General features: G+C 39.6%; 6 protein-coding genes and 1 long non-coding RNA gene across 15 annotated transcripts in view; 2 read left to right on the plus strand and 5 right to left on the minus strand.

The window, feature by feature from the left end:
* Nucleotides 1–3,076: 3,076 nt before the first annotated feature.
* Nucleotides 3,077–14,050, minus strand: LOC103706153 (kinesin-like protein). 6 transcript variants are annotated; one of them, XM_088719060.2, is made up of 7 exons: nt 13,657–14,047; nt 13,506–13,554; nt 13,331–13,382; nt 10,064–10,218; nt 9,821–9,934; nt 3,775–3,925; nt 3,077–3,568 (listed from the first exon to the last, which is right to left on the minus strand). In XM_088719060.2, the coding sequence occupies exons 1-7, from the start codon at nt 13,965–13,967 to the stop codon at nt 3,441–3,443; spliced, it is 960 nt and encodes a 319-aa protein (XP_088575186.2). In that variant the 5' UTR covers nt 13,968–14,047; the 3' UTR covers nt 3,077–3,440. The 6 variants fall into 6 exon arrangements, with proteins under 6 accessions (XP_088575186.2, XP_088575188.2, XP_008788389.4 ...); XM_088719062.2 differs by having other exon boundaries at nt 3,077–3,572; XM_008790167.6 differs by having other exon boundaries at nt 3,077–3,534; nt 13,657–14,044.
* A 9,317-nt stretch (nt 14,051–23,367) lies between these two features.
* Nucleotides 23,368–27,532, plus strand: LOC103706152 (auxin transporter-like protein 2). Its single transcript, XM_008790165.6, has 7 exons — nt 23,368–23,846; nt 23,946–24,131; nt 24,247–24,359; nt 24,491–24,674; nt 24,788–24,885; nt 25,672–26,137; nt 26,755–27,532. The coding sequence occupies exons 1-7, from the start codon at nt 23,673–23,675 to the stop codon at nt 27,127–27,129; spliced, it is 1,596 nt and encodes a 531-aa protein (XP_008788387.4). The 5' UTR covers nt 23,368–23,672; the 3' UTR covers nt 27,130–27,532.
* A 9,192-nt stretch (nt 27,533–36,724) lies between these two features.
* On the minus strand, nt 36,725–37,591 carry LOC103706151 (uncharacterized). The gene has a single exon (XM_089929805.1). The coding sequence runs from the start codon at nt 37,537–37,539 to the stop codon at nt 37,003–37,005; it is 537 nt and encodes a 178-aa protein (XP_089785931.1). The 5' UTR covers nt 37,540–37,591; the 3' UTR covers nt 36,725–37,002.
* A 5,231-nt stretch (nt 37,592–42,822) lies between these two features.
* On the minus strand, nt 42,823–45,846 carry LOC103706150 (ferredoxin--NADP reductase, leaf isozyme, chloroplastic). Its single transcript, XM_008790163.6, has 9 exons — nt 45,503–45,846; nt 45,183–45,417; nt 44,920–45,053; nt 44,389–44,467; nt 44,177–44,268; nt 43,966–44,043; nt 43,589–43,651; nt 43,212–43,446; nt 42,823–43,121 (listed from the first exon to the last, which is right to left on the minus strand). The coding sequence occupies exons 1-9, from the start codon at nt 45,617–45,619 to the stop codon at nt 43,054–43,056; spliced, it is 1,101 nt and encodes a 366-aa protein (XP_008788385.4). The 5' UTR covers nt 45,620–45,846; the 3' UTR covers nt 42,823–43,053.
* A 724-nt stretch (nt 45,847–46,570) lies between these two features.
* On the plus strand, nt 46,571–52,434 carry LOC103706149 (uncharacterized). Of its 4 annotated transcripts, XR_016400000.1 has the most exons (5): nt 46,571–46,886; nt 48,107–48,146; nt 51,152–51,228; nt 51,311–51,503; nt 51,850–52,434. It is a non-coding gene; the product is annotated as an uncharacterized LOC103706149 (long non-coding RNA). The 4 variants fall into 4 exon arrangements; XR_016399998.1 differs by lacking the exon at nt 48,107–48,146 and having other exon boundaries at nt 46,574–46,886; nt 51,661–52,434; XR_015976687.2 differs by lacking the exon at nt 48,107–48,146 and having other exon boundaries at nt 46,575–46,886.
* Nucleotides 52,435–58,771: 6,337 nt separating this feature from the next.
* Nucleotides 58,772–61,508, minus strand: LOC103706148 (uncharacterized). The gene is made up of 2 exons (XM_008790161.6): nt 61,411–61,508; nt 58,772–61,245 (listed from the first exon to the last, which is right to left on the minus strand). Exon 2 carries the CDS (start codon nt 61,029–61,031, stop codon nt 59,127–59,129), a length of 1,905 nt encoding a protein of 634 aa, XP_008788383.4. The 5' UTR covers nt 61,032–61,245; nt 61,411–61,508; the 3' UTR covers nt 58,772–59,126.
* A 9,237-nt stretch (nt 61,509–70,745) lies between these two features.
* LOC103706147 (chaperone protein dnaJ 11, chloroplastic) overlaps nt 70,746–70,973 on the minus strand; it is a 736-nt gene continuing 508 nt past the window's right edge. The window contains exon 1 of the mRNA XM_008790160.6: nt 70,746–70,973. This exon is cut by the window's right edge and continues 508 nt beyond it. Within this exon, the coding sequence (XP_008788382.3) occupies nt 70,893–70,973 (81 nt within the window). The 3' untranslated portion in view covers nt 70,746–70,892.

Here is a 70,973-nt window from a genome sequence, read left to right on the forward strand (position 1 = left end):
GCACTACACGAAGATGCATTTCACGGAAACTATGCTTATGTACCTTGTCGGGCTGGTTTGGTTCGTGAGAAGCTTTTTTTTTTTTTTTTTTTTTTTTTTTTTTTTTTTTTTTTTTTTTTTTTTTCAATCAAAAAATATGATTTCTGAGAAGGAGATTTCTAAAAAAAAATGTCTAGAAAAGTACTTTTGGCATGTTTGGTTGACCATAAGAAAGTGACAGATTTGCAGAGTACTTATGTTTGGTTGACCATAAGAAAGTGACAGATTTGCAGAGTACTTATGTTTGGTTGACCATCTATTTTTCAAAAAAAGTTAAGTGTAATTCTTATTATACCCTTAATAAAAATTAGGTCTTTAATGCTTCTTTAATGCTGAAGGCTATTTTTGGAAAAAATAAAAATGGAGTGATTTCCGGCTCATGGAAAAGTAACTTTTCCATATTTTTCATAGAAAAGACTTTTTCATGAAATGTGAAAATCATATTTTTATAGAAATATAATTTTTTTATTTTTTTTTTGAAAACTCCAATCAAAAGGCATCTCATTACTTTTTCGTTGACCATATTTTTTCTTCTTATTTTTCTACGAACCAAACGAGCCCGATCAAGTTTGGTGTATCTGGGATTTCTTTACGGTCCACTACGAGAGGGAAAGAAGTCTGACGCAGCAACATTAAATTCCATCAAGCTTTGAATGAAGAATTATGTGATCTTTTGCCCGCAGAAAAATCTTTGTAAAGTCACAGCTGCAATTCCACGTCATCGATTTAGAAGTCAAACATAATTTGGAATTCGCAACATCATTTCTTATGTCTGGTATAAAATGGTAACCAAGAGGTTCCTTTTGTCTTGCGTCATTGAGCCAATAAAAAGAGAGGGAGAGAGAGAGACGCACATCATGCATCAAATCATAACAGCTAGGCCTAAGTCCGCAGGTGTCCCTTGAACCTAGAACCACTTTTACCTTCTTTCGTGAGGACAAGGTAGGAAAAGCCAGAACATGCCCGAGTTTGGTACTTAATTTGTATATTTGGTTAAAGAAACTTGAACTATAAAGTGACAATGAAAATGAGTGATTTCTATTTTAGCTCTTTAGTTAGAAAAGAGTTTCAGATTCTGCAGAAGAATAGAAATACCTCTATCTTCCAAAATTCAATCTCTACTTCAAATCCTATTCTAGCTTCAATTCCAGTTCTGATTATAAATCAAATGCATCGGAGGATATAGTTATTCTAATTTCAATTTCGATTTCGATTGCAAACCAAGTACACCCTAGGTTCATAGGATCTCCAAACATCAACTAATTGGCCCATCCACACAATCTAGGATAAAGGCAGGGTAGTCCTTTTCCTCAGCTGGGAATTCAGCAACCAAGTTAGGCTTAAAGGCCGCTGTAACGTCTGTTAACAGCTTGCGGATAAACAGACATTTAGCCAACTAATTAGAGCGTGACTTCATCTCAGTTGCTATTTTGCTATTTTGGAAGCGCAATGCACATCAAATTAATATAATTATAACTAAATATATACTAAATAATTATTTAAAATACATAATATATTGAAAATGAACAATCTTATTTCAATTACTCTTGACATGCATGGTAGCGTCGAACACGCACAAGCACGTATGCGCGCGCACGCACATATGTATGTATGTATGCAAGCATGCATATTGATTCATTATTAATTAATGTAGTTCGCTCAAGATGACTTAATTTAAGATGTAAGCTGCAAGTAGGGGTGCAAATGAGTCGAGTCGGATTATGAGTTACCCTGACCCAATTCGGTTCCTTGTTCGGGTCACTGCTACAATTTTTGACCTAACGGGTCATTCGGATCGAGTCGGATCCATGTATAACTCGAATCCGACCAAAAAAATTGGAACTGGTTCGAGCTAACTCATCTATGGATTTAGAACTTGTGTTTGCACCTCCTCGGACTGCAGCCCGCGGGCCCAAATAATTTTACAAATCTGGGTCGGATCGAGTCGTACAATTAAAAATCCAAAATTATCCAGATTTCAAATAGGTCGGATCGAAATTCAGTAAACCCAAACCCGACCCAGAAAATGGAACGGATTTATTTTTAGAACCCGACCCGGCCCAATAGATCCTCCAAAATGGATCGGGTCAGGTCACGGTTCAACCCGACCTATTTGCAGCCTTAACTACAAGGCTAACCACCTTTTACATCTCAAGGAGTCAAAGTATAATAGTATAACCTCCAGGTTTCCATCTCTTTAATTGATGGTAAGTTGGGCTAGGCACCCAATTTTTGCAGTCGCCTCATAAAGTTTCAGGTTCCGGACAAAGGGTGTCTAAATCATGGGTATCTAAAATTGTGTCTAAAATTTTCACACCGGAAAGAAAGCATCCCATCCACCTTGGGTATTTAAAATGTGAGAAATGGAGAAAAAGTCAATTATACTGTTTGGGAAATGGAAACGTTATCACCAATCTTGACAAACCAAATTCCAACGTTCTACATCCACATGGCAGGCTCTTATGGGCCAATATACATGCACTCCTTGATGGCCATGGTGATGTGTTGTTGAACGGGTCCTAAGGAGGACTGGTCCACGATGCTTAAAAATACTAGAAGATTTTCCCACACAAGACATTCACCGAATTGAGATGCCTTGTTTTTTCCATTCTTTTTCCTTCGTTCTATAAAGGGAAGATAAAGCTTCACGTAAAGGAGTACCGAACCGAAAGCTCCAAATATAGCTTGTAATTGAAGCCCACAATCAGGCATTTTGGATTCCTTTCGCATGATCACGAGCTGATCCAGACGACTTGAGGACTAGATTTTTAAGCTTTATACATTGTTCTGTTCTGACCAGCGAACAGCATTTTTATGCTTCTTTTCGGAAAATTGACACTCCAGTTGCGCATAGATTACAATTCGAGCTAGAAAGAAGGCATACAGCTACACAAGTTTTTTTATCAAAAAGAAAAATAAAGCATCATTCACAAAAGAAAATATATAGATTCGGAACTAACGCGGTCACAAAGCCATTGACTAGATTTAAGTGATAATGCACAATGTGAAGAATATAGTTAGGCCCAAAGCAAGAATCTTGAATTTGATCTCAGCTCCAACGACCGACCACCCATGATCGATCATTCGGCGAACCATGGATTTAAAAGCTTGCCAATGTGAATGGCAGGAAAGGCGGAGTTATTTTGCTTCACACGAAATCATGGAAATGAATGATTAATCATCGAAAAAAAGGTGTATCCAATCATTCTTCAAAGCAAGACATGAGTTGTCCCTAGAGCTAGCTTATCAGGAATCACATACTTTCGGTCAAGTGGGAATTGATTCCAAGCCAACCACAGGCATGGCCAAAGTGGTTATAATCAGCCACAGCTCCAGATCTCAACATTTCACAATGGAAACAAGATAAGGTCCGGCTCTGAGTGGTCGGGGGAAGTTCGCATCTATAATGCCAATGACAGGTTGCAGATGAAAGGAGCCACGGCTGTCTTGTCTTCATCAGAATCTGCTTTTGAAAATTTTAAGACAGATTTCCATCTGCATAGGGACATCATAGTGAGAGCTAGACAATCTGACTAAATAGTCACCCAATCAGAGTTCTCAAGGATACTTCAATAATTGATGTCGATAAGAAAATAAACAGGACGATGACATGGCTAACACAGCTTGAGCAAGTGCGCAATATTGTGATGGGTTCTAAGATGCTTTGCTTGTTCAATATGATAATCTTTTTGAATATAATATTTAATACTAGAAATAAATGTTAAAACTACTCACTTTGTTCAGCCAATGATTTCTTTGCTAAAGAACGTAAGAAGCGAATGAGAGGCTTCTTTGCTTCAGTCAGCATAGCATCATATTCTGCCCCATTTTCGTCAACCTGGGGGCCTTCGATTGAGTGTACTCTACGAACAAGCTTCCGCAGTTCCTGGCAATAGCATTGTCAAGTCAATAAGTCCATGCCCACCATCACATTTCACATTGATGAACAAGTCTCCAAAAATTTGAAACGTGTTACATTGATTGTCAGACCAGCTATACATATATATCTCATGAAGAAGCAATGACGAAAGGAATTTCAGTCAAAGATTTGCAGCATGCTTTTCTAGCTATCAACATAGAAAGCTGGGGAAATGCGATGGTCCCTTCCTCAAAAACCAGCACATTCATGCAGCTTTCATTGCTTGAGTCCTAATGATGTTGTTGATGCTTCACTTAGAAGCCCCTTTATGAAAAAGCTCATGGAAACTCAATGACCGAATAATAACATGGTCGCATCTTGAGCATATCAAGGATCTAATCTGCAAACTCATACCAGAGGTCTCTCTGAGTTTAAAACTTGGTATTGGTTTTGGTTTTGACCCCTCCAATAGAGTTTTGGTTTCGGCACATTCAGCAATTTGATAGTTCGTTATGAATTTCAGTCAAAAAAGGTCAAGAAAAATCTAAAAATAGAAAATAAGAAAAAAAATAAAAACTCAAGACATGATATCTCATATCATTTGATTATGTTTTAGGTTATCTGAAATCATAAAATTCAGATCATTTTGGCCTGAGTTTAAAATAAATTGAAGATTGATAGCTTTGTCTGATCCTTTGAGTAATATACCAATACTAATATCACTCAATCAAGCCAAAACAAACCAAATAAGTACGTAATTGCATAAAATAGAATAAATTAGAATTACCGATTAAATACAACGTACCATTGCAAGGTGGGTCACATAAATAATGGTGGCCATCATCATCATGTAGGTGAGAAAATTGACAGGGATAGGGATAATAACAAGATAGCACACCACCAATCCATGTAGTTATGGAATGTTACATTTAATTATGTAAAAATTCTTTCTGAATTATTTATAATAATCTTTGTAAAGTACCATAATAAGGATTATTTTACCTGTCAAGGATTATATTTATTGTGAAAAACAAGGGATCAGGGTTTGAAGTGTCAAATGAAAGAAAGGGTTTTGGCTGCTTTTGGTCAGTTTAAGCTGAAAACCAGCAAATATAGTAGATCGAGTCCTAATGATGTTGTTGATGCTTCACTTAGAAGCCCCTTTATGAAAAAGCTCATGGAAACTCAATTATCGAATAATAACATGGTCGCATCTTGAGCATATCAAGGATCTAATCTGCAAACTCATACCAGAGGTCTCTATGAGTTTAAAACTTGGTATTGGTTTTGGTTTTGACCCCTCCGATAGAGTTTTGGTTTCGGCACATTCGGCAATTTGATAGTTCATTATGAATTTCAGTCAAAAAAGTTAAGAGAAATCCAAAAATAAAAAATAAGAAAAAAAATAAAAATTCAAGACATGATATCTCATATCATTTGATTATGTTTTAGGTTATCTGAAATCATAAAATTCAGATCATTTTGGCCTGAGTTTAAAATAAATTGAAGATTGATAGCTTTGTCTGATCCTTTGAGTAATATACCAATACTAATAAGTAATATCACTCAATCAAGCAAAAACAAACCAAATAAGTACGTAATTGTATAAAACAGAATAAATTAGAATTACCGATTAAATACAACGTACCATTGCAAGGTGGGTCACATAAATAATGGTGGCCATTATCATCATGTAGGTGAGAAAATTGACAGGGATAGGGATTATAACAAGATAGCACACCACCAATCCATGTAGTTATGGAATGTTACATTTAATTATGTAAAATTTCTTTCTGAATTATTTATAATAATCTTTGTAAAGTACCATAATAAGGACTATTTTACCTGTCAAGGATTATATTTATTGTGAAAAACAAGGGATCAGGGTTTGAAGTGTCAAATGAAAGAAAGGGTTTCGGCTGCTTTTGGCCAGTTTAAGCTGAAAACCAGCAAATATAGTAGATCGAGTCCTAATGATGTTGTTGATGCTTCACTTAGAAGCCCCTTTATGAAAAAGCTCATGGAAACTCAATTATCGAATAATAACATGGTCGCATCTTGAGCATATCAAGGATCTAATCTGCAAACTCATACCAGAGGTCTCTATGAGTTTAAAACTTGGTATTGGTTTTGGTTTTGACCCCTCCGATAGAGTTTTGGTTTCGGCACATTCAGCAATTTGATAGTTCATTATGAATTTCAGTCAAAAAAAGTCAAGAAAAATCCAAAAATAGAAAATAAGAAAACAAATAAAAACTCAAGACATGATAACTCATATCATTTGATTATGTTTTAGGTTATCTGAAATCATAAAATTCAGATCATTTTGGCCTGAGTTTAAAATAAATTGAAGATTGATAGCTTTGTCCGATCCTTTGAGTAATATACCAATACTAATATCACTCAATCAAGCCAAAACAAACCAAATAAGTACGTAATTGTATAAAATAAAATAAATTAGAATTACCTATTAAATACAACGTACCATTGCAAGGTGGGTCACATAAATAATGGTGGCCATCATCATCATGTAGGTGAGAAAATTGACAGGGATAGGGATAATAACAAGATAGCACACCACCAATCCATGTAGTTATGGAATGTTACATTTAATTATGTAAAATTTCTTTCTTAATTATTTATAATAATCTTTGTAAAGTACCATAATAAGGACTATTTTACCTGTCAAGGATTATATTTATTGTGAAAAACAAGGGATCAGGGTTTGAAGTGTCAAATGAAAGAAAGGGTTTCGGCTGCTTTTGGTCAGTTTAAGCTGAAAACCAGCAAACAAGGAGAGATTTCATTTCGGTTTTAACCGAAATGTCAAACACTGCTCCAAGATGCAGATTTGGAACTTTACCGAAGTTCCACATTATTCAGCAATTACTGGTCCTGCTCAATAAATTGCTGATGCATAATCTACCTTAAACGAAGTTAATGTGCATATATTGTATCTTAGTCTATAACGTGCTTGTCTGTACATTCTCATATCATTAAGTGTCATTTTCCACCACCACAGTGAGCACAAACATGTGTATCTTATACATTTGTGTTGTCATCCATATTAATATAATATGATTTGCATCAAACTTTGTTGCTCCTTGTTTGTACCTGCTATCACTTCATCTTCTCCTTGCTTGAAGGAGGCTAAAGAAGCACAAATTTCTTTGATTCATAGAGATAAGAAATCATGAAATTTTAACAATCCATGCATTCAGGATCCATTTTTCAAAATTGTTGAGCCTAATTTATTTTATTAAAATACAATCATATTAGTTGTGAGGCTTTTGCGGGTAATTTGATTGATATTACCATAATGAAACTTACTCTAGGTACTGTTGGAGTCAATGATGATAACTTGCCCGCTATTTTACATAATTTTCTATCAAGAGTATGAAGATAAACTTATTGAGGGGTTCATGTCTAAGCCTTTATGTGCAAATGAAAGATAGTCTTTGGGGTTAGTGGCTCAACAGAATATAGTGGCATGATAATAATGAGTGATATGCAGGTGAACCACATCATCAATAAAGCGGATAACTTACTATTTGAAAGTGAGTGCTTGAACAAGCCATGATGACAAGCAAACATTCAAGAAAGCATATTTTGTAGGGGAAATAGGGCAAGATACAGGCCATATATATATATATATAGTTTCTCTTTCAATCTTTCCAATTAGCTTAAAGATTTTCAGAACATAACAATTTCAAAGTTATTTTGAAAACTAACTCATAACCAATCTGTTTAAAGAACAAAAGCTCACTTTTAACATTTTCTTAGCAGATCAAACTCCTTGTTGGAAATGTCCAACTCTCCACCAATATCTAAAAACTGCAACCAAAAAATTTATTAAGTTATGACTGTCTTATGCATGTGCAATTTAAATATGTATCGAACATGATCCTAAGATCTAGACGTGAGTGTCTAGGTAACGAAGATCATTAGTAGCAAGGGATCAATAAAACTAGAAAGAGGTTGTAGGAAGACATCAATGTTTTCCCTATAACACATGACTCTTGTATTATTATAGTGCATTCCAGGTACCGCTATTTAATTACAGCCATTTTAATCCTGTTTAATGGTTTTTGATTTGATAGTTTGGATTATTTAGAGCAATTAATATTCATATCATAAATAACACAAGTATGGAATTTGAATAATGATATAGTGAAACATTGAATTTGGTTTTTAATGAAAGTTTTCCTTTTAGCTACATGAGCCTAACTATCTAACCAGTAAAGCAACTTGCCCTAAATGTGAGCTTCCTACCCACATTTTCCTCCTCCATGCAGACACTATTCAAGTTCAATGAAACCATGGAGGGCAGACTGCTTTTCAGAAAGCATGATCTTAAATCACATGACCAGCAAAATATCCTTCCACCAGTTGGCTTTCTAATTATTACAGAGGGCCCCATTCTTGGCCAAAATCACCCAAGTCAGTAGCTAGACAGCAACAAAGAGAGAACTGATGTTAGATTTTGAGCCCATCATAAAATAGTCTACACTTTGATGGACAAACTTTGATCCAAAAAATCCATATAGATGGAATTAGGCATGTGAATTAAGGTCAAGGTATTGTCATGGAGAAGTTCTCCTGATTAGTATTAGTTCCAATCAACTCTAGAGGTGATTCTAGCCTTTTCTTGTACTTCTTAACTTCAGTTTTCAATTTTTCTTCCAACTCTATATTTTATCACGATTTAGATGATCTGTCACAGTTTTGAGAGAGAAGTTTTTTTGGACAATCTCAAATAAAAAACAGCAGGTTTTAGGTCAAAGTTCCATCGAAATCTCTCTCTCTCTCTCTCTCTCTCTCTCTATCTATCTATCTATCTATCTATCTATCTATCTATCTATCCATCTATCTCTCTCTGAGTGTGTGTGTGTGTTCTGTGTCTTTAAATTTTTATTAGAGGAGGATAAATTTAAATTATGAGCTAAATTGGCTAAAGGAATGGGGCATAATTATTATGGAGAACCCTGAGGACAGCTTAGTTTGCCCTTCAGCTGTTCAGTCTTTTTTTTTTTTTGCTGAAATCAGCTGTTCAGTCATTGGACCACCTTCCTTTCTTTTTTTTTCTCCAGGCATGGTAATGCTGACGATGCCTCCAATAGCAAGTAAAAAATTTGAAGTTATAACCTGATCCGAAAATGGGGTGCCAAATAATAGCCAAGAGCATAGGAAAACCAACAAATCATCACATCTAATAGGAAAATCTTTTGTGAATCCAAGTTTTCTCTTTGACAGCAAACAAAGAGCTGCCTTGAAAATTATTGCCACTATGACAAAGGCATGTAATGAGGCTAAAATTGCCATCTTCAAACTTCACAATCAATACATATAACCTTGATGAAATGAGTCTTGTTTTTTTCTCCTTATGTATAGATTCTTATGACTGCTCATGCTTATAGATGCAAGAAAGCTTGAGTAATCTTGTGCAAGTATTTGCTGAGGATGAATAAGTCAATTGTAGGAGCTCTTAGATTCTAATGAGATGTTAACGAGTAATTTTAAAAAATGAAACAATTTTTCCCAATTACAAACAAGTATACATTTGGGCACACAAACAAGTGATTTCACATGAAGTAACGAATATGCATCTAAAACTTAAAAAATCAAGCCTCAGCAAAAACTTTGGAATTACAAACAAGTGAAATCAGCTTAAAGACATATGAACAAGTACGCATATCACATGAAGTGGCAAAAATGCATCCCAATCTTACATAAATCATGCCTCAGCAAAAATGTTAAGCAAGAAATAATATGAAATATGCATTTCTGGTTCGAATAGCATGCTATTTTTTTTTCTTTTGAGGCATTGGTCATCATAGAAAAACTTCATGATGTCAGTGTTAGACTTTTCTGTCATGCTTAAGTCATATATTTTAAAGTCAAAATTTAGAAAAACAATAATACCTGACGATCAAATTCGACATTTTCAACTGAGTACACTTCATTCGTAATTGATGGATCTTTGTAAACAAGGCCATCAAACCATCTGGCTGCTATTTCTATATAGTTCTCACTCTCCTAGAAGAAATTCCCATAATGAGCGTGGCATCAGCAGCGAAATGATTGTGAATTAATAATATGTTACAAGATATCATGGCAACTGAAGAGGGCAAAATCTACACTCAGGGCAAATGTAGTATTGTTTACCTCCTCCTCATATGTGATTTCTTCTTCCTCTTCATCATCTTCAATAGACCATGTTTCCTGACCAGAGAAAGCAAGCAGCCTACTATTGTCACCATCTTTAGAAGCCTGAATTAGAGCATCCATCAAATCAGGTTGTGCTTTCCGCAACAGTCTTCCTAACATAAATTGTAAAAAATCCATCAAAACAAAGTAATTTATAAAACAGCAAAAAAAAAACAAAAACCTGTGTCAACACACAGACATGCACATATTGTATGATCTTTGAATTAGACTATCCAGTAAATGATCCACACAATCAAGCACTAAGAAAAGAAAAGTGAACGGTTGACAGGATCTGAAAGATTGGATTGAAAACCCCAGACACTAAATGGAAGAAAAGAAATTTGAATAAAGAATCAATTCTTGATATGGTGGAGTGACTTATGGCAGATGGAATCCAGTGGCTCACATTGGGTGACAGGAATTCAAATGTTTTCTACAAAACTATTCAGTCGAGAAGGTCCTCTGATAACATTTTACTTGTTACTGGAACTAGATCTGAGGCTATCAATGTTAAAAAAGATGCAATGCAATTCTATAGTAGTCCTTTTGGATCAAAAGGTGACGATTATTCATCTCAAAGTTTTTCTTTACAAGATTAATTTCTCGTAATATGGCAAGATAGATGAGTTGGCCTGTACCTTCCATGAACTAGAGCAAGCTGTTATGAAATCCAACCCTTATCGATCGCCAAGGCCTGATTGTTTCACTGACAGTTTCCTCCAAAAAAACTGGCATTTGATTAAAGATGATATCTGCACTGCTGTTTCTTGTTTCTTCACTTCTAAAAAATTGTTTAATGAGGTAATTCAGATTTTTGTCGCCTTCATTCTGATGATCGCTTGTTCTCTTGCAGATTTAAGACCTATTTCTTCCTACAATAATCTGTACAAGTTTATTACTAAGTTCTTGCAGACAGACTTCAAGTTATCATGCAAGATCTAATATCTTTGAATTGGCATGCTTTTATCAAGGAAAGGTTATTTGTCAAACATATCCTCCTTCCAACAGACGACTGATGGTTTTCTGAAAAATAAAGGGGCCAAAAATGTTGCATTAAAGTTGATTTTTTGGAAGGCATCTTCCAGCATAAATAGGAAGTTCTTCATTCAAGATTTTAAAAATCTGGGATTCAATGAGATTTGGATAAGTAGGATTAAGGAATATGCAGATGCTCCTTCATTCCCTATTCCTTTCAATAGCTCCCTATGGTCTCACTAAGTGTAAGGCAAGATGATCCTCTCACCTCATCTTTTCATTACTGTCACGGTGTATCTTTCTTGCCATCCTGCTCTGGTCATTTCCAAATGCCAAATTTAGCTTACAAGTTTGGTAATAATATCCTTGTAACTCACCTTATTTTTTGAGCATACTTTGGTAATTTTCTGCAAAGCTGACATCTCCTATCTTACTTAGACGATCTTGTCACTACATTATCTTTCTTTAATGGTCTCTTTATTGAGCAAAGAGAAAAGCAGGATATATTTCAGCAATGTTCCTCCAATAAATCTGGCATTTGTAGTTTATTTTGAATCTCTAAGGTTGATTTCCCTCAAGTATTGAGCCTCCCTCTTATGAAGAAGCTAAGTTATTCTTTTTGTGGCTCTCTCAGACAGGGTAAAAAGTAATAGGATTCATGGAAATTTAAATTACTCTCTTTGCTGGGAGATATAGCTTGCTCGAATCCATTAGCTCATTCTTCCAAGATTATATGTCTGTTGCCTGTACCATTCCTAGAAGAATTTTAAACCATTATGAGGAAGATGCAGAAATTTCTCTGAAGGGATAACTTCCATATTGTTAGCTGGAAATTTATTAATAGATCTTTGAAGGTGGTCTTGGACTGAGAAAGCTAGTGGATTGGAAGAATGCTGCATAAATGAAATTAATTTGAAATTTTCTTTCTAGAATAACCTCTCTTTGGTAGGCTAAGTGAAAGTAACATATACTCTAACTAGCAATTTGGGAATATTAAACCTAGGATTTCCATTATGTTACTTGCAGAAGCATACCAAAATTGAGATCCACTACCCTCTTGTCCCTTACCAAATTGGTGACAAGTCTTTTACTGAGTTTTGGTTGGATCAATTGCCAGCTCAGGGGAGCCTAGTTGATCAATTTAGTTGACAACAGATAGATGAATTTGCGAGAATTGATGGCAAAATATCCTATTATATTCATCAGGGCAAGTAGATTACTATGCATATACCCATTTGGATCTTTGGAATGTAGGGTTTTAGAATCTGTCATCTTGATATGGTCCCCACTTAGCAACTTCCATTGCTAAGTACACCCAGATTGGTTTACTTCTTGCTCCAAGGGAAAAAAATAAAAGAAGTGAAGCAGCTAAGAGTGAGAATGCATCTATTAAATGACGCAAGTTTTTTTTTTTTTTGGGGGGGGGGGTGAATTTTATTCAAATAATCAATAAAAGTCATCCATACTTCCAAAAAAGAACAAGGCAGGCTGCCAAGGATGTGCCTAGTCTATGATTTTCTTTAGGACCCAGCTGGAAAGAACTGGAAATAACATCAGTTCCACGAGGAAAAGGGGCCATAGGTTCCCATGGAGGCATGATCTCCACTAACCTTCAACATAACCAGACTCTCGCATAGGTATAGGGCACGCTAGTTTACTAAGGAGTGAAACTCTCAACATACTAGCATGGAAGTAAAATTAAATTCCAATAAAATGCAGATAGTGCATTTGTTGAGATGGAGCATTGGGACAGCAGGATGCATTGGTTATTTATTATCAGGGTGGGGATCCTTCTTTAAGTTGTAGGTATAGTTTCTTGAGTTATTTTATGTATCGGGGCATATCGGGTTTGGAAGTGTGAAAGCTTTTGCATGAAGGAAAATGTTAACACTCATATATAGCTGTGAAGATTATGTATTATTCATGCATCAACTTGGTTGAGTATTGTTGGCTGGAACACAATTTGCTTGGAACCATGCAATGTACATCCTAAACAATTCTTTCAAAAGAGCTTTGGTCCTTTATCAGGGGACTCCAAAATCAATCTCAAGCGTCAACATTTTGGCTGATGTACGTGGGAAGATATAATTTCCAGGTCCATTATTGACATTTACAAGAATACCAATAGCCCCTATATTATAAATTTGTCGTCAATTTGGCAAAATTATGACAGGGTAATTACTTCAAAGACACCATAACAGTCAAATGCCTTTCATCAAATACATGGATATTCAAGTGAACTAAGCATACCAATGTAGTTAAACTGTCTCCTTTTCCCTTCTCGGACGTCCGGGCCCAATCTCTGCCAACGAAAAATAAATTCATTCCCAGGTTAAGAAGCGATAAACACAGAAAACCAACCCTCGTCAATCCAACCCCAAAACAAATGGAAAAAGAAAAAGAAAACAATGCAATAAAGCAGTACCTTTACGAGCATGAGTGCGTCGAAGACCTCGCGGTCGAGGGAAGCAACCCTGCAATCCGAACAACAGCAACAGTCAGGAAATAAAACAATCTGCCAGAATACTATCACTGGTGATTAGCGTTCGGGAAACCAAGAAGTCCAGAGAAGATACCTGAGGACGCGTTTGATCTGAGGGGGGGAGAAGGTGGAGAGCTCCATCCCCCATTGGACGGCGCGGCGGGCCTCCCTCTTGAGCTCGTTCCGGCTCTTCTTGGCGGTCGGGGGGGCGTCGGAATCGGTGTCATCGTCCTCGGGCACAGGAGCGCCGAGGGGCCTCAGGCCGCGGGGGCCGCGGGAGCCGGAGGAGGTGGAGGAGGAGAAGGAGAGAGGGGAGGGTTTTCGGGTGAAGAAGAGGAGGGAAGAGAGCCAGGGGCGAGGGGAGTTCCTTAGAGGCGCGGCCGCCAATGCCGCCGCTTGGGCCATGGTTTTCCCTCTGGGGCAGGGCTGCGGCAAAGACGGGGGCGATCTTGGTGGATCACAGTATGTGGTCTAGAAACTGAAATTGACTAGCCCTAGCCATTTTGGGTTACATTAATGATTAATCTCCATCTTTTATCTTGGTAAACTAGAGCTTTCTTCTATTTTTCCTATAAATCGCAAAGAAGGGGGCGATCTTGCTGGATCACAGTATCTAGTCTAGAAAGTGAAATTGACCAGAGCCCTAGTCAATTTGGGCCAATTGAAATTTAAGTTAATCTCCATCTTGGACCTTGGTAAACAAGGGCTCCCGCTCTTTCTTATAAATCTAGTGTCTTACACAAACGCATGCTCGTATGCGCGCATGCGCATATATATATATATATATATATATATATATATATATATATATATATAGGGGGTTGATAACCTACTCTCTGTTATGGTAGGTTATCAATCTACCTATTTTTCATTAGACAAAAAGTACCCTTACTTTTTATAACTTTTAAGGATACTTTATGTCTTTTTACAATCTCACATTTACTCACCCTCTTAACCCCTCCAATTAATGCTCTCCCTCTCTCTCTCTCATACATATACATATAAATATACATACATATATACATACATACACATACATACATACACATACATACATACACATACATACACATACATACGTACATACATACACATACACACATACATACATACATACACACATATACATACATACATACATATATAGACATACATACATACATGCATACATATGTATGTACATACATAAATACACACACATTGGAGAGAGAGAGAGAGAGGGAGAGAGCATTAATTGGGGGTTGAGAGGGTGAGTTAAGGTGAGATTATAAAAAGACATAAAGCATCCTTAAGAGTTACAAAAAATAAGGGTATTTTTTGTCCAATAAAAAATGGATAGATTGATAACCTACCATAACAGAGAATAGGTTATCAATCCCCATATATATATATATATATATATATATATATATATATATATATATATAAAATTTTACATCGAGATTTAGGGAGAATCACATGAAGTATTTTTTGATGTATATAACATATTTTATTTATTGTTTGTTCAAAGCAATAATTATTTTATTACAATTAAAATATATATTTTTAGGAATTTATAATACTATCAGTGACTTACAACAAGAACTTGCTTATGTTTTTTGGGGGTATTGGTGGTGGTAAGGAGGAATTTTTTAGGACGTAGAAATGGTCTAATAACATCAGCACTCAGCAAATTTTCTACATCCATATGTCCTCTCCATCTTAAACCATCCTACACTTATATCTAAAATTGTCCATGCAATTTGTAGCCTAATTTTTTTCTCTATACAGACAAGCAATATAAAATTATTCGTAGATGCAGTTGTAGACTAGATATCAAATTGCACCAATCATCACTAACATCAAGTTGCTCAATGGCCCATATCGAACCTTTTCGATGTTGTCTATAACTTGGAAAGAGAAATGGAAGATGCTTCTATGCAAACAACATTGATTGCAAGTGGCCGGCATATACCCATTCCAAACAATGAATCTTATACTCACTTTTTTAAACTCCTTGATAGCAGATTAGCAGTACTCCTTTTGATCTTTAAGACTCTAGGTATTGGGTAACCCATTAGAAGATGGTACCAGCCACTAGGGTTGGTGATTTCAGTGAAGCCTAAATTTTGATTTAACAATTTTTTAAAATCTAAATAGTATTTACTATCAAGCACTTCCTCCGATGGTATCATCCCTTTTCCAAGTATTGCACAATGATAATGGATCTAAATCCTCGAACATTAACACCATTCAAATTTTAGGGCTACCCTACAAACCAAGACTACCAACATAGACGGTTCTAGTCCATTGCTTCCTCGAGCACAGCCAAAATTTTTGAGAGATACCACCACAAATTTTGAATGGTTAGCCTCTTACTTTAGGGATGAGAGAGTGTACCACTAGGCTATGCTCAAGGATCTAGCAGAAGTATTTCAAATAAACTAGCATCTATGTAAATTAAGCTAGAGAGAGAGTAGTTTTATGCACTCTCAGAATCCACCTAAAGTTCAAACATCACTTCTTCAATTTTCATTGTCTTGAGACAGATTGTTCAGCGTTAAATATTGGAAATGCTACACCGTCTTATTGTAACAATAATGTTTCTTAGACAGATCATTTCTCCTTCAGCCATGGAGTCATAGAAAGATGGTATACAAATATCTTGCACCTGATCATTGATTATCTTTTATCAGGCTTGTTAAAATGATAAAATGACAGATAGACTTGAGTAATTAGTTTCATGGAGAACTTAAGTGACCCAAATCGGTCCCCCAAGTCAAGCAAGGTTGAGCATAACCTTGACTTCGAACTCTTAGGGAAGTTTAGGAGTAATGTGCACCTGTACATGAAACCAATCACGCACACCGCCAATGGAGAAATTTTCCAATGTAACTTTGAGGAATAAAAGAGGAAATCTAAATCACTGCAGACTTGCCTAAGCCAATGTTAACCGGAACACAAGGCTCAGAAACCAATCAACAAAGTTGTAGCTGGCCCAGATTGGCCATAACAAATTGTATGGCGTCTAGCCTATAAATATCACGCCCGGCCACAACACAAAACCATCCCAGTTCACAGAACTAGGCCGCATGCATGGCTCGAAATCAGAGACTTGACTCTAATCTGGGCTGAGGATGAGTGAGGTTAGACTCAACCCAGCTCAAACCATTTGCTTCCTAACTTGAGTTAGGACCATCCTTTCAATTCCTTGTATTGGGAACGGTACTGCATTATGAGGTGCCGTGCTAGCAAAGATTTGGGTGCAAACAGCTCGGACTAGGGGCGGCAATCAGATCGGATTGGATCATATACGGATTAGATCCGATATGAGTCTTGGCAAAAATCCATCAATCGAAATCCGACCTATTTATTAAATAGATAACTCGATCCGACCCATATAACCCATTTATTAAACAGGTTAAGTTAGGTTTAACGAATTAAACAGATTTTTAATGGATTAAATGGATTTAAACAAATTGAACAAGTTAAGTGGAGCAAGGTAAACGGGTCAAAAACAGATGAAGTAGGTTTTAAATAGGTTAAACATGTTTTAAATAGGTTTAAATAGATCAAAGGTCAAGTCTGAATCTAATCCATTTAATAAACAAATCTAACTGGTTTTATTTGTTTATGACCCAAAATTATTTATGTCAAACCCCAGTCTGCTTAAAATAACTATGTCGTTTGGAGGTTGGATTAACACATCGGGTCATAAATTGCCAACCGAAGCTTCGACAAGAAACTCCTCTACAATTTAGTGCAGATTTTCTAGTGGATGTTGTCTGTTCTCTGCAACACTGATTTCCATATAGAGATGTGATGCAACAGTGATCTCCACAGCAGGTATTAAAGCGGTCCAACCCAAGTTGATTACGATATTAATCTATGTGCAAAGGTAAAAAAATAAAATCAATGTAATCGTGCTTTGTAACTTGAAGCACTTCGGGAATACATGTAGGAATTTAAATTTTGGTGCACATACACTTTCTCAGACACTATTTTTCTAAATCGAGATCGCCTTGGCCCAACCAAAACCTGCATTTATTATTATTTTTTTTTCAAAGCATTTGAAGTCTTGCTGAGTTTGGGTTGAGGGGGGTTAATTAGACTCGTTAGGTTTGGGTTAGGAGACTTGCAAGGCTGGGGTCTCAATTTTCAATTACTTTAATGCCATAAGATCTCGATTCTTGATGCTTCCTAGCAGCTAACGGCTCATGGATCAAGTTGGCTTACGGAAAATCTTGAACACAGCCTGTTCACACTGCGACAGGTCAGGTGCGTCTTTGACTTGATCCAATAGGTTTAACTTGAACCTCTGGCCTTTTTGGAAGAAAAAATTAAACACCAGAGATATACTTGAAAAAAGACTGATAGAAGTATAAGAGGTTGTGTTTTATGTCATCAAACACGGGAATCAATGGATCATTTGTTCTCTTTTTGCCCTTTTTTCTCTACCATTTGGAAAAGGATATGCTGCTCTCTCAAAATTCTTTACCCTCGAACCTCCTTTCAGTTTATCATTCTCATGTTATTTGTGGCGATGATCTGGACTGTTTGGAAAGAGAGAAATACTAGGATTTTTCTTAACAAGCACTCCTCCATCACTTCTATTGCTTATGCTGGTTTTCAAATTGCGGTATGTGGTCTATTCTATGCAATCACAAAAAGCTACCAGTTGACGGAAGATTGGAACAAAATCAAGAATTTTTCTTACTTTCTTCCTATTGTTTGATGAAAGGTTATTATTATCCATCCCTTTATCTCTCTAATTGATCTTGTTCTCTCTTCCAAGATGCAAATTCTTTTTTATCTCTAGTAATGAAAGCTGGGTGGCTCCTTTTGGCCTCTCTTTAATCATCAAAGAAAATTTGGCTCCAACATGGTTTGTAAGAAGGAGTGTTCTTGGCGCTTATAGCTTATATAAATGAATGAGCTTCTCTAATTTAGCAATCCCGGATTTATTTGCGTCCTTTCTTTATTGGCGTACATTATTACTCTGAACCATAACTGGTTCAAAGATAAATAATGCATCTAAAGATAACATCTATAAACCTAGAAAAAATCATTCGTCAGATGGTATCAACTAGTGAACCCCAGGCATCAGGCCCAACCGAAATAGCTCAAAGCTTTCACACCAAGCAAATTACATCACTAACAATGCCTGCAATTTCATTATCCCACACGCAAAGCCACCTTTAACCAATTGCCCAATACCAGCGACCAATTCGCTCCAGCCATTTTTTTTCTCTTAAACATCCCCACTATCTCACAACTGGTTAAGGGTACAGACAACAATGCTATCAACAATCTCAATTTGTCTAAAAGAACAGTAGAAAGTACATGCAGTTCTGGGAACAATCTCTCCCAGGCTCCAGGCGATAACAAAGCAACCCATTACAATTGCAGCAGGAGGACAGCCTCACATGGTCTTCTTATGTTGTTATTCTATCCCTCAGAAAGTGAGAGATAGAGAGATGAGCATGAGGAAGAGAGAGAGCTGTTGCCAGTGTCAATGCTTGCGAGCTTTTCAACTAGATTCCTCCATGGGAGATGACGCTCATGATCTCCTTGCACCACACATTGTCCCACTCCTGCTCTCGTGCTCTCCCATATGGGTCCCCTCTGGTGATGTAAGCCCATTGAGTGCAAAGTCAGACGAACCACTTAAACAATAAACAAAGCTTTCCTCCTTTTTGGCTTAAATGAAGGCCTCTTTACGCAATGCTGATAAAGGATTGGATCGCATTTCATGAAAACCTGAGAGCTTTGACCACATTTCTCTAGATCTCTCCATGCTAGATAGCTAGAGTGGGAGCTTGGTTTTGGAACCCCTCATCTTGCGGTGAGGAGGAGGAAAAGGGATCGAGCCCCTCAAGAAGACAACATGATGTTGGTTGTGGAGGGGATGACAAGAGATCTAATGATACTGTGCATACGGCAGAGGCAAAATGTGTGCTTTGGTATGGAGTTAGGGACCATCATGGACTCCTACAGCCATTGTTGGGAAGTGAGGTGGGATCTCCCGAGTCCCACAATTGCTCTTCAACCCCTCATGCTCTTTCGTTATTCATTGCTCTGAGATGGTGGCTTGCCAAAAGCTAAGAGAGCCTTTACCACTTGCTCAGCGCATTAGGACTCTGAACAAGTCATGAGAAGGTCTGCACTTTATGCGACTCCCATATTTCACCAAGGAAATTAATGTGCAGTCCGGCTCTACAAAGCTGGACCAAAGGATCTTTTGTTAAGTTCTTGGAGTTTGGAGTTCTCTGTATACATTCTCTACCTTTCTCTGCCTTCAAAATTAGAATGAATGTGGTCACTGGTTTCTAACCTGATTGGGCCATTTAACTGAACTCCAACTAGGAATTAAAGGTGGAAGATGGCTTTATTTAGTCAAACTTTTGTGATCTTGTAAAGGCTTTTCTTTTGAAAACAGCACCACTAAAGCAATTTGAAACCAGCTTTAGTACACCTTTGTGATGAAAAGTTTTTAGCATATCAATGTTGAGAACAGGAATAAGAGGATAATATAAGCAGAGACTGAAGCAGTGGCGCTTCAATCATTGCTAATCATATGGTATGAACTACCAATCCAAAATTAGCTACAAAGAACATAACCTCACTGCAGCATGCTTTTGTATATGGACAAGCCAAAGCTTTAGAATTTTGCAGGCATGATCTAATGGAAGAACTCTTAACAAAAGACAAAGGTAGTGCAATTAGAAAGAGTCTGATTTCAAATGGAAGAAGAAGAAGATTCGCTAAATTATGGCCATGCGCAGGCTCATTCTTTTTGCTAGGCTGCTGCTGCTGCTTGTAATTTCATATTTAATGCGACAAGAATATGGAATTCTTAGCGTTAGCATGTGCAAAAGCAAGCTATTATTTGAATATTTGTATACGTAATCCTAGCATTTAGGTCGACTTGAATTGTCAAAGACATGCTAACTTGCGATGATTGTGCGGACCTACCATGAAGCTAAACCTAAATTTCCGTTAAAGTTCGAATGTTCGTAGCTGTAATGTTGTCAATTGTTCTTATAATTCCTACTAGAATGCCGGATATGACGAAGTATGTGTTGCTATAATGAACGTTGTCACCACAAGATCAACTAATACTATAAGACTAGAGTAAATAACATATATCATGGCATTAGAGGGATCGGACGCCAAGATAAATAATGTGTGCTCGTTACTGTTTCAATTCATGTGATTTTGAAAGATTTTAGTAGGTAACTTGATAAACAAATAGTGCATGCAGTGATGCTGCAAATATGGTTAAAGAATTTACAGTTTTAACATATTAAATTATACCCCATTAGTCTCCATTTACTCCAAAAAAAAACACATTAAACTGTCTTTTCTGGCTTCTTTTTCGTGAGAAAATGCTGATCTTCTTCTTATTTTTCACAGAAGGCTCAAACGAAAACGCTAATGACCCTAGAGTTAAACTCATTATCAAACATGATTCATTTCCCCCTTCTGAGTACTTGAGGAAGAGTAGCAAGTTGTTTCATATGAAGGATAAAGAACTACCCTTAACAAACACTTGGAATCACCTCTTCCAAGAATTAAACATGAAGTTAATTATCTGCTCATTGTTATTCAACCCTGTCTTCGTAAACAGTTATTAAACATACAATTATATGCAGAGTATAATCATCTTGAGAGAAACCCAAAATGATGCCCTGATTTAATGCTGCTTATACAAAGTTATGAAGGCGAAGAAGGAGAAATTTGTAAATTTCATCAACTCTTGATTTTAACAAACAAGCATAGGCAGACAAACATAAACGGTTTATAAAGATTGCTTAAAGTTTAAATATCGATGATCCTTTCTCTATTAATAGTTTATTGCCCAACATTGCTCATCTTGTTTTGCATTAGCATGTTGAACTATTGAAAGAATGCGAATTAATTGGTATACTGACAACATTGACATCGAATCAAGATATACATTTTTTTGAGAGGTCCAAGATATACAATTCCTTGTCCAATTTTTGGTGCAGAACTTGTGGATGCATAATATCAATTCTGTGTAACCAATCACGCTGAAACAAATGGCTAAACTGAAGTTTGGTTATTTCTCCATCTTTAGATATACGGCATGATATCCCTTCTCTCTTGTATCATTTTCTTTTTTTTTGACTTGTCTAGCTGTACTCATGTGAGATCTATATGAAATGCTGTTTTTATCCAAAAAAAAAAAAAAACTCTGTTTTGCTCACCTGACTTTGATAAATAGTGGACTTATAACTTGTGTCTTTAGGGTGAGAGGTTTGGAGCATCATGCTTCAAACATGAATCTCCCAACAACTTTAACAAGCCTGGTCAGGGAAAAAGGTATCAAAACAAAAAAAATCCCAGCTTTCAGCATTATATCAAATTGCATGATTGTTTTGAGTTATGACCTCCACTATTTTTGAGTTAATAAGGGCAAGAAAGAATAGGCATGACAAATATGTCATGAAGATGGTGCAGCCCCAAATATTTATATATTGATGTAAGAAGTGACACACAAGTTGGGGATAAAAGAATTCCACCATGTGGGGTGTGTGGGATGCGTTCCAATAGAAGGGGTGGAGCACCAGGCGTTGAGAGGACAAAAAGAAAGGGAAACACAATAAGGGAAAAGAGGGAATGTTACTGCGGGGCTTGCCGTTTCCCCGGGGCGCACGGCCCAAACACTCGATCCGCCTTGTGGGCCCCCACGTGACATATGCGGTGGGGCCCATTTCTTCTTTTCGGCCCCCCATGTGGTAAAGCGCCTTTGGTGGCCGTCCACAGCCTTCGGCCCCTCCCCCACATTAAAGCGAACACGCTCGCTCGGATGCAATCATGCGGTCTTCCTCCTTTCCACCGTTCGCACATGTCCGTTGCCATGGGAAATTCGTCTCTCCAGTTCCGAGATTAACACGGACCCAATTCAAAACAATGGAAGTGATTTTTATTTGCCCTTGCGCCCCCCTACCCACAATTGACGAGACAAATAAAAGTTCGGCAATCATAGCCATCCATCACCATCATGGACGTGCCAGACAATAAGTTAATTAATGGTAATATCAGGGGCTCACTGGGTTCCGATCGATCCAAACTCAAACCTAGAGTAACCTGAACTCTCGGTCAAATTGGGCAGCCAAATATACCTTTGTATCTTTAGATAGCTTGTAGAAATGGGTATAATTACCCAATATTGATATCAGTGGTGTGGTTGGTATAATCCCTCCTCTCCTAGTTGTTGAAGGAAATTTTTGAGTTGGTGTTGGACCGAACAATGTTAATAGTGTTTACAAGCTGGTTCAAACAGGGGGAAATTACAGAGTTACAGAATAAAGTGGATCCGAATTGAAAGAAACCATGATCCACCCCAGGCCTGCAATGTATGAGGAGGAATACATGACCGAATTGGGTTGGATCGGCTTTTGCCTCTAAAGTTAATGGATCCAATAAGCGATTGTGGGTTGAGCCAAGCTTTATCTTAGTATTATTTGGATTTTTTGATCTTATATAAGTATTCAAGACCTATCCGGGGAGTAACCGATGTGGGTTGAGGTTTTAAGGGTGGGGGAGGAAGGTGGTGGAATGTTTAACAAGCTGCGTAGCAATTTTAAATGGCTTTGTTCTTAATTAATCACGATCCGCGAACGATGGTGTGGTCCGGGTGTGGAGGACTAACTCGGGAACCGGGGCGAGCCGGCCGTGCGGAGCAGGATAACCACGCTACCATCACTGCAAATTTTAAAATTTATTTAATTTAAAAAACCAACGGTCCAAAAACCAGGCTGTTTCCTCCTTAAAGCCGGTTTTCCCTCACTCTTTTCTTCTCTTCTGAGCTGCGTGAGAGAGAGAGAGAGAGAGAGAGAGAGAGAGAGCTCATGAACCCCTCTCAAAACTACTCACTTCCCCACCACTCGCAGTATAAATAGAAGACCAACCCCCTTCTTTCCCACTTGGAGTCCAAACGGTAGCTTGCTAGTCATCCCATTTCGTCAGCTAGTTCTCAAACAAGGAAGGGAAAGAGAGAGAGAGAGAGAGAGAGAGAGAGAGAGAGAGAGAGAGAGAGAAAGAAGAATAACTAACAAGAGCACTTTGAGCTAGAAGAGAGAGTACGCAAAGCCAAGGCGGAAGATGGAGTCGGCCTCGAACGGGAACGAGGACAAGGTGGTGGAGACGGTGATGGTGGGAAGGTACATAGAGATGGAGCAGGAGGGGGAGTCCAAGACCGTCAAGTCAAGGCTCTCCAGCCTCCTCTGGCATGGCGGCTCCGCCTATGACGCTTGGTTCAGTTGTGCTTCCAACCAGGTTCAACACGCACCCTTTCCCTACTTGTTTCCCTTCCGTTCTTCTCATTTCTCGCCCCAATATGGACTAAGACTTAATTTGGTATGGTTTGGTTCTCAGGTGGCCCAGGTGCTGCTTACACTGCCATATTCCTTTTCACAGCTGGGGATGATGAGTGGTATCCTTTTCCAACTGTTCTATGGCCTCATGGGGAGCTGGACGGCTTACCTCATCAGTATTCTCTATGTGGAGTATAGGACTCGGAAGGAGAGGGAGAAGGTGAACTTCAGGAACCATGTCATTCAGGTATTGCTCTCTCCACTTGTCTTTGTTTAAGCTTAGATATTGTCGATGGCCATTTCCTTACCTGGCATTTTGTTTCTTTTGTTATGTTTCTTTGTTGCATTTTTTATGAAAAAAGTGGTTCGAGGTGTTAGATGGGCTTCTAGGGAAGCACTGGAGGAATGTGGGTTTGGCCTTCAACTGCACTTTTCTTCTATTTGGATCTGTCATTCAGCTCATTGCTTGTGCTAGGTATTTGCTGCTCTTGTTCATTATTTTTTTTTTTTTTGCTTTATTAATTTTGTTATCTTAAAGATTATTAGAAAGAAGGTTAAAGCGTAGAGAGCTGATCTATTGTTGTCTCCGTGTCTGCTTTGTGGCAGCAACATATACTATATCAATGACAAGCTGGACAAGAGGACATGGACTTATATATTCGGGGCTTGCTGTGCCACCACAGTGTTCATCCCATCTTTCCACAACTACAGGATGTGGTCCTTCCTCGGCCTCCTAATGACAACCTACACTGCCTGGTATCTCACTGTTGCTTCCCTCCTTCATGGCCAGGTATGCAGTCTTCTTGAGAATCACAAGATGGCCAAGCCCATTTCTCTTTTGGTTCTTCTTCTTTAGCTTGTCTCTTGATCAACGTGGGATGTTGGGTGGTGAAATGAGGGCAGGTGGAGGGAGTGAAGCATTCGGGACCGGCTAAGCTCGTTCTCTACTTTACTGGCGCCACAAACATTCTCTACACCTTCGGTGGCCACGCTGTTACAGTGTAAGGCGACAACTCTTACATCAAAACAACAAAAATAAACAAACCCACTTGCCCATCTGGCGTGATCTGCCCGCTTCTTCTTATCTTTCTTTTTTTTCTGAATTTTTTTATTGCTTGTGATGCATGCATCATCTGAACCTGTCTGCTTCTTTGACCAGATAATGGGACCACTATACCCCTCCTCCCCTCCAACCTAATCACAGCACTCTCACTCCTATCTTATCTTTATTTACTTTGAAGAAATATCATTAATGCACCATCAAAGATAGATAACTTTCACCATGTCAAAAAGGGTCCTGAGGTTATCTTACGTACACCTGTTCATATGCTCTCTTTAATCATCTTATTCCAAAATAAAGAAAAGACAGCTGCATGCAACATTTGTTCTCTTCTGCTCTCTTCTTTCCTCTCTCATCCATTAATCACAAACACAGTGCTCCAACCTCTTCTAAGCTAGAATCCCAAGACTCTCTCTCTCTGTGTGTGAAATAGTATTAGCATGATGAGGTATACGAGTTCCCACTGTCACATCCATGGTAAGTTTTGACAGTCAAACAAGCTTAGCTTTACTACCACCTTTAAGGCAGGAGGCGGTAGCATCTACTGTTGGCACCTGCATGCTAGACTAAGACAGATGCATCTCGACCAATCGACCTCGTGCACAATCCCTTTTTTTTTACTGTGTTTCTACAAGTAACAAATAGTGTTACTGATGCTAATAATAACACTAGCTGAATTAGCTCACGAGTACTAACAAGATAAAAACTATACATATATCGTCATTAGGGAGATCATGCATGCTATGTGGAAGCCTCAAAAGTTCAAGGCCATCTACTTGCTCGCAACGTTGTACGTGCTGACGCTGACTCTGCCATCGGCGGCGAGCGTCTACTGGGCGTTCGGCGACCTACTACTCGACCACTCGAATGCTTTCGCTTTGCTGCCGCGGACGGCGTGGAGAGACGCGGCGGTGGTGCTGATGCTGATCCACCAGTTCATCACGTTCGGGTTCGCGTGTACGCCTCTCTACTTCGTGTGGGAGAAGCTGGTGGGGCTCCACGACTGCCGGAGTTTGTGCAAGCGGGCGGCGGCGCGGCTCCCCGTCGTGGTTCCCATCTGGTTCCTGGCCATCATCTTCCCCTTCTTCGGCCCCATCAACTCCACCGTCGGCTCCCTCCTCGTCAGCTTCACCGTCTACATCATCCCCTCCTTAGCCCATATGCTCACCTTCCGCTCCGCCTCAGCCCGGGAGGTCATTTTTTTTCCCCCCAAAAGCAATTCTTAAGAAAATTCATTATTGCATAGAAACCCTTGACAGATAGAACTATTTCTATTAAGCCCCTCTGAAAGGCCACATTACTTTTTGTCTCTAAAAGCCTGATAGCAAACTCACTAACTAATATCTACTTTATTATGCTTGCTTGCATGTCAGACAAGATTTCCGCATCCACTTAATACAAAAAGCCAAGTCCACTTAGTACAAAGAAACGAATGGGGCCCGCAAAATAGATCTTATTACACTAAATATATTTAATATATGGACTTGGCTGTCTCACTTTTTTGGAGGAAAGCAACTTGTTGTACCTAATGTTAGTTTGTAGTCTTTTCCGAGTTAATCTTTAATTCTGTACAAAAAATATATATTTTAAATGCATGCAAACATGTAATTAAGGAAATCTCATTGCAAAACCGAATTTAGTGGATTACTTTAGCAATATATGCTTTGTAGTGCGTGAAAATTCAGAGCATGAAGCAAAAGCAATACCATCATCAGACAAGTTTAAGCAAGCAGGCATCCCAAATCCTAGGAGTCTATAATTAAGTATAGGTTTCTATGGACGCTAACACGTCTTTTGTGGTGCCTTGCAGAACGCAGTGGAGCCGCCACCGAGGTTTGTCGGGAGGTGGATTGGCATGTACACGATCAACGCATTTGTGGTGGGTTGGGTGCTGGTGGTGGGATTCGGGTTCGGGGGTTGGGCTAGTGTGACCAATTTCGTCCACCAAATTGACACCTTCGGCCTCTTCACCAAGTGCTACCAATGTCCTCCACCACCACCACCACCACCATCACCACTAGGTCTTCCCCTCCCTACCAGGACTCCGGCTCCGTCCACTACTCCATTCCCCACCACTGTTCATAACTACACCATTCCAAGCATCTCCAGTATCGCTCCCTCTCCGTCGCCCTTGCCGTCTTATACTGGCCATCACCATCGCCGCCACCACCATTATGGCCCATGAGAAGCTGTACTATCAGCTACAAAGCCTTTCCTATGTGAAATGAGACCAAAGTATGACCCATGAACCTGGATTTCATTATCATTGTCCCATTTGAGCTACTAGGCTTGGTGTGGTGAAAAGAGGAAGGCCACTTTGAACCTTTGGATTAGGTAGCCCTGCGCGGGGTAGGCTAAGTAGTCATTTGCTTCTTTTTTTTTTTGGTAGAGAGGAGGAGGGGGGGGGGGGGGGGGGGGAGAGAGAGAGAGTCATGAGGTGTTACTAAAGCAGCAGCTGCGCCTCTTTTTGTCATTCTACTTTGCTCTTCTAGTTTTTTCTTTTTCCTTTTTTTGTGCTTGTCGATTGAGAAATGTAAGCCGTATGGTGTTATTATATGATGTGGCAGCAGTAGCTGGCTCTAACTTTATCTTCTTCTCATGCTCCTTTTTTCATTTGATTCTGCATGAATGCCTTACTTTATTGCTAGCTACTTAGGAGGAGAGCCCCTGCCATTTCTTGGTTCTCGTAAGCTTTACTCCCTTTCAATACACAGTAGCTCAGTTTTAGCCAGTGAGACACTCTGATTTTAGGGAAAAGAATCTCAGGTATACTGGAAATAACAGTGTTGCAGATTTAAATATTTCACATGCGCCAAAAGATAGTTGGTGGCTTGTTTGGATTGTCTAAAAACCTGCCTGTCACGGGCAGGAAACCAACTTTGTAGCATGTAGGAACGGATTCAAGGTGATGCATGTAGGAGAAGAAACAGAGAAATAGGTGTTAAGATTGTGAAGTTAACAGGTGACACTTCTTGTCTTACTGCAAACAACACCATGCAGCAATTCAAATGGTATATATCCCAAGTCCTAAGAAGACCACAGCTCATGTGTGTCTTAATCTCATAAGCTTATCTTGATCATATTTGGCTAATATACCTTGTCACCTTAGGTATTTATGTAGTGCCTCATTCTTAACACTCTATGAACTAGAGAATATTGGACAAGTGGGTCAAAAATAACAAGCCGGTGGGAAAGTTGTCTCCTCTAAAGATGCAAGAGGAAAGGAGGAAGAGTTGTCCTTTGCTATGGCAGTTTGGTTAGGAGTAGCAGAAGGAATCCCTGAGCGATGGCACATGACATGTTGGAATGAGAAAAGAGGGAGAAAATAAAGAATATTCATTTGAGGAAGAACCAGTTCCTACTATTTTCCATCACGCAAATAGCATGAACTGGATCATAGACTCTGCCATTACTTTGGACTCAACAAAGCCATTGATTCTTTCAAGGATTGGCACGCATCATGCACTAGAAGTATTAATAAAAAGAAGTGATACTTTTCTGGACCCCCACCCCAAAAAAAAAGAAGTGATACCTTTCAGCCTTCTTTTTCTTAGGATTCTTTCACTTTTAAGAGTGGCAGGTAGGGTTGTGATACTCTCTGCTTGATGCATCTCTCTCTCTCTCTCTCTGTGTTTCTCTCTTTCCAGCTACAAAATATGTGTCAACAGAGAAGCTGAACATAATAAGACTATGACTACCAGGTTGATCATCAATAAGTTTGTTACTTTTCTGATCTCAATATTTGTAAATTATCAATTAAGCATGGCCAAAATTATCCAATTTCTTCTCAACTAATTGAAAAAAATCATGATCCCTATCAAAGGCCATATGTAAGTTACCTGATATGACAAACATAATAACCTGTTGAACCCTGGAAAGCACTAAACATCACCAGAGGACTGCCGGAGATTAATCCAGCTTGCGGCGAAAAAGCGCTGAAATACTGTTTATTAGTGATTTAAAGTAGATGCATGTAAAAATGACATATAACCATATTTTTTTGACACTACTGATCTAGTCAAAGACTCGAGCAAAATGATTTATGAACAAAAACACATTTATGATAGCAACCTCTCACAAAACATCCACATATCTCATGCAGAAATAAGGATTTTTTGAAGACATTTTTTTTAGGGGAGACAGGTCCAGTTGATTTTGTAGTTATATATTACAAAATGTCTTGATATTGCTGCACTTTTAACCAACTACTATATATTGTTTCAATGAGAAGCCTAACTTGCATACTGTTACAAGACCTTAAGTCCGTTCTGCGAGACACAGTAATAGCTTATAAACTAATCAAAATTGGTTTGGTAATCGGTAGCAGCAATCCAACGTTGTCACTAATTTGATTTGGGACTATGCTCAGCCCAAATATTCTTCCACACCATAATGTCACATTTTCTCCATTTCTCTCCAGTATAAATCAAAGTTGTCCCAATCAGCAGGAAAATGGACTCCAAATTTATTCATTTTAGCCAATATAGATCCACGTCCAGCCATATCATGCCCCAACATCCCCTGAAGTTTCTAACAGTAACAGTAACTTTAAACCACAGGAGGACAGATAACAACTTAAGGCTAATAACTGCACATAACTATAGGCGTGAAGACAGTCTTGGGCTGGCTCACTAACAGGAGGAAACAGCAAGAAAGCTTCTCTACTGTTCTTTTCTCCCAAATTTTACTTTTTTGTTTGGTTCTGTTTATCTGTTTTTGGCCTGTGGGGGGTTGAGAAAATGCCAAAAGCAACAACACAACAACTACTGAAAAAACTTTAATGTTTGCTACCACAATGTTTGCAACTTTGAGCACCATAGAAACAGTCAAACAAGTGAAGGCTATCGACCCCACCATTGTCGAAACTATCCAGATCCATATCCAAATCTTCCAAGATGATGATCAGCCAACAGAAATCCACAAATAGTCGATGTGGATAGTTAGAATTTAAGGATAAGTAGTTTTGGAAAAAAATTCTATATTGTTGTACCATAAATTCAAGATCATATCTCACCATTATCAGGATAGAGAGCTTTGGGGGTCTTCGAAAGGCCTATCATGTCAATCCAAATTAAAAGTAAAACTTTGATGGAAATGAAGATGAATGATTAATGTTGATTTTGTGTTTCAAGCTGAGAGTAGTATCCTCAAAAGAGCGAACTAGTGCCTCATTTTTGAGAAAAGAAGATTAGCATTACCAATGAACATTTTATGAAGATCATGTAGTGTTACAGGAAAAACACCACAGGGGAAGAAATCAGTGAGGAGGGAGAGAAGGAAACTAATGCATCTTAGTTTGATAGTAGCACATATAGAAGAAAATCTAATGCATCTGAGACTGATAATAGTGCAAACATAAGTAAATTTAATGAACATGAGGCTTAAAATTAGGGCGAGGAGAGTATCTATTGTCAGTCATGGAAATGTAATAACGAAACAAAAGTAACAGTAAGGAAAACACCAAGGCTGAGTTTAGGAGAGGAGATAATTTTTGGAGAGTTATCCCCTTCACTGTAGATGGAATAGTCTATTCTAGGGAATTCATTACTTTTCGGTTGGAGGACTAAGTGGACGAATAAATGACTCCATCAGTTTTTCGTAATTATTTGGATTTTATTATATGAATAGAACTGCTCTCCCTTTTTTGGTGTGTTTGCAAAGTAGACAACAGAAAAATTGTAATTAAAAGGAATAAATTGCCCACTAATCTATGGAATAATTCTATTCTATTCCACAAAGACTGATCAGTCGCCTTTTGAGGTGTTTGACAGGATAACCCCCAACTTATCCCAGATATCAAATGCAGCCTAAAAACAAGAAGTCAATAAGTTAAAAATGGAAAAATCTGATGGGAAAACGGAGCTAGTTCAACGGAACCATCAAACCATAAGTCTAGCAAGTCTTGAGGATAAAAATATGAAAGAGAACACCTTTCTAGATCGTCAACCTTTTCTACATCAAAATATAGAACAACAAACATCAAATACTACCCCTTAATCTCCTCATCATAAAAATGCCAGTTCAACATACAATACAAAGATCTTAATGAAATTCTAATGGATCTTCCATCTTTTACATCAAAAAAGAAAAAAACAAGCATCACAAAGTACTATAAAATCGGATTTAGGATAGCTCAACAAATATAGTAGCACACTATCTTCTCATCATCTCCCACCTAAGTTCATCCTGAACTTTTAGGAAATTCGAATCCACAAGTCTTCCCTAGCAAGAAGAGCTGTCCAATAAAAGAGTGTAGAACAAAGCACTAAACTCTAATCAAAGTAACAAATTCCGATCCGGCACAACTTTGCTACAGGCCTCTATGGACACTACTTATGTTAATATCATAAATATGTGACTCCATCTCCTCATGAGAAGAGATAGCCAACCCTCAAAGATGTAAACTGCCTCGCTTGCTGTTATGTTATGACTCCATCAATCTTCAAATAATAACTTCTTATGCTTGAGAATGGGAAAGCAAAAAAATACAGTTAAGAAGAATTCTGACCACCCTGCCACTTGGATAAGAAAGTTTTGGATCACTTAAAAATTTTTGAACTCCAGGAGAATCAAAAGCTTATAATGAAGCTACTGGTCAAAGACTCACATCAAGGAAGCAGTAAACCATAATGGTGCCACGTCCATGCTAGAAACAAGCACTTAAACGGTGCATACAGATTTGCTTCACAATTCTGAGCAACTCATCAAGTTGCTGTAAACAAATGGGCATGCAGTATGACAGCAGCTCCTTGTGAGGTAATGTGTCATGCTGAAGATTTGAGACGCTTTTCAGAAGAAATATGTGAAAATTTCATGAGTTTCCTAAGCTAAGTGCTAATACAACTTACAACTATGAAGCTCCTACAAATCCTAATGCTAGCCGAGTGCTTCAGAACAATTGCTGACCCACAATGGGTGGAAACAAATGACAAAGCTGCCAATGTAGACACAAAGCACAAGTCCCAGTTAGGACAGCAATAGACAAAGCTCATGGCCAAGCAACACAGCCTAAACCACCATGTAAGAGTCCGGGCGCAGCCTTCTGCTCATGGAAACCTGAGAAAAAACGCAGCGAACCTAAGAGGAAAAGATGCTACTAGGGACCAGTCCACCCAGATAAGCCAACAGCAAAAGAAATCAAGAGCGACTTAATTTTGGATAGCTCTTTCAGTTAAATTTTCCAGTTCAACATGAAGTGAAATCAAGGCAACTGTTTTAACTATTTCCATCAAAAGTTGGGGTCCTCATGATCACTGAAAACACCATTGAAGTTTTAGTATTCAGGGGAAAAGATGCATGAAACAGGCTACATGATAAGCTTAAAACCCCAAGAACAGTTAAGATCATACTAATGATCACTGAAAACACCATTGAAGTTTTAGTATTCAGAGGAAAAGATGCATGAAACAGGCTACATGATAAGCTTAAAACCCCAAGAACAGTTAAGATCATACTACAGCGTGCTCCTTGGGTAAGGCAAACAGAAAAAAGACCAAATGGTATGAGCTTATAATTCAAAGCAATGAATATGCTCATAGTGCTTGCAGCATAGTGCTCCATTGCCCCATGTTACGAGGGTATTGCTGCTTCAAATCACAAACCCATCAGCACCAATCCTCCCGTGCCATATGGCATGTGTAGCCTGTTTGTGGTACCAGGCATGAGACCCTCTGAAAGAGATGCGGAGTTGCAAGGAATAAGCGTGTTCCTTTGTGTCTCCGACATACTGAAAAAGATTTCGATGGCTCTCCTGCTCGGTTCTTACACCAAAATGATTAGAATTGGCATACTAAAGACGGACAGGGCCTCACCAGATGGTCAGCATAAAGAAGAGGAGGATGACATCAGCAGGAGAGCCAAATGTGGGTCCAAATTATGGATGACATGAGGTACTGTTGCATCAAAAAGACATGAGGTACTGGAGATCGTCCCAGAACCAAAGAGAGCATGCCGCTGGTCCCAATACTATTTTTTTTTATAATACGGATAGAACATACAAACTCTAATATAAGTACACCTACGTAACTCAAAAAATATAATAAAATGGAAAAGAAAAGAGGTAGCCTCAAGTCCCAATACCACTTTTACGAGGCACGCGAGGCAAAAGAAAGAGATGACAACCTTTCTTTTAATTTTTCTATGAGCTTATGCCATCTTTCTTTACAGTGTCCCCCTGTGTCTATATGGAAAAAAGCTAATCTACCTCTCACTCTTTCAGTTTCTCCACTAATGTCTCTTTCAGACGCGGATTTCCTGCAAAGGTGTGGAGAACAACAGCCATCCTCTATGATGTGACACAATCCACTTTCTCAGTAAAGGAAGCAGCTCTTTTACCCACTGTGCAACGTCCGTCCAAATAAATTCTTGGTTTCGCTGTGTTGGACCGTCGGAAATCGACGCTTTTAAGCAGTGGACAAGGACTGTTCACCAAGAAGAAGAAAAAAAAAAGGTGACAGGGACCCGGGCAACTTTTCCTTGCTGCAGATAGGAGGCAGCGAGGTTTTTAAGGGCGGGTATCTCGGCCATCTCAGCGGGTGCCCGACACCAAGATGGACCGCCATGGCCCCTTCCCATCTCGCCTCCACTTCTCTGCCTTGGTGCCGTTGCCTTCTCCCCATCTCTCTCCATCGTTCTTTCTCACATCACGCCACACGTGCCCGCACGTCGGCCCTCCACTCCGCCGAGCTTTCTATCCCTACTTTATTTGTCAACGATATCACCTTCGAAAAATATCGACGATATTCGGATATATCAATAACTGATATAATCCAACCTAGACGATATTCGGATATAACAATAACTGATATAATCCAACCTAGACACTGCAGCATAAATTTATTGGAGCTGACTGCGAATCAATCGTAGTGTTTGTAATTAAATTTAAATAAATTTGAACTCTTAGTATGAATAATAAAATAATGGATTGTGATGGTAAAACTATCAGAGCTTAGGTTCAAGATCATTGAAAATTATGACAGAAAAACTATCACAGTTTAAGATTTAAGATTATTATGAAAGGTTTAAGATTATTAGAGATCATGACAGAAAAACTATCAGAGCTTAAGATTTAAGACCACTAGGGATTGTGACATAAGTGGCATCAGAGTTTGAGATTTGAGATCACTGAGAAGTGAGAGACCGTGTCGCGTACCGAATCCGGGTGCTGGATTCAGAGCATGACGGAACTTAAACAGATAAAGTATGTGAGAACTCGTGCGGATGTGTGTTCAATCCCACATTGATTATTTGTTAGGTAGATGTTAAAGATCACTGGAAAGTGTGAGGTCGTGTCGCGTACCGAATTCAAGTGCTGGGTTCAAAGCATGATGGGACTTAAATAAAGGAAGTATGTGAAAACTCGTGCAAATGTGTGTTTAATCCCACGTCGATTATTTGTTAGGTAGATCTTGAATACTTATACAAGATCAACGAACCCAAATAACACCTTCCGATTAATCTTTTTGGATGACACCTTAGTGATATATATACATATATCATATCACATTTGTCTAAATCAAGATCTAGCTGGAAATTTCAGCCTAGACAAAGACCTTGGGATGAAACCAAACACCAACATTGACCAACATATCAAAATTATGCAACTATCCTCTTCACCATCTTCCTCACCCTTCTAACTTCCTTTAATAAGTTCAGATGGGCTTTAGCCATCCTTCTAACTCGGACTAAAAAAAAAAAAATCGATGATGTAGGTATATAACAACCTAAGATCTCACATAAAAAAATTACTCATAAAATATAATTTAAATTCATTAGCTAATGAAAACTGTGGCTGTGCAATGAATAAATTTTAGATACTTATACAAAGTCAAATTTAAATAATATTTTTTGGCTATATTTTTTGGATGAATTTTTTATTGCAAGGTACACATAAAACCTAAGGATAATTGTGATGATCAGAGCGCGAGTACTAGTTAAAGCAAATAGTTTCTTTTTTGGAAGAAGTCTATAATGAAAGTTAAAGATGAAGTGACAGCCTAATCTAGCTAGAGATGTAAACGTAACCAGGACCAAGATGAGCATAGACTTATTTCACATTTAACTCTCAAATAGTAAACTAGACCTGGCATCATGAATAATACACGGTTGCTGCAAAAAATATCAATCAAACCAATCGTAAAGGCCATGATCAAAAGGACAAAGAACACAAAGCACTGAAGAAAAGGACAAAATAATTAATTTTCTTTTCGTCGTTTTGCTGTGATAGAATAGAAAAATCTTGCTTAACCAAAAAAAAAAGGGAAGAGACACGAATGAAAGACAGAAATTCGATTGAGCATTCAGACAGCAAGCTAGCCAAAAGTCCAGCCAACCTTAAATCATAAGACCTGAACAAAAATACCCTGTTAAGCTAAAGTCCATGTAACCATAAGTTTAAAGTCCTGAAGAAAATATACTTCGCCAAAAACAAATGAAAAATACAGTAATCAAGAACTTTATCCATACGAAGAAGAATAAAGCCTAGCCAAGAGATCCCAAAAGTAGGTGTATTAACATGAAACAGCAAACCATAAGGTCATGCAACTAGTATCCATGCATTAACCAATCAGTATAGCAGAAACAATAGTGGAGCATATATTCTTATCGCAAGTATTGCTTGTATTATATGAAATTAAGCATAAGAATGATGACCAGAGGCAAAAAAACAAATATGGAGGGAGAAAAAAACTAACAAGGGCTATGCATCCTCTGGAATAAAAAAAAACTTAATACCAAGGTTACAGCCACGGCATCAAACAAAGGGTCGAACAGATGTGCTGAAACCAGAAAACAACATATTCTATATCGTATTTCAAAAGCAAAACTAAATAAAGGAATACGTTTTTTACAATCCAACGGGTTTCGATACACGAGGTGTAAAACCAAAGAGGGAGAACAAACATAGTTTTAAAGAAGCATTATAGATGCAATAAGCAAATCATTTCATTTCGGTTTCATGAAGGTGAGAAAGAGCGTCAAAAATGAGAAATAGGGGAAACCATTAGAAAAAAAAATTAAGTAATAGCACAAGGAAACGTAGACCATCTAAATTAGGTCCCACACATGACACTGTCAATGCCCTTCCCTTTTTCTATATCACTAACTTTGACAAGCATTAAAGATTCAGTTTCATGTTTCACTCATAATTTCCAACATGCAATCTCTCTAATCGGCCAACCACAACCATAGCTATCAAGCCAACCACAACCATAGCTATCAAGCCAACTACTATCAACTAGAAAACCATCATATATTGCAACATGGACAACTTCGACATTCCTTGTATTCACTTTTTATTGAGTCCCCCAGCAATAGACATAGCCAAGGCAATTTAGGAAACCACTGAAGCATGTCACACATAGTTACAGACAACACAAGTAGATTGTTTTCAGCTCTAGTCTCAAGCAACCCTAAGCTTTCATCAAGAAAAAAAAACACACACACACACAGTACGAGAAAAGAACCCTGTAACTCCAAAACTGAAGAGAGAGCACTTCGGAACAATCCATGCACAGCAAAAAACGTCCACGAACATCTCCATGTCAACATGGTCTCATCCCTCACACCCCAACTCCAATTCTACTTTTAAAAAATACACTGATCCGAAGATAGGATACAAGTAAATACCACATCTCGAAACCATAAAAGGAGACAATATAGTAAAGCATATATGGTACTCACACCAAGCATGATCTAATAAACAAACTATAGCAGAAGTAGTATGCATACAAGATGGTATAGCGCGAAGAATTAACAACGGTTAAACTGAAACAAAACCTTCATTCCACCAACAGCCACAAACATATATTGGAAAAGCCTCAAACTATGTATTAAGGAAGCGTATAGCGATCATCCATCTTTTGTAGCATGTTCGCTTCCCACACAGACATCAGTAACAATCACCCCAGAACACACAATCCATTAAAAAGTTTAAGATATCACAAAAGAAAAAGGATAGAATCCAGATGGAAACAGATCCCAGCATTCACAATCCAAAACGGCAAATACTTTTGTGAAGGGAGGTATAAGGAGAAGGGAAATAAGGGTCAAAGAACCATCCTCACTTCGGGCACTCCCTTGCGAAATGCCCAGCTTCCCCACAGTTGTAGCAGGAGCCTCCGCCGCCGCCGCCGCCGCCGCCGTACCTCCCGCTGCCCCCGCCGCCCTGGTAGCAGTCCCTTGCGAGGTGTCCAGCCTCGCCGCAGTTGTAACAGAGCCCCCCTCCGCCGCCGTAGCCCCTTACCCCTCCACTCCTGCCTCCGTACCTGCCGCCGAAACCTCCTCCGGCGCGGCCCCCGCCGCCTCTCCCCCCGCCTCCGCCGTACCCGTCCCTGCGGCCTCCTCCACCGCCGCCACCCTGGACGGATCCTCCCTCAGGGCCAGTCACATCGACGGCCTTGGTACGGCCGTCGTCACCCTCGGCGACCGTGAACTCGACATGCTCGCCCTCGGTCAGGGTCCGGTAGCCGTCGGCTTTGATCGACGTTTGATGCACAAATAAGTCTTCCCCGCCGTCATCCGGCGTGATGAAGCCAAACCCCTTGGTTCCGTTGAACCACTTCACCGTCCCCTTCATCCGCTCGCTCCCCTGCGCCATTTCCCCACCCCCACAACCCTAACCCTAAGAGAGAGAAGAAAGAAAAGAAGCAACGATATTTTCTCTCTAAGTGGGGCGTCGCGCGCCTGTCGTATTTTATAGAGCGAGCGGGGCCCAGTGTATCGTTTCGCACGCCACGTCATCCCTTCTCGCCTCGGCGACCATTAAATTCTCTCTTATCGGACGGCTGGGACGAGTCCTCAGTGAAATGTAGAGCGTCTGATCGTCTGGGACCCCGCATGATGCCGCCTCGGAGACCGTGACAAGCCGACCATGTTAATGGCAGGCAAAGCTCCCTCGGTTAATCAATTAATGAACTGATTAATTACTATCTTTAAGATCCAACGGCCAGAATTAGCAGGGGGCGGCATATTACTTGGTTAATTAATCAAATCAGTTAATTCGGTCATAATTTTTTATTTTCCATTTCGGCATGTTCTCATAATGGAATGGATAAGATGAAGAGAGGGAGGACCGGTCAAAGGGTCAACGGTTGGAGTCAGAAAGCATGTCGGAGATGGGACAAGTCGGTTGGGGCTGTCGCTTCCAAGAAGCGAGCCTTCCTTATGATGATGCACGGAGAGGCAGGTGGGCGGTGGCTGGAAGCCTATGGTCCCCTCCGCCTCTTGCTTTTGGGGCTTCTGGGGGAGTGAAGGGAGCCAGGAAGCCAAAAGACTTAATTGCCCTATATATATTTCTATTTTTATTTTTTGTACAAATATATACTGCCGTTTAATGTTTAATAATAGTTACCCTAACAGTATTTGGACGGGTGTCATGACGGTTTCGGATTGCTTTTATAATATTTTATTTTCAAATGATACAAAAATGATAATGACTGTTATAATAAAGTATTTAATGCAACAGAAAAATGACAATGACTGGTGGAAGGAAGTATTTAATGCAAATAATAACTATTAATTACAATTATACTATTTTTAAACACATATTTTTTCTGAAATTTTGCATTTTTTATGAGGATTTTGCATAAAAATCCTCTCATTATGATTTTGCAAGAAAAATCAAATGGTAACACTTAGGGGTCTTGCATTAATTTTGTTCCCAGACTTAAGCACTTAATAATCTGAATAAAAATATTTAATATTAAAAAATATTTATTTTTAATATATGATAAATATAAAATTATAAATAGGTCAAGTCAACTCCTGATTGGTCCGCTGGTCTTGGCTGGACCTATTTTTGAAGGGCTGTAGGTCTAAGATCAAAAATTACTCCATATGAAAAAATAAGTCAGATCTTGATTTTATAACTTCTGACCCAACACATTCTGGCTTGACCTGCTTGCCGTATAAGTCTAATTGGACTCAAACCCAATCTAACCCACCAAAAAATCCGAATCTGGGAGTATCAATAGGTTCGGCCGATATAGTTCTGACTCAATTAGACCTAATCCAATCCATTTTTAGAGATCCGTAAGTTGGGTTGGGGTCAAAAAATGGACCTAATTTGGAAACTAGCTCGAGCTAGGATTTCGTATATTTTTACTATGACCCCAACTCAATGCATATAATATTTAAGTCTACTTTGGATTAATAAAAAATAGATCCTCAAACCCTACCAGATCCAACCCAACTTGAAAATCCAAATCATATACAACCCTTTCTCCTTCATATTACATTCTTTTTCGATTCATCGAATGAACTTATTTAAATTAATCTATCTCTCTTCATCTCAACAACCCCATCCCCTCTCACCTACTTATCTTAATTATATCTAAACATCATTGTTTATTTTCATAGATTCTTATTTATAACATTCTTAAGTATACTACTATTTTTAAATTATATTTTGTAAATTTATACAAATAGAACATTATAACAAGAATGGAACGCTGATATCAATTAAGATTGATAAGGAAGAGATACCACAGAGCGACCAATTTTATTATTTAGGATTATTATAGAATATAATATGAAGATAGATGAAAATATATTTAATAGAATTAGAGGTTGATGGATGAAGTATAGAACTGTATTTGAAATGTTATGTAATAGGTGCCTATTATTTTGTCCGTTTCAATGAAATAATGTTGTTATTGAAACCTTATTATCTAAGTTTGATCAAAACTATGGGATCCACCTTCATTGTTATGCCAGCTACTCAAAATTCTACGTTATCATGACGGTCACTCTTTTTTTTTCAGATCTTTTCTGTGGGTTCGGCTGCAGTATTGCTGTGGGATGGGAAGGAGGTGGCACAGCTTTTATGATATTTTTTTCTGAGTTACTTTTGGTTTCGAGGACTCGGAAAGTTGACTGGGTATAAGGAAGCAAAAGGAGAAAGCATGGCACGAAGACATCATTAGCTGTGCCTTGTGAGGAGCTAAGCTTAGCCGTAGTTGGGCCAGCCAGTTGCTTACCACCAACATGTAATATATTTTGCTACGGGCTAGTCGAAACTAAAATAGGGCTGCAAATGGGTTAAGATCAACTCATAATCGAAACAAGTCCGATCCCATTAAAATTGATCCAATCTATTTGGAGGTCCATGATTTGGGTCGGGTTTCAAAAGTTAGGAATGAACTAACCTAACCTGGCTCGTATATTATTCATGCCTACTTTTGATTTTTAAAATAAAAAAATAGGCCTGACCAACCCGAAAATCCAGATTATGTAAAATCTCTTCTCCTTCACACTAAATATCTTTTCCAAATTATCAATGAATCCTTAAAACTAATCTCCCTCTTTTTATCTTAACAACCTCATCTCCTCTAGCCTATCTTTCCTTAGTTTCATTTAAACATTTACTATTTATTTTGGTAGATTCTTCTATATCAATACATATTTATAAAATGTATAGTTTGTAAGCTTAAGACTAATCAGTTTCTTGAATGAAATTAATTTTAGTGACCATATATTGAATATGATTTTTTTTTTTAGCTTAAAAGAATAGCTGAATACTTGATTTTGAATGTGACCTGACCTGTATTGGAATATGTTGAGTTTGTTCTACATTATATATTAATTATATTTGTTTCTTAGCATATGCATGGCACATGCGACACTAGTTAGACATTAAATTGTTTGTTCAATGAGATAATAAACTTAATCAATTTTTGAATATTATTTACCATCAACAACTTGAGGGAGCAATACTTGATAAGCGAAATAATTGTGTCATTTGTATGTCCTCATAGACTGTCAATCGCAGTTTTCTATTTTGCCCCTTTGTAAGATCTACCCCATGCTTAGAATATTGATCATGTTTTTCTATTTTGTCCATTTGTAAGATCTCCGAGCTAGATATTACGCCCTAGCTTCTTCTTAGCCTTCGTCCTCTTCTTTGCTGCCGCCGGGAGGCACAACAGCATGTCTTACGCAACTGAGAGGCGAGAGATGGGACGAGTAGAGAGGATAACAGGTTGGAATTATTTTAATAACTAAATTTTTTTTTTGCATGTTCTTTTATTTGAGCAAAGTCGTTTTGTATATCTTGATTAATCAAGAATTAAATTTAGTGTATCCCTTTTTAGCCAAAAGAAAAAAAAATAAGAAATTTTATTAAAAATGATATAACTATAATAAAAGGGGTACGTTTGAACTCTTCTCCGGTGGATAAGCCATCATTGTAACGCGGAAGGCAGGGAAGAGCCCAAGAGTGCGGGGTTGCAGGCCTTGATGATACTTGGCAACTTGCGTAGGTCGCCCAACTCTCCATCCTCTCCCCTTCCTCTCCATCTTTCTCGCTCCTTCCTTCACACCCTCCAATCCTGGGCTATTCTAAGAAAAATTATCAAACATGCCCTAAATTTAATGATAAAAATAGATCGGATAATATTTATTTGAATCTATTTTTTATTCAAATATATCCAGATATAAATAAAAATGAGTATTCGATTAATATCCGTATCCGTATCCGAAAAAAAACATAAATATGAATATAAATAGATAATTATCCGATCTATATGCGAATATTCGATTCCATTTGTAATCCTATTTAATTTTATATGGTACTTATGAGCCTTTAAAAAAACTAAATGACCACATTAACATGCTATTAACTGGATTTATCATCCATTTAGTAATATCTTTGATTTTATGGTCATAAAGTTTAATTATCTGATTTATATCCGTATTTATATCCATACATTTGGCATCCGATTTGTATCTGTTTAAAACAAATATAGATATGAATTTTTGCATCCGACTAACATCCATATCTATATCTTGTTAAACAAAATAAATATGGATATGGATATACTAGTATTTTTGATCCGATTTTGGCCCTATCTAAACTTTAAAGGAAATCTTAAAAGAATTTATTTATGGTCATGACTTCAGCCAGTTTTGGTTGTAACTAGAAAACCATCGAAGCTAGGAGATTAACCGATACAAATTGTAACCAAGATCTCGTAGATATTTCAATTCCAGCAAACGATGATGCTTTTAGAATCGGTTCCAATTTGGCCATGGTTGAAACCAATCACTTGTAATCAAAACAAATCATTTTTGCCTGAAACTTATCATCTTAGTGAATTGGCCATTCATGGTAGAGGTAATCTTATCAATCAAGAACCTATCCGTATATCATCTCAAATCGAAAACAAAAACAAAGATTTTCTTTTAAAAAAAAAGTAAAGTGGCAATAAAAATCTCAAAATTTGGCAGCCATTGGATAATATTACTATAAGATCGAGTGAAAAAAGAGCGCTGAACATGCAGAGATGAAGATAAGCAATCCAGGAAAAAAGAAAATAAAAAAAAATTAAAAAAGCTTCCAAAGAATGGAAATTAAAACTTCAAAAGATGAAATTAATTAGATTAAAGAACCTAGGAAAGAAAGCCAGAATTAGTGAGCTGAGATGTTACCTAAAAGTATTTCTAAAGGCTGCAAGAAAGCAGGACGCTGTAAGCACTAAAAGACTCTAATGCATATTTCCCATCAAGATAAACATGGATTTCCATTGGAACCACAGCAGTGGAATGGAGATAAGAGACACATGCCCTTAGAATTTCAAGTACATATTACTTTTAGTTTGCAGACATGGAGGGAAAGTTGACATAGAGAAACTCTAATAAGAGGTATGATACTATGATACTAGAAAAAAGTCTCATGTTTCATAGAAGGCAAAATAGAATGAACGAAAAATATTCTTACATAGTAATAGATTATTCACCAATTTCGTAACAGGAAAAGCACTAAGGATCATTGTGCATGGTAGTAACTTTGGTGTTTCTTCTGCTGAACCAGCAGGGAACAAAACCATCCCTTTGTGTTTTCATGCAGAGCTAAATTACTTGTACTGCTCTGCGAGAAGGAAAATAGCATAAAAACTATAAATATTGTAGCTGAGGTTCATTACAAGGCATCGAATTTGGCTAGAATTACAATTTTAAAATCCCTCTTGAATAAAACTTACGAGGCCAGAATAATACAGTTGCCTTACAAGAAACTAAACATAAAACACAAAAGATAACATTACCTATCTACGTAGGAGTAATAGTATAGTAAAGAAGGATGAGCTCCCTACACAGCATGCACAAAAAATGCAAGCTAATACACTTCCACATTCCACTGCTCTGCCCTCTTCAGGTTCCTTCTGTACTCCGACCAGTCAATACCTGCAAATTATGCAGCAGAATGAATTATGAAATTAGTGTGTATAACATATGATTTTCCCTTCATTTATCTGCATCATATTATATACATACCATCTCTAGCAGCCAAGGATACCATGATATCATCAATACCCTTCTCCATTCCTTTTAGTCCGCACATATATACATAGGTGTTGTCCTTCTTGAGTAGACCCCAGAGTTCCTCGGCGTACTGCGCCATACGAGTCTGTATGTACATCTTTTCTCCCTTCTCATTTGTTTGCTCTCTGCTCACAGCAAAGTCGAGCCTGAAATTATTTGGTGCCTTCTCTTTCATCTTCTCAAATTCCTACAGATCACAAGGCAGTGAGGTCCATTAAGAACATAAGTAATAGCTGGCTATAAGATTTGATGACCGAAAGAAACATAAAAGAATTTAGAATACATGATTTCCTTATGAGAAACTTTTAAATTCATAACAATAAGTCCACCTCCTTATAGAGCAACGAGCTGCTTGTAGGAACTCCCAAGAAGAGCCACGCTAGTCCGTTGAACTGCATAAGAATTATAATAAATTAAACTTGCTCGTCCAATGATGAATTATTTGAAACATCATGAGAACCAACTAATGGAGCATAGCTAGCAATTTTTACAAACTGCGGTTTTCAGTACAGACAGTTTGGTCACATGTATGATATAATTCATTGGAGTTTTTCTCTCTTTTTGTGTGTGTGTGTGTGTGTTTGTGATTCATTGAAAGTTATGAGATATTCATAATTTCAGAAGGAGTTTGCCACAAATACTATCCAATGACTTGCCTAATAAGTTATAAGACCCACTCACTTCTTGTTATGCAAAATAGCATTACCTTGTAGTCATCATGCTTCTCAAAGAACATTTTCCACAGGTAGGAGCGGAAAGGTGCAATCCCAGTTCCTGTGGCAAGCTGCAACCAGCCAGATCATCAATAAGCACTTGAAAAGATATTCACAAAATGTAATGGGTCGATGGATCAAAATACGACACAGATCTCGACAGCTGCATGTGTTAACAAGAACAAAACTAGGTCACCAGATTACCATTATGATAGTTGCATTGGGATCCTTAGGCATAAGCATTTCTTTCCCGACCGGTCCTGTAATCTTAACTTCAGCACCAGGTTTCATGTCGCCTTAAAGATACAACAGCATGGCATACATGGAGTATCATCAATCAATTAATCAACTGGAAGTTCTAATATTAGGTTGGACAAAACATATAACAACAGGAGAAGAGGAGTTAAAATACCCACATAAGAAATTTGAGCAGACTCCTTTCACTATTTCCCCTTGCTCATTAGTATAAACAAGCCGCTTTACACACAGAGAAACCTGTACAAGAAATGCATCTTGAACTCATACACCTTCTATAAACATAGAAGGTTTGTTCAGAACAATTAATTAATCATCATACAAAGCACACTTCATTCAAAATTAATCATCAGAGACACCCATGAAATCATGATTCACAAGTTTCTGAAAGTCACATCTCCTTAGCGCTTGTGCCGGAAAGAGGTTCTGATTTCGACTTGGAAATATACCATTATTCTCAAAGAATAATGATTACTCAAAGAATGATGGATTACAAAATAATGAATTTTAAGTACTAAATAAACAAATTCTTATCATTGTTGATCAAAAACCAGAAGAAAGATCTCTAAAATTAGTAATTGCAAGTATCTGAGAAACAAAACCACACACAGAGAGATGATTTGATAGTCTAATGAAGCGACTGTAGACTTAATTTAAGAGAAAAAGCAGAGTAATGGAGAATTCAAACTCACTGTCTTGGAGTCACCAAAATCTCCAAGAGCGCTGCTGGCGATTGAATACAACCTGAGCTTGTGTGGTTTTCCATTCTTATCAATTCCATCAGGGATCACACCAATGGACTGTCCCTCTCTGTATGGAACCTCACCTATGAAAAGCCATCATATATATATATATATATATATGTATACCATCAATCTGATCATCAGATATTAAAACTCTCTGCTAACGTTTCCTTCAGATATATATTACAAGCATATAGAAAGGTGATCGATACCCTCGGTGCTGAAGACCATGTGCCACGTTTCTCCGGGTGCGTCATCGCCGGTGATTTTGGTGTTAAGGAGGCACCTCCCAATGTACGGCTCCTTCGGCTTATACTTGTTGATGACGACACCCTCGTCGTCTTTCTTGGAGACCCTCTGTACCTTGGCAGGAGTCTCTGTTGTGACCTGGGCTCTTATTGAGACCAGCTTCCCCGCTGTGGACACGCTTCTTGGATGCAAACATGTCTGCAAGCAAGGATTCAGCATCAACATAGAGCACCGACGACTGTATGATATCTGCATACAGTAAGAGGATCAGAGATTGTTTTACCTTGTGGAGACTAAGCCTCTCGGAAGTGGAGATGGAGGTTCTACTGGTGGGCAGGGCAAGGGATGAGGACTTGGAGGATGGGAGGGACACTGCAGCAGTTACTGCAGCAGAAGCCATTGCCTACTTTTCTCCTCTGAATTCAGGGGGAGGAAGAGAGACAATGGAAGAGGAAGAAGTGTTAACGGGAGTGGGGGAGGGGGAGGAGGAGGAGGAGAGAAAGAGAGGTGCTTAGAAAAAGGGTGGGAGAGGATTGGGAGATATGAACGGGTGGAGGAAATTGGTGGTGGGAATGAAGTGGTCGTTGTACATTTTGGAGGGGCTTCAAGATTTTAGTGGAACGTTTGTGGATAATGCTCCGTTTGTAACTGTAGTCTCACAATACCATATCTACTTGGTTCAGTCTGGGTTTGACCCTCATCCCAATCCAAAATGGCACATAGAAGAAATTCTCCCCCCAGTTCACTAGTCTAATAGACTACTCCTGATGGAATCTGGTACTCTGGTGCTGGTATGACCCAATCCTTGTGCTAGACTAGTCATTTACACATGGATTGCATAGATTAATTCATTCAATGAATCACTGGAACCATGCGAAGTGACTTTAATTAAATGCACAACTTTAAAAATTTGATGGTAATATTTGCCTCCTCTGTATTTCAAATTTTCAACTCTTTAATAAACACACAATTTTATTGAAAGAAAACTCGCAAGCGATTAAAAAACCAGCTTACTGCATATGAATCTAGTTGTGTTTTTTTTTTCTAATTTATGTATGCATGTGTTTGTGTAGGGTATGGAAATGGAACTAGTAGATTAAGGATTCATAAATAATGAACCATCATCAATTTGGTATCTTGAAATATTTTTGGATCGATATATTTCGAAGTTGGGAGACTGATCGTGGAAGTTGATCTTGTAAATTAGTAATCAGTTAATATTAAACTATCTATATTCTGAGCTATAAATAAATTTTTATATATTCCTAAGTCAACAGGCTTACCAAATAAGGGGCTGATAAGCGATAAATCATCCATTTAGGAAGCCATAGATAATCTTTTTCCAATTCCCAGCATATTCCAAAATCGGCATTTTGCCAGACAATAAGTCACGAAGTGCCGATTTTATATCAAGTTCGTCAGTTTAGGGACCAAGAAATTGTATTCTATCTGTCGAAGGACCTTGAAGCAATTTTTTCCTACTCAAACTCGGGCCATTTCCATCTACTCTTTCCCTCCCACAAACCCTAACCCTAGATCTTCCCACCTCCAAATCTCCAAGCTCCTGCCGCTAGGCAATCATCCAGCGTCCGAGGAGGTGCTGCTCTTCGATTCCGGAGTCCTCGTGTTCGTTTGATCTTCCACTCCATCCCTTCGAGTCGGATGAGGTATTCTTGTGAGCAGATGAGAGCATCCGCATCCTCCATAACTCTTTAGTTCGTCATTCTTAAATTATATAAATAAAAACGAGGATATTTCATTATTTTTCGACGAAATTATGGAAAGGAAAAGGATTAAAGAAGACAAGAACCCTGGTGGTAGCATCGGTATTCTAGATGTTTGATAAAATGCCGCACAGGGATCCCTTACAATTTCAACTGGCTCCTTGCTAGTTTATTGATTATCTACATGTAAAATTGGTTCATGGATGTGTTTTCGGAAAGAAAAAAAAAAGATCTGATAAAAATTGTTATATGGATCCGATGTGAATTTTGAGATGGACCAGTTTCTAGTGAACACTAGATGCTTGATGTTAGATATGACCCCTAACATACACGATACATTGGTATAGTTGGTCGCTATCCTGTCCGGGTGCCTTATATCAAATTTTTCTTTTTCCCCCTTTTTCTGTTTACGAATGTTCTCTAACAGATTCTTTGGAAGAGGAAATAATTTGTCCAGAAGTTATCCACTATTCAGGTAGTGCTTATGAGATTTTTATTTATCCTTTGGATTAAGATATTCTAAACTATTCTGATGAATATACGATATTGTGATCACAGATAGCTATGAATGAGCTTGAGAGCCTAGATGCAATGAGCAGATGAGGTAGTTGAGCAAACTTGTAACTGAGCGACTCCTTGAATCAGGGATCTACAGTTGGAACTCAAGTTTATGAAATGCGCTATCATTAAATTTATCAAGTGGTCTTGGATACATAGGTAGTGTTAGCTTAAACTGTAAAAACAAGAGAGGAACCCTGAAATGACTGTCCAGGCCCCAAAAATAACATATTCAGTTTCCAAAATACGGGGGTGACAATCCTCCTATGGGACAGGTTCTTTGAATGGAAAAATTCAGGAAACTGACGACATTCAGACTATAAATGGTTGCCTTAGCTCTGATGATCACAACATGTTGAAATTTCATTGTTTCAATGGATGGAGAAGTTTTTTTTGGAGAATTGTTGTTGATCCAATTTACCCAGAGAATTTGTATGCATATTGGCTTGCCTTAATCTATAACAATATAGGACACACACTATCTAAGCTATAAAAGTCCACAACTGCATTGGAGTCCTAGACACAGTCTGACTGATAGATGTACTAACTAAGCAATTCCTTTAGTTGAATGCCTTTGAATTATTAATTTGTTCCATCTCTTGCAGATGACTTTGCTGCTAGAAAATGGTGATCTACTAAAGCATGGTATGTGTTAGACAATATGTTACCAGAAAATTGTAATTGGGCATTGGGCATGCTCAAGGGACTATACTTAGAGAATCACCGGTTTTCTTATCTGCTAGCTTCTGTAGCTATGATGCAACCCAGGTTTGTGAGGCTGTTTTGGTGATTTAGAGATAAAGGCTCATTTTTCTGCTACTGTAGTCTTAGAACCAGTTTCTGTGGATTAACAGCAACAAGTCACGTTCCTTTTTGCACGGCCAAACAAAAGAATATTTACAGAGCCTCATTAAAACAGAAAGGTACTTACATTAGGTTCAGATCGGAGATCTACTCTCTTTTTTCATTGACAATAGTAACTAGCAACAGCAATTGGAATTATAAAAGAGGGGGAGGAAGAATGGGAAACCAGTAGGGATGTATATAAGAGCAGGGTGGAGCATGACAGAGTTTGGAAGAAGAATATAACCAGCACCTCTTTCTTTTATTAGCTTTCCAATTAAGCCTTCATAAAGCAAAACACCTTCTAACCAGTCTCTCCCTTTTATTCTATGTTTGGTTGGCATGACTCCAAGCGGAGCAAATCTTTCTAGCATGAAGAATGAAAATTATTTGTGGCTACATTTCAAGGCCATATTTGTTGGCATTGGATTTAAAACTTTAGAAAATTTTAAATTTTCATTTCTATTACCACCAAGGTTTAAAAACTCATCTCTGATTTGGTTTTTACTAGGTTTATGGAGTTTTGGTTTTGGTGATTTCAGTGGTTTTTGAAGTTCCAATCCAAGTTTCAAGGTCTTGGTCAGAAAAATAAAGAAAATATTAAAAATACAAAAATAGGAAAAATTATCACATTATTATAGAGTAATTTATGTTGCACGAATTCTTTATTTATGTAGTTTTAACAATTTTAGATTTAAATTAATATTTCATATAAATCAAAATTAAATATATTGGTATTTTGTATTGTGCATGAATTTATGAACATAAATATATTATATACTACTTGAGATTTAATTGTTCAGAGAGTCATTATCTTTCATTTTCAGTAAAACTCACAAACACATGGAATTTGGACATTTTGTCATATTTTTGGTGTTAACTAGCTCTTAAATTGAATGCATTTAGCTATATAATGTTATGTTTAGTTGTATAAAAAATTATTTTTGTCAAAATATCATATATCTAGTTATTCATATTAGTCTTTAAAAAAAAATACTATGTTCGGGATTTTTGTAAGGCCTCAGCTTATCAATGGTTAATTTACTCTCTATCTCCTCCTTTGACTCAGAAAAAAGAAAGAATAATTATTGAAAATTCATATTATATATCCTATGTGCTTAAATACATAAACTATGTCAATTGTGCGTAAATGGCCCCTGTAATGGCTGCTTTACGTTAGTTTAGTTCAATCTTAGTCAAAATCACCATTGCATTAACCAAAACTGATTGAAGCATGAAATTGGGGATTATTTTCAGCTTGCGCTTGGCCAAAACTTGAAACCGTGGTTTTTGCATCATGCTAGACTCAGATTAGAGGTTTAATCTTTAGGGTGAAAGGCTAGTGGGATTGATCCCTCTGTTCCCTGCCCCATTTTTCATTTTTTAATGACCCCACACTTAAAAGCCTCTTAATGCAGTAGAAGCATAGTGGACAGAAAGAAGATCACTGACTACTCGAAAGAAATTGATCAAGCAACCATACAGTTGTGAGTTGTGAAGGAATGCCATCTTTTTTCCTATGCCCATGAGCTAGAAAGAGATCCACTCTATTTTCACAAGATAAAACAAAATAATTTATTATAATCAAAGAAGTCCGTTTCCCAAGAGAGGTTTGGAGTGACCAGAGATCATGTACTTCTTATAGTCCAAGTCAACTAATTAAGTAATATTATATTTTAGTAATTTTGTGGTCTCATACTACTAAAAGTTCACTAGTTTCCTGGTGGCTGTGGGTCACCGACTTGCACTACCGATTCACAGTGCTGCATGCCACTAAACAAAAATAAAACAAAGAGAACTGGTATACCGAATACAGATGGCATATATGGAAATTTTCCGACTCCAGCTTTATTCTCAGTGATATGCTCTGCATCTAACCTGATTTCTGTTGATAAGCTGGTGTTCAAAGTTTGGTCAGCTTATTCTACTTCACCTCTCAATGAAAATCATGCAATTTATTTGGAATTACAAGGATTATTTAGATTTTACCCTTGTAGCTTTGGTAGTTTATTTGTAATTGTCACTGGGCTATCATTAGCCTAATAAACTCCCCTTTTGGGATACCAGCTATTGGGAGTTGTAATATGAGTAATTTTGTCAACTATTTTGGTCATTTGAATGGTGTTTTGGCTAGGTCTATGAGGAGATTGGAAGTAAATATGATTTTTCTACAATTTTTTTTGTGTATGTTTCTCCTCTCCTCTGTCTCATTTCTTTCAAGATTGCTAGTGGGATTTGCAGCTGAATTCCTGAGGCTTGCGGCCGTCAGAGCAACATTGGATAGGTGGGGATTGCTGTATCCTGGGAAAATGTTCAGTTAAGGTTGTGCTATAGAGCAGCACACTGTTCCTTTAATCACAATGCTTCGAGCATGCCCCCATTTTTCTTCCATAACCTACCCCAACAACTGGATCATAGCCATCTACAAAGTACACACATGCTTTCCACCTGTCAAGTAGTAGTTGATCATATGAAGGCATAACTATTTGACGATGACATTTGATTGCATCATTTTAACATGGCACAACTTAATTTCTCCAGGTTGGCATGCAGAAGATCATTCAAGAATTTGTTTTCTCTAGGTTCTAAAGGCTACCAAACCAGCATGTCAAACTTAGCCTGTGATTTTACTCTTTTATGATCACCACTGACATGAATTTCTTAATGGATAGTTTGCATAAAATGAAATTTAGTGCTATGGAACTATGTTAGTCGTGTTCTCGACTAGATAGGGGAAGGTAGTGATTAAGCTGTTTTACTTGTTTCCATCTTCAGTTAATTGCGGCCATTTCTTTGATATGATGCAGGCTTCAACTTTGAAATCTTACCAAACTCAGGAGCACCTGCTTCAGTGACAGAGTCATTTCTTTTTTGTTTTTCTGATGTAACTACTATGCCGATCTGAATGTCTTTGGTCAATATAATGATGCAACTGCTGATGTTTTGTGACTTTGGCAATCATGCAGGATGACAGCATAAAACCGAAAAAAAGAAGATTCCAACACTTTGAACTTTCATGAAAAACTTTCCAGTTCACACAGCAGTACTTCGTAAAAGCTCATGCAGAGATTTTGAACATTTGAAGCCTGTGACAGGGAAAGCGAACAAACTAGGACACTACTTTATGGCCATGATATTTGATTCTGTTAGTATCGCATGGTAATTTGTATAGCATGATTGTTCTGAAAGGTGCCATTGTTTCATTTTTTTTCCTCTTGGGACGCTTTTGCAGACATCGTTTCCTAGCCGATCATGTATTGTTCCTTAATAACCTTAAACTCCTTTTTACCGCCATCTTGGTATTTTCTTATATCAGATGATTAAAATTTTTTGATGTACAAGTTGCACATGTGCGCGCACAAACACATGAAAAAAAGAAAAGGGATTAGTTCAAACTCTTGCTACTTGGGTTGATTTAGCACATGGAAAGTATTCAAAGCCTTTGTATCAATCATCAATCCATGTTCATATTTCATAACAACCATCACCTGTTAAAATGGTGCAGATGATGTGCTCGAAAAGCATGATGCCTGGAACTTGGCGTGGCAGCGTCGACGTTTCATGGAATTCAGCCTCGAAAAGATGCTGATCAAACTTGTAGACTAAAATTTTACATATATTTTCACTTGTATAACTATCACTAATGTACCAAAGTTTCCAATTGGCAGGAATTTTGGCCCTGATCTGCCCTTGAGGGAACCCAAGGGTACAAAAAAGGGAAGCATACCAGCTTCAGCAGCAAGAGTTGGCCTCCACATGGAAGACAACCTGTAGTGGTTGGACCAGAAGCGGGCGAGCATCCATGTGCTGCCATTTTTTATTGGCATGCATTAGTGGAAGCTCTGCTGTCAATTTAGGGTTTGGCAACGACACTCCGAACATGTTTATGGCCCTTATGCCGGATTGGTGTCTCTACTTTGCCAAAAGGATTATTTCACTCTACTTTGGTTCCGCTTTTATTGCATCTAGGGGCAGCTTCTGTTGATCTACTCCCATTCTCTTAAAATTGTCTTCCTTTATGTATAACTACTTTGAAAGGGTTTCAGGAATTTGCAAGGAGCATTGGCAAGAGAAGGTCTTTCATGTCGAATGCCATGCTATTTTTCTGTCTTTCTAATAGATCTACTACAGGCAGGACTTTTCAATGGGGCAGCTTTTTCTCGAATATCCCTAATCCCTTGGAGGTGGGATTGAAACTTCATTTTGTACCAACTTAGTCAGCCAATACCTTTCGATATTATGCATGGAACAATCAGTTCTTCGTCCATCAATATTGATTGGATCATACGTATACTACATCCTGTGGAAAGTAATATGAAAACCATGATTAATTGGATAACCAACCAGGTGACTCACTTGAGCGGTGCTCCTCTATGACGTTTGGAGGATTACGTGTGCTCTTATTTTCTTCTCAGGGACCCATACTTATAAAGAGTAGCCTTCTATACTTCAAATCATAGGGAAGATCTCCTGTTGGACTCTCCTTCGCCCCATGTCACCTATGGGATATTTTGTTTGCTTGTTAGCTGTATAATATATCAGATTTTGAAGAAAAAAAAAGAAAGAAAAAGCAAACTACAATGGTTGTGTTTGTTAGAATCTATGAGGCAGTGACAGCCTTTGTACTGCTAGCCGATCCAATGTTTAAGTGATCATCCCTGCTATTTTGGCACAGAGTTGAGAATGAAACATGATTTGGATTTTCAGGAATCCAGAATCCCATAACGTTGGAGCATCACTACCCTGTACTTCCTTACGCTGGTGTAAACCATCAATGCCACATGATGACAGTCCTCTGTCCCCATAAACGACGCCCAAATGCCATCAAGTTTTCTGCCCTTTAGTCCGGCCTTCGTATGCTTTCGAGAGCCATGCGCTCAAGACTCAAACGATTTTTGCTCCTCATGGATGCACTGTCGAGAGCGCTCCAGCATGCCACGAAGACTTAAGCAATGGAGGCATACTGTCTAGCACCAAGAGCGACCTAGATTTCATGCCACGAGACGGGAAGCAGACATTCATCACACTAATACCAAAGAGGCAGGATCCTACGAAGCCGGGTCACTTTTAGCCAATTAGACTTTGCAATACCTTGTATGAAGCTATTGGAAAGATTCTGGTACATAGATTGAGGGGTATCCTTTCCAGACTCATTAGCTCGGAGCAGGGAGCTTTTGTTAGAGGGCGTTGCATCTCCGACAATGTATTGATTGCACATGAGTTTATGGCTGACCTCCAGCGAGCCCTCGGGAGAAGAAGTCTGATGGGAGTCAAGCTAGATATAGAGAGAGCCTATGATAGAATGAGATAAAGTTTTGTGGTCCACTCTCTAGAGTCCTTCGGCTTTCACCCGGTGTGGATTAGATGGATCTTGGGTTGTATTCAGTCATCGTCCTTTGCCATTTTGGTGAACGACTCCCCCACTCACTATTTTGAGTCTTCGGTGGGGTTGAGACAGAGGTGTTCGCTCTTGCCATTACTGTTAATCATATGTGCGGATGACTGTCGAGAGCGCTCCAGCATGCCACGAAGACTCAGGCAATGGAGGCGTACTGCCTAGCACCAGGAGCAACCCATATTTCTCATTTGCTCTTTGTCGATGACTGCATGCTGCAGGGCCGGGTGATGAGGCGCTTTGCACAGGCGATCTGAAGGATTCTTTTGGAGATCCTGGGTGCATGAGAGCAGGAGGGCACCTTGGTGTACCTGGGGGTGCAGGCTACTGGGCAACAGCTTTGTAGAGGAAAGTGTGCCTCCTGGGAGCAGAGCATCAGCCGAAGGCTGGAGGGATGGCAAGCAAGCTTCCTGTCCATGATGGATAGAGTTACCCTAGTACGTTTGGTCCTCACCTCGCTTCCGATATATTTGCTCTCCAATACCATTGCACCTCTTGCACTGTTGAGGGCCATAGAGCGACTACTCAGAAGCTTTATCTGGAGCCATCGAGGGGGAGGGAGAGGTATTCATCTGCTGGCCTAGGATGTGATCTGTCAGCCGACGAGTGGTGGTGGCCTAGGGATCCACTCTTTGCTAAAGCAGCGAGATGTTCTTGCTACCAGACATGCAGCCAGGTTCCTTCTCAAGCAGGACGGTTTATGAGGTTCCTTGATTATAGCCAAGTACAGAGTTCCGATCAGGGCATCTGCCTTCTGCACTGGACGTCGTAGCTCTTTCATCTAGAAAGAGATATGTACTCGGAGCCCTGCAATTCTTGAGGCGATCGGGTGGGAGGTTGGCGATGGACGAGCGATTGATATACTCGAGGATAGATGGTTGACAGCGATGCCGCTGAGCGGATGGCCCATATTTCTCGACCCGAAGTGTCTAGCAGGGCGCAGACTCTATGACCTTCTTGTTTCAAGTGAGCGGAGGTGGGATGAGGGCTTCATTCGAGTGCTTTTGGGGAGGCCCTGGCTGAGAGAGTTTTGGCGATGCCGATCCCTATTGAGGAGAGAGCAAACATGAGGGTCTGGAGTAGCTCTGAGAGATCGAGGGTGAGCACCCGAGATCTCCAAGATCCGATGATGAGGACCCTGGCGTGGTAGATAGAGGGGACCTTGATTTGGAGGTTGCATATTCACCTTTGGTTGCCATATTCATCTGGAAGGTAGCTTGAGGGTGTTTGACTATGAGGAATATACTGGCTAGCAGAGGAGTGAGGGTTCCCCCTGCCTGTGGGGCCTGCCCGGTGACGGAGGAGACCATCTACCATGTCCTATTTTGCTGTATGTGAGCGACCTCGATGGAGGACTTTCTCGCTCGCTTGAGGGCGTCTTTGAGGAAGCCAGACGTAGTGGAGTGAGGGGTCAGACGTGTCTATTTGGCCTATCATATCTGGTTGGATAAGAATGCCCGAATCTTCGAAGACAGGTGGGTCCATTTGAGGTTGGTGGCGGCTAGAGCCTTGCTTCATGCGTCTGAGGTCTTCAGTAGCACACCATCCAATTTTTCTGAGATGGCTAGGGACATCTGAATCTCCTACTCAGCTGAGTCAGGAGCCAAATTCGTCTTTGTTTCCTGGGAGCCCCCACCCCCTTGCTTTCTTATGGTGAATTTCGATGATAGTGTTGTTGAGAGAGGAGAGTGGGGGGTAGGCTTTGTTATCAAAGACCACCATTCTAGGCTTGTGTCGGCTGGCGAATGACGGATCTGCGACACCTCGGTCATTGGAGCCGAGCTAAGGTCGGCATGAGGGGGTTTCTCCTATACGAGGCACATTCTCGGTGCGGACTGTATCCACCTCGAGAGGGATTCAGTTACTGTAATTGAGGGGATTCGAGGGTGGTGCACTGCGACAGATGGGCAAATTCTGCTCCAGAATATCCAGAGGATTGCAGAGCACTGTGGATCTTTTAGGGCCACTTATATTTATCGGAAGGCGAACACTGCAGCTGATTGAGTGGTCTCCTTCGCGGTGCATCACTATGGGGATTTCCTCCGGGTGAATCAAACGGATGTTCCCTACTCTCTTCGCCAGCTTCTTTTTTTTGACTTTATTAGTTGTACTCATATACGTATGGTATGAAAAGCTAATGTACCAAAAAAAAAATTCTTGCTCCTCCTATAGTTGTTCCACTGGTAACCACCCAACACTCTCCAAGGATCACCGGCCAGAAAAAGCTAGCCAGTACCCGGGATACCAAGGCCACATATGGTTTTTTTTCGAAAAAATAATATTTAGATATATGGTATCTAAAAAAATAATTTTTTAATATTTAATTATTTATTAGAAAATGGCACGTAGTATAGTGGCTTAAAGTTCTAATTCAATTTAACGTAAAAACATAAAAATATATTTTTTAAAAAAATATTTCATTTTTTAGCATATAAAAAATAATTTTTTTCATATTATTTATATATATATTCAAAAAATATGAAAATTTTATTCTCGTAAAAAAAAAGCTACTTTTTTTTGGTAAATCGGCTACTCACATAGCTCTGGCATGAACATTACCAGCTACATCACTAGCAAGAAGAGTACACAAAATAGAAGGAGAAGTATGCTGGTTCCAAAAAAAATCTTCCGAATGATGAGCGGCATATGAGGCGACCTAGTCTACCGCTCAGTTCGCCTCCCGGAGAACATGTTTGACCTGGACAGTACGACACTCCCGCATCATCCGTCGTGTATCGCCGAGAAGTGGGTGCTTTGGCAACTCCCGCCCCTCCTCCTGTAAACGCTCAATCAATGCAGCTGAGTCTCCCTCAAGAATGATGCAGTCAACCTCTAGTGCGTATCTCGCGAAGGAGAGTCCCTCCTATACTGCCCTGAGCTCCGCCCCAAAAGCTGAGACCTCGAAGGAGCGGCAACCCCCCGCAGCAATCAGCCTAGAATAATGGTCCCTGATCACAAATGCAACTCGAGCTCTATCACCACTGGCGAGCAGGTTTCCATCAAAACACATCTTGAGATGGCCGGGGGTGTGGGCTCCCAAAAGCTACATTTTCGTCGAACAAAACAAGTCCCAAAAGTTTTAGGAAGGCATTTGCTCTTAGTTGGCCCTCCTTAATGTACGAGGGTGTTTGAGCAATTGAGCGATGCTTTCGGTGTTGGCGATCACAGCGTTTTTTTTTTTTTCCTCCGTTGTTTTTTGTTTTTTTTTGGTTCTCCGCTTTGGTTACAGCTGAAGGGCTGATGGCGACTTCTAAGGGCGTATTCCTACGGATCTGCGCCCTGCTTTTGGCTTCTATGGGCCTGGAAGCTACAAGCTCCAACTTCAACGAGGATGAAAGGTTTAATATGACGTATGGGCACACTTCATAGAATGTGACCTCATTCTTTTTCCTTTTTTTTTCCATGTAATTCATAGAAAGATGGTCCAGAGAATGCTCATTGCATCGCCCTGCCAATGTCAACGAACCAAGAGTGACTAACTATTGCTAATGCAAATGAAGAAATCGATGCCTTTGCTATCCTTACATATCTCCAGGTGAAGACCATAGTGAATTTGTTGAGTAGTCTTAAATATGTCCGGTTTGATGATTCCAGACTTCAGTTTAAAGTGGGCTAGTTTAGTATAGGTTTCTGTAAACCTTAAAAATTTAATCATAGGTCATAGCACAAGGTTACGCAAAGCACTCCCAAGCAGCAGCTACACAGGAGTTCTAATCGTTGTTCTCACATTTCATCATTAAAAAAAAAACGACCCTGTCGCCAAAACTTGGATCCAATAAAAGATATATGCTACGACAACCCAAAAGGTCAACAAGAACTAGTCAGTCTCATTAGCAACGAATGTTGGTTGATGAATAAAGAAAGAAGAACAAGAAAGCCAATTAGGAGCATTGGCCATGTGAGAAAATCCCGCTGACTTTCCCAAGTAAACCCATCAATTTGATTCCACCAATAATAACAACAATAATAATAATAATAAAAACCCTCTATTATAGAAATAAAGGGTCCGAACTTAGTCCCACATCGACTAAATAGTGGAGAGGTCTGTTCCTTAAATGGAGGGGGGCTACTCATTTCTCTTCAGAGGCACCTTTTGCAGGGTAAAACCGTGCGTACAATACCTCTGAAGAGAAGCAGCTTCCGCTGTCTGAGCCCGGTGGGAACTGAGCTCTGGGATTCGGAGGATACCCTCCGACCTCATTAATGGGGCTTTCGTTGAGAGCCCTTTACCCCGGCACAGATCCCTCCGTTGGGGGACTATGTTGTGGGAATAAAGGGTCCGAACTTAGTCCCACATCAACTAGACAACGGAGAGGTTTGTTCCTTAAATGGAGGGAGGCTATCCCTTTCTCTTCAGATGCGCTTTTTATAGGGCAAAACCGTGCATTGGGAAGAAACTATGAAATCCCTTTCAAAGCGAACAATACCTCTGAGGAGAAGCAGTCGGCTCTACTGTCTGATACCAGTGGGGACGAGGTCGGAGGGCTGCAGATCCTTCCGTAGCGCGGGATGTATGGGCCGGAGGCCGATCTCTCTTGACCTCATCATCCTCCATTTGAAGGCTCCTGCATCCTTCACCTACAATTTTGGGAATCCTCTCACAACCACCTGTCAGAAGAAAGAAAAAACCAAAAATATAATAAATAAGAAAATTAAAAATATTAATAGAGTTGGGTTGAGTCGGATGCAACAACAATTGTCTGATCTCTAGTGCCATCCTTGGAGTGCCCTGCCAAGATAAGTCATATAGTACAGGAGGTGAGCAAACTTGTAGCACAACTCAAAGATATTTCACATCATAGGAAGGGAAATGCCCTGCCAAGATGAGTCATACAGTGTAGGAGGCGAGCAAACTTGTAGCACAAATCAAGATCTTTCACGTCCATGGAAAGGGAAAAGCTCCAGCATATTTCACTAGCAGAGATCGAGCACTGAAGTTGCATCAACTTAAAAAACAAAAAAAAAAAAGAGAGAAAGAAATTGTAAGGCTAAATTAACATAGTTTAACTGATATGCATCAGTAGAGCATCAGTTTACCATCTTGCATGATTATGCAAGCGACCACCAAAAGAGAGTCATGGGTGGCTTTTATAAAAATTGTTCACTTAACATACAAAAATTTATAACAAATAAGAGAACATTAGAAGCACACAAATCCACTCCATATACCCAGCTTACAAAACTCCTTAAATTGGGGGGGCCTAAAAGAAAGAAAAACAAAGACATCATCATCCCTACGAGAGCCAGCCTAATCACAGTATAGGTGTCCATGATTACTTGAGACCATAGCAAGAATGTGATGAGAAAAAAATGATGTACATGCACTCTGGTAGGTTTGGATGGCCAAGAAGAAGAAAGCTCGCACTGGATTAGTAATGGTGATTTTGTCATCTGGATCCTCTTGACTGATAGAGCTCCATCTTGGCTTTGGCCGTCGGCAGCAAGGAATCGACCCTGAAGTCCTGCACCATGTGGCCCTGCTTGGAGGCCCAGGCGAGCACCGCGGGGACTCCGGCCTGGGCGAGATCCTCGCTGTCGGGAACGTTGAGGGCAATGTGGCACAGCAGGATCAAGGCCTCGATCTGCAATTGTTCCCCGAGATACACGAGCTGGACCAGGTGCTTGGCCCCTCCGGCTTCGATGATGGCCTTGGAATGCTCGACGCGGAGGAAGTTATCCGTGGAGGCAAATTTGGTAAGCGCGAGCACCGATTCCCTCGACACGATGGCTTCCCTCTCGTCGAGCAGCCGCACCAGTGGGCCGATGATCCTCGTCTCCGTCGCCCGGAAGGTCCTCGACAGGCACCCCAGCGCGGTGATGCTGGGAATCAGAAGCTCGTCCAAGACGCCCTTGTCGACGATCCGGAGGAGCTGGTCGACCACCGCCTTGGCGGCGGGAGAGGTCGGCTTGAAAGCGGAGCGGCGGAGGTCGGGGTTGTCCTCGGCGACGCGGGCGATCTCCATGAGGGCCATGGTGGAGTTGTAGCGGACCTCTCCGGAGCCCTTCTCGAGGAGGACGGCGAAGCAGAGGAGGGCGCGGGACTCCGTGATGCTCTTGCAGATGGCCAGGTTGTTCTTGGCCAGCTGCCACAGCGCCTTGGCCGCCATCGCCTTCATCTCGGCTTTGGTGGCCGGGTCCTCCGAATCCCTCCCCTTGGTTCCGAATCCGGAGGAGAGGATGGGCTTCGAGGGGGGCACGGCGCCGTTGGTTGCCGTGGCGGCGGCGGCGGCGGCTTTGGAGCTTTTGGCGGAGGCCATGGTGGATTCGATCACGGAATGGATTTGGGACAGCGCATTGGGATGATGCCGGAATTGGCCGCCGCTGCTGCTGCTGCTTCTGTCGTCATCGAAACCGGGTTTGTTCGCAGTGGTGGCGACGACGACGGAGTGGATGGACATGGCCTTGGAGGCGGGGATGATGGAGTACTTGCTGTGCTCCTGGACGGTCTCGAAGGCGAGGTGGCCGACGAGGAGTCGGATGACGTTGTTCTGGGCGAAGAGTTCCTGGCAGGCGAAGTGGTTGCCGGCGAGCTCCGCGACGGCCCAAGCGGCGGCCGCCTGGGCGCGCATGGGCCCCCCGTCCTTCAGGAGCTTGGTGAGGACGGTGCAGACGCCGGCGTCGAGCATCCGATCGACGCTCTCCCAATCGCGACCGAGGAAGCCGAGGGCGCGGGCGGCGTTCTCCTGGCCGTCGACGTTGCCCTCCTTGACGAGGCGGAGAAGGGCCCCCACGCCGTCCTCCTCGATAATGAGCTTGGCGTAGTGGAGGTTGTCGCGGGCTAGGGAGGCGAGCGCGGCGGCGGAGTCGGAGCGGACGTCGACGGAGCCGGTGTGGAGGTTGGAGATGTGGTCCCAGATGAGGAAGAGGATGGGCTCGTTCTGGGCGATGGGGGGCAGCCCGAGGAACTGGTCGTCGTCGGCCCCCGCGGTGGAGATGCGGAGGAGCCACGAGACGTCGGCGATGGAGTTGTCGAGCTGGGTGGACATCTTGGCGAAGGCGGTGGCGGGGATGATGGTGAAGACGCGGCGCATCAGGCCGTGGGCGCGGCACTTGCACGCCAGGCCCAGCGCTTTCCCCAGGACCAGCTCGGTGTCCTGCATGATGCGGGTGGCGGGGCGCTCGTAAAGCTCCGCCCGCGCCGCCTGCCGGAGGAGCGCCGCCAGCTTCTCGGTCTTGGCCTTGAGCTCCAGGCACTCCTGCCGGCTGGTGTGCGCGTCGCCGGCCAGCTTGGTCACCTGGTCCGCCAGCTGGATCGGCTTCGCGAGGATCTGCTTCACCCCGTCCCCCATCATCCCTCCTCCACCTTCCCCCGTCCTAAATCCCCCACTACCACCTGTTGCTCCCGACTCCCTTCCTTTCCTTCTCCTTTTCCTCCGATCGATCCGCCGGCGTGGGACTGAATCGAGGACCTCGATCCTGGACCTTTTTCTCTGCAGAATACGGCGAGATAGATATTTCTCGATTTGGGGTCTTCTTGGAGAAGCTTGAATGCGATCTTCTCCTCTTCTGTTCTCCGAAGATGGGAGAGGAGGAAGAAAGAAAGACTTTTCGAGGTCAAACGCTAGTTTCTTATGCTCCACCGGGTTTTGTCGTCGAAGTGAGTTAATTTATTTGTTTATTAACTTTTTCTTTTTCTTTTTTTGGGAAGAGAGGAAAAGGAAACGAGCTCACCGGCGATTGCGGCCGGGGCAGGGGAAAGACAGCTTCACTCCAGTTCACGACGGTCCCGACTTCCACCAGCTCCAGGTGGGTGCCACTTACCTAGATGTAGTATTAATGGGACGGGCAGCTCTCATTTATTCCAAAAATCGTATGGATCACGCGCGAATGGGAGGCGAGAAGAAATGCAGCACAAACTCTTATTTTATCATATATATTTTTTTTTAAAAAATAAAAATTAGAGATTCTATCTACTAATAAGATGACCAATTTAATAATTTAAAATTTTAAAATATATATATGGTATTTTTTATTTTCAAAATATACTTTTGTTGCTAGACAATATACACATTTAGATAAATCGATATATTATTTTCAGACTTATTACACAGCTTTTGATCGGATGATACACATTTAGCAAATTAATCATTCAGCAACCCAATACATACCTACAAAAAAATTGATACATAATTTTCAGAATTTTATGTTCACCCGTACATATTATATGATGAAGCGATGCACACCTGTCAACTTCTTAATATATATTGCAATCTTCTTAGATACATATTTAATAATGATTCAATTCATACCTTAAAGTAAACTAATATACAGTCTTTGCTTTTTACCAATATATACTACATGGCGGAGTAATATACATCAAGTATATTAGTCAGCTAGGAAGCCAATATACATATTTAGGTAAATCGATACATAATTTTTAAAATATGGTGGTCATCAATACTAATACATAGTATGCAGTTTTTTAGTTTTATCTAATATAATAAATTATATATATATCATTTTTTAGATCTTATGAACTTTTAGGCATAAAGATTTTAGAAAAAAGAAACGAATTTGGAAGAGATGAAAAAGGACTCTGAAAAGAAGAGGGATGAAGAAATTTGATGAGAAAGAAAAAGATGCTGCACATGAATTATTTTTTATTTTTTAATTTCAACCGTGATGACCTAGTTAAGAGGAAAAATTTCTGATTTTTGAGTTTCTTATGCAAGATGAGTGGTAAAAAAGGAAAAAGAAAAAAAAAGAAAACTCTTGTGTCCGCGCCACATGATTTTTGTTCGATGAAGTTGAGGTACCCGTCTTAGAAATTGATGACGTGGCAGTTGTCCACCGTTGGTGGGGCAAAAACCGCACCGGATTCTCCAGGCATTCGGAACCAAAAAAAAAAGGGTGGGGCAGGTGGAGACTGATGCGTTGTCACGTCGTTACACGTCCAGCATCAAGCCATCAATGTCCGGTGGAAGTAGAGGAGCACACACTGCCACCTGTGCATGATTTGACGAGCAGTTGCCAGCTGGTTATGCGATTCTTAGGCATCTCGGCTAACTGTCCCTTCGGGCTGTGTAGGGCCCAGGTTCGGCCTAACCCGAGGCCCATAACTCAATTGAACGAATGACAGGCTTCTACCTATTGTTGGAGAAGGGCCTGTCTGACTTTGGACTGGCATGGCCTGAAGGCCCACAAGAGCAGACCATGAGCACTTCGCTCTTGGAGGCCCAAATAACTAGCATGAACATCGCGAGTTGGATTAACTGGATAAGGCCAAGGTCAGGGTGAGTGGGGGATATCATCTTGTATTGGTTATGGTTGGATTGGGTTCATATCAACTGTTTACATGGTCCATCTCCAATTAATGACCCTAGCCACTGATTGGAACTAAAATAGGTTGTTTTCAAGTGGATTTCATTTTGGAATAGGGTGGATATCAACTTGGTTGTAATATTTTGAGAAATATGATGGTAATAGACTACCATCTTGGATGGAACTTCGAAACTCTCCGTAAGAGGACATGGTGCCAACCAGGTGAACAATTTTTGTTCGCTATCCCAGATTGGACCCAAATTCTTGTTACTAAGGCCCACTTAAGCCCAACACTACCCACAAAAGATTAACCTCAGCAGGATTTTGACATCCTCGAGCGTTACCCAATTACCAAAGCACCGCCTCTTGTAATCAGCGCATTTTACCAATCGAGATATGTGTGCACTTATGTACACTAGAATCATTATGATATTTAGCTATCTTAATTTCTCTGTATTGATATATATAAGTGATAATGCAATGGAGGTTCGGTGAAATACCGCTTGCGATGCTTTACCGCCTTCATGCGTGCCCGCAATAGAGGTTCGGTGATCATATGTCACTACGTCGTCACCTAGCCTCTCTGTGCCCCACGCCACTTCACCACCTAAGCATATACGAGGGTTGTAGAACGGCATACTACCTGAAGTAGATCAAATGTGTCAATCCAGAATTCAGAAAACATACATAAAATGATGATAGGTAAAAGATGTTGGAAGAAAAAAATTAGTCAGAAAATAAATTTATTAAAAAAAAGGTCGAAATAATAAGTTTGAATCTTCTCGAAGAAAACTTCATGCCTCTCCAATAGGCCTTTCAAAAATTCTTCCAACCATCTTTAAACTCTCTCTCCCCTTTATAAGAACATATACTCTTTCTCTCCCACCATAAGATAAAAATATCACCATTAATTTCACTCTAACTAAAAAATAACTGAAGTATATTAAGTTTAAGATTTAACTTAACTTGGATTAGTATTAAAAAGCAAACCATCCTAACTAGAATTGGAATAGAAAACTAGAATAATTTAGGAATAAAATTCAAATATAAATACCACAAATAATAAACTTGAGATAAGGGTGAGGCCACCGCCGTGCAGGCGTGCCGACTGAGGCCACCCGACCTTCCTGCTTTCGCCACAGACGCATTCTAATGGTTAGCGTCACATACTATCACCATAAGAGGCTACCGATACACGATTGGGTTGATGGGCACTGTTCCATCTTCTTCTTCTTCTTTAATTTTTTATTTAATTGAAAGACACTGCCCCATCTTTAATAGTTGCCAAAAGTCCAGGGTCCTAGAAGTTAGTAAATGAATACTAGTGGAATCCGTATGAAAGACAGGAGGTGAAATAACAGCCAGTGAGAGACTGAGAGTGGAGCTCTTACGTATCCAATAAATAGGGTGGCTTAGCCTCCGGTTATCTTAAAAAAACAAAAACAAAAGAAGAAGAAGAAGAAGAAGAAAAGGAAGAGTAGACCCAATGCATCTCCACCCTCTTTTTTTGTCTCCACTTCCATTCATGTGGTTTCCATGGGAATGGGTTGGCATTGTCCTGTTACAAGAGCGGTTCAACCTTTCCAAGAACTTTACGGTCCGGAATCCAGCACCCACTCAACGCTACCAGTTTTGCATGTGAAAAGACAAAGTAGAAAAAAAAAAAAAAAAAAAGCTACCCTCCTTTCTCTCTCATCTTTTTAAGCCTTCTTATCAGTCCTTTTCTTGGCTCTGTTCGAGAGAGCATTTGCCGACCTATTTAGGAGTTCGAATGAGTTCTGATCCTCTCAGGTTCAAGGTCCGGTTCGCAGTTTTCCGTGTATGACGGGACAGCCCGTGATGCATCGGTCCGTACATCGCAGGAGTTTCTTTTTTTTTTTTTTTACATCAGCAATCTACCAGCCAGTGCTATTAAGGAAAAGTATACTTGGTCAATGGTGAAGGAATATCTAACTTTTTAGCCTAAAATACCTCTCCAATATGCTGAGCCGCATGGAAGATGACTCAGCCAGCAAGCATACATGCATGACCTAAAATGTGTAATGCAAGATGCTTTTAAACAGCCTCCATGTTCGAAGAACGATCAATTTTTGCATGAGGACAGAATAAAGGCTCCGTCCGGCAGCTTTGCATAAAGTGTTCAGACTCTTTTCTGTTTGCACCGGACAATGACTCGGAAATATCTTGCTGAATGCTACAAAAAAGAATTTTAGTATCTTTTCCATGTCAAAAAACGCAAATACCTTGGATTCTTTTTCAAGAATCATCTTTTCATCTCTTTCAGCAGTTTATTATATATCTCTTTTGGAGTAGGTTACCGAAGGACACCACCACTTTTACCAGAAAAAAAAAAAGAAAAAAAAAAGAAAAAAAAAAGAAGAAGTAGAAGAAGGACACCACCACCGTAGCAAACTTATTTGGAACACCTAGGTGCAGCTCACTATCTGGCATCTTTTTCATGTAGGAAAGTTGATTCATGATATTGATTGCTTATCTAGATGCTCGAAAAGAGGTACACTTTTATTACACTTAAACTTTATTAGTTTTCATATCAAGAAAACGCCATGGGTGTCTTGTCTTCTTACGCAACTATTTTAATTTTGTCCTCGGAATATAGTAAAGCTTTTATTGATGCAACGTGAAACACATTGGTCCCTCGTCATGTGAGACCCAAATCATTTAAAATAAATAAAAAAATAATGTGGCAGTTTTCTTTCACACAGCCATGAACGACCTTATCTTGTTAGAGTACCACAACAACGGGGAGTGAAAACAGTAGAATGGGGAGGTCGATGGTAAAAATATAGAGAAGTTTTTTTAAAAAAATATGCTATTTTGCTGCATGATCGAATGGTTGGTTTTATTTTAATTTTAATAAAATTTTAATATATTGTTTCTAACATTAAGAACTACAAATTGAACGGTTTGACCTTTAGAAAGTCTTTTCTATTGAGTATTTCAAGTATCTACATTAGGTTAATTTGGTATCTAGCCCTAGGTGCCATTGCCCCCCTTGCTTATGAGTTGTTGGCGGTATTAATGCATAGGGGCTTCAATGTAAGCCCAATCCGGATAACTTCAATGACAAAAATATTAGTAGGATGGTGATAATAGGCAATGCAGTAGGTTGGCACAAAAACATTTTGTGGGGGCCGGGTTGCTTTGGCAACTTCTGTGAATGGTATAGTTCGTGTTTTTTATTTTTTTTTCGGTAAAAAGAGGAGCTGGAAGCTGGATTCCAAATAAAAATAGCGTCACAGAGTATGATAGTTACAACATTTAGAATTAAAAACCATACATCCAAACTCAGAAGTTAGATAACTTAAGCAGGGCTACAACACAAAACAAATAGGAATAACCAAAGCCTAAAGATGCTGAAAATATACCTCCCGGCTGACAGCAATAACATGAAAGAAAGGATGCTGTGGTTTGATTATGGATTCACCCAGCCCATAAACAAGCATAGCAAATAGGTCAGCAAACAAATAAGGTGGCATGAGGATCTTGCTGAAGTTTAAGTATGCATCAAACACTACAGAAAAAGTGAATTTTTTTGGTATTTTTTATATCCTTTATCGATGCTTATAAGCGTCGGAAAATATCCTACTGATGCTACCCGAAGCTTCGCAGAAGCGACGTTAGTAATATTTGAGTAGAAAATGTTTTTTCCGACGCTACATAAAAGCATCGGCAAAATCCAAAATTTTCCGACGCTTATTAAGCGTTGAGGTATGGTGCTTTAGCCGACGCAAATAAGCGTCTATCACCTATAAGCATCCCACAAGTAAACAGTGCAAAGGGTCCAAGAAGATGCAAGGCAGCATGAATATATGTAGATGGGGTGACATGAGTTTGGCAAGATAGAAAGGGAACGACCACCACAGCAAGCTCGCATACGATTTGCCTTGAACCTAATGCGAGTGTGCTAAAGTGGAAGCGGTCGAAGCATTTACAAGAAAAATTTTTACTTACATATAAATAGATCTCAGCTGTCAAAACTTTCTTAAGCCCCTGTCAACATATACAGTTAACATTGATTGGGCTTGCGTAATTTAGCACGTTGACTGTTGTTATAATCTTGAAGGAAATCCTTTGACCGAAGTTTGGATATTAAAATTTGTTCGATTTCCAATCAACTTCTAGGCTCAAATATTTTGAATCAAAGTTGAGCTCAAGTTTTTAATTAGTCAGTTTGGCTCGACACTACTCGATAATAAATATGATGTTATACCATCTATTCTTTATGGGGATGCAAACAGGTCAGGCCGGATCAGAATGATCCTGACCCAACCCAATTCTTTATTTGAGTCCTAATTTTGGACCCAAACCCAGTCCAATAGAAGATCGGATCGATCCACTGCTATAATTTTTGACTCAATAGGTCATTCGAGTCGGATTCATGTATAATCCAAATCCAACCTAAAAAAATAAGATTTGGTTCGAGTCAACCCATCTATGACTTCAGAATTTATTTGCTTCTCCGTGAGCTACGGTCTGTGGGCACAAATAATTTTACAGCTTCAGGTCGTAATATTAAAAATTTAAAATTATCTAAATTTTGTAAATAAGTTGGGTCCAATTTTAGAATCTAATCTAGCTCTATGGGTTAGATCTGGTCTAAGCCGATTGAATCGGTTAACCCGCCCCTTTTGCCTTAATTTTTTTCTTAATATATATATATATATATATATATATATATATAGATATAGAGAGAGAGAGAGAGAGAGAGAGAGAGAGAGAGAGAGAGAGAGAGAGAAGGGGGACTAATTTTCCAAATATTAGTCCGATCCATCAGGATGCGTATCGTGCTCGTGCATGAATTATCGTGATCAGGTACCACACGCACGCTTCTCCACGACGAAGCGGACGGCAAATGGATATTTTTTTTTCTTTTTTTGGTACATGGACAAATTGATGTTGGCGCGGGCGCCCCAGAGATGCTCCCGAGTCCTGCGCCATTCACCGTAGCTTTCGGAGGGTAAAACAAACTCCGGGGGACTAAATTCATGATGTCGTTGATGCCATAACCCCAATATACACGGCACCGACTCTATGAGATGGCCCAACCCTCTCATGCCATATGGCATGAAGCCTTTTCTTTTAGTAATGTGATTGGGACCCAGAGCAGTACCCCTTGCCCAAAACAAAAAAAAAAGGAAAAAAAAAAAGCCAAGTCAGGCTGAAGGCTTGTGGGTGGATAGTGTCCTGTCAAAGTGTCAATTGTCCCTATCAGTCTCCTGTGACACCCCTTATTTTTATCTTTTTCTTTCTACCCATGCGCCCCACCATCATGTAGTGGCCATTTTTATGCTTGTGATGACTCATTGATCGACGCAAAGTCTCCCTTGATTTGGATTGCCGATTGGCCATGTTCTAGAAGCTTAGAATCCTTCCAAAACCCTAGTTTGGAAGAGCTGATTGCAAGAGGACCCATTAAAAGCAAATCGGTTTATACATGAGGACTTGTTTGTTTACATTTCAGGAAAATAATATGAATAAAAAAAAACTTCTTATTTAGTTCAAAAAATTTTAAAATAAAAAATAATATTTTTATAAAAATAAAATTTTTGTATTTTATTAAAAAAATTATAAAAAATATACAAAAGCTACTTTCTACCAATTAAAAATTAATATTTTTTAAAATTATTTTTAAGTTATCGAAATTTATAGACAAATTTTTTTTATTAAAAATATAATAGATATTTTATATAATTTTTTTTAGAAAAATAGATACACAATCAAATATAAGTCACTCATAATTATTTTTTTATTATCAATAAAATTTGTTAAAATTATTATTATTATTATGGTGGGTTGGCTGCTCAAATTACTCTCGCATGAGCACAGCTAATTACATCTCTATCAAAAAAACTACAAAAAGCAAAAGGAGCTTAAGCTTGCTGGGTCCATAGAAACTTTCCAAAATACTAGGCAGCGTTGGAGGTGACCCAATCAGCCGCTTGGTTCACCTCTCAAAGAATATGCCTGATCTAGATGGCCTAATACTTTCGTGGCATCCGACGCATGTTCTCATGAATTAATTTTTTATAAATAATATTCAGACGAAGAAAAATTCTTTCCACGAATATGTCCTCAGTATCAATACCGCATAATTTATTGGAATAAAAGTGGGGACGCTGCTGGTTCCGTCTGGACGTAGTAGAGTAGAAGTCACCCCTTCCAGCCAATGGCGACCCCACCAGTTTTGATCCCCCAACAACTCTTCTTATCTTCGTCCATGCCGGCTGTGAAGTCCAATGCATGTTGAGAGTGATGGGCACGGAGACCTCTCGGGGGCCAATGGAGGCTGGGATATATTACCGTGGATAGAAGATGGGTGGAGTTCGTAATCACTTCTGTCATCGCCGAAAGACTCGTTCCGGAGCCACGCCACCAACAGGAATGGCAAGCGGCCTCCACTTACAGTTCGTCAATCTCTTATCTTCTACAGTGACTTTTTCTCCTCGCCTCTCCCTCTCTGTTGACTCGGCATTCACAAGGGAAGCTCTTATGCATTGCTCCCCATCATTCTCTGCTTCTCGCACGCTACCTTCTTTGTTTTGCCCTGCCATGTTATTATATGAATTATTTGAGGATTAGAAATGAGTAGATTGATGGTTGCTTACGTTTTGAGAGATCTCGAGCGATTTCCAGAGGAAAAGAGTGAAAAACACAAGAATTCTGGTTTGACAATGTCTTCGCCGCTAGATCGGATCGAATCTAGATTAGATTGAAGTGCAGGATCTATTATTTCTTGTAAGCTAATTTATCAAATAAAAAATGAATTTATAATAGATCTGGGATTCAAATTTGCAAACGGATCAGGCTAGTAAATGCATCAAAGTTCTTGTCAGGGCAAAGGGGGTAAGAGTAAATCCAAAGTGGTAAACTGATATATTTTCAGTCCTATACTCAAGGTTTAAAATCCTTTCTTGATTCTCGAGATAGGACAAACTGCTTATGTATGTCAGTTTTGTCATGTACCTTCTCCAATCTTTCTTTCTTTTAATGCGGTAGATGATAAATTGGATATAAGAACAATTGGCAGAACAAACGAACAGTTGTATGAAATCAGCGCAATGATGGATCTCCAAAAAATGATAGAGAAAAGCACCGCTGCGGACATCATAAGTTGATGTAGGAAAACAGTACCGCTCCACTTGTTCAGACATAAACCTGCTTTTTATTATCAGGAAAAAAGGGGAGGGAATGCAATGCTCTCGATCTTTTTGAGATCCTACATGGATGTTGGCTTCTCCTTGGTATCTTTTGATGGAAAAAAGTTGGCTTGGATCGTATGTCTGCGAAGTGTTGAAACAGAGCCCACAAGAAGAAGGTTGGGTCATGGGTGGGTGCTGCATGCCACATAAATCTTCTTACTCTTTTCGTGGGTCCAGCACTCTTCGTAAAATTAGGTTTCTTATAACTTACTCGTGCATTGAGTTGCAATACCTTCCACCGAACTAATTCAAACTATGCTCTTAACCAATTCCAAACAGGAAAATCAAAAAGCCAACCAAAAACACAGAGAAGAGAAGAATTAAGCATCTCTTTTTCTACTACGTTATGTTAATAGTAGTATATCTCATATATCAAATCTCATAGATGAGGAAGGGTTACAGAACCGGGAAGTTTTTTTGCAAGCAACTACCAAAAGAAATCAGAAGAAGAAGAAGGTGGTCGTGGCAGCTTTATACTATGTTGAGCTTCCATCCACACTCGCCACCTTAGCCTACTAGATCCGTCCAAAGACCGACGACATCATCTCACGGCTCCGGCGCCCGCACGTGGCTACAGATCTACCGCTAAAATTGGGACCTATAAAAAGGATTAGATCCTTCCGTCCGAATCCCATCGGACGGCTCCACCGGTCTGGATCCCGATCGGCCGATCTACCAGCACTGGTCGGTCTCCCAGGTCCGACGGCCGTAGCCGGGGAAGGACGGGGAGCGGGAGAAAGCCCAGGAGGAGGA

Source organism: Phoenix dactylifera, chromosome 3 (genome assembly GCF_051530095.1).
Source record: "Phoenix dactylifera cultivar Ajwa chromosome 3, Ajwa_hap1_PhDact_Kaust_v1.1, whole genome shotgun sequence".
Taxonomy (NCBI): Eukaryota; Viridiplantae; Streptophyta; class Magnoliopsida; order Arecales; family Arecaceae; genus Phoenix; species Phoenix dactylifera.

Bases quoted from the DNA above. Each gene is read 5' to 3' on its own strand.
- LOC103706153 (XM_088719060.2), bottom strand. From the start codon at position 13,967: ATGGCCCAAGCGGCGGCATTGGCGGCCGCGCCTCTAAGGAACTCCCCT. The intron at 13,383-13,505 runs GTACTGCTTTAT...TTTCGTTGGCAG, and splicing joins ACGCACTCATGCTCGTAAAG to AGATTGGGCCCGGACGTCCG. The intron at 9,935-10,063 runs GTAAACAATACT...AATTTCTTCTAG, and splicing joins AAATCACATATGAGGAGGAG to GAGAGTGAGAACTATATAGA.
- LOC103706152 (XM_008790165.6), top strand. From the start codon at position 23,673: ATGGAGTCGGCCTCGAACGGGAACGAGGACAAGGTGGTGGAGACGGTG. The intron at 23,847-23,945 runs GTTCAACACGCA...TTTGGTTCTCAG, and splicing joins TCAGTTGTGCTTCCAACCAG to GTGGCCCAGGTGCTGCTTAC. The intron at 24,132-24,246 runs GTATTGCTCTCT...TTATGAAAAAAG, and splicing joins TCAGGAACCATGTCATTCAG to TGGTTCGAGGTGTTAGATGG.
- LOC103706151 (XM_089929805.1), bottom strand. From the start codon at position 37,539: ATGGCGCAGGGGAGCGAGCGGATGAAGGGGACGGTGAAGTGGTTCAAC.
- LOC103706150 (XM_008790163.6), bottom strand. From the start codon at position 45,619: ATGGCTTCTGCTGCAGTAACTGCTGCAGTGTCCCTCCCATCCTCCAAG. The intron at 44,468-44,919 runs GTGAGTTTGAAT...TTTCTTGTACAG, and splicing joins ATTTTGGTGACTCCAAGACA to GTTTCTCTGTGTGTAAAGCG. The intron at 43,122-43,211 runs GTATGTATATAA...CATAATTTGCAG, and splicing joins ATCCTTGGCTGCTAGAGATG to GTATTGACTGGTCGGAGTAC.
- LOC103706148 (XM_008790161.6), bottom strand. From the start codon at position 61,031: ATGATGGGGGACGGGGTGAAGCAGATCCTCGCGAAGCCGATCCAGCTG.